A 72089-nucleotide genomic window follows, 5' to 3' on the forward strand; every position below is an offset into this window, starting at 1 on the left:
GATCTTACGTTTCCGTAGGACAGTATCACAGGTGAGACAGTACAGGAACATTTGGAAAGTCTCCAATGTGGTGCATTTCCACACAAATTTACGTGAGTGGCAGCACGCTTTGAGCAGGGTGCAGGGCTGTCCTGCAGCTCCTGATAAACCCCATGGCTGGTTCCTGTTAGACCTTACCCTCAAGGGACCATTGCTCTTGGTCATTAACTCCTCACCAGAAAATGATGCAAGAACTCATTTAAACACTATCAAGGACACCGCCCTATTCAGAGTCAGAGAGCTTTTTTTTTTCTTGAATCTTACAGAACCAAATAAAAAACTGCTTATCCACTGCTGGTCAGTCTTGCAGCGTTGCCCACCGAAGTCTGTACCCTCTCTCATCTCACTGGGGCTATTGGTGTTTTAGGTGGCTGGAAATATGCCGGGCTGGGGGGGGTTTGTTTTGGCTTTTTTTTTTTTTTTTTTGCTTTGGAAGGTACGGATGGCAGGATATTTATTTACCTTGACTGATTTAAGAGGGTGCAATGTAGGACTTAGGGCTTTCAGTTTCTCTGTTTCAAAGGCAGAGAGTGAAACAGCAGAGATGCTGTTCTGCTAGTCAAGGCAACTTACCAAATCCCATCTGAAGATAAAGGGAGCGCTGACATGTTTGAGCAGAACAATATGTCTTGGCAGTGCTCCTTGACCCTTGTTTAAGAGCCAGATGGTAAATGTTCTCTTGCCAGGGTTCTATGTAGAAAACAGGCAAGTTATTTTGCTAAGGAAATGGCAGGCATGTCAGAATCAATAGACTTGGAAAGCTCACAGTATCTGCCTCCTCCTGACAGATCGAGGGAAGCTGAGGATAGTGGTGAGCTGTAACAAGGCAGTCACAGTGAGAGGTGATTCTGTTCTGCAAGCAGGGCAATTTCTTAACGACATATTACACGCTTCTGCCTTCTGTTTAATGCTTACAAGGAACTGCTAGAAAGTGGATTACAGTACTGTGGATTGCTCACCTTCAAATGTCTACGGGTAGTCTACAGACTCACGCGGCAAAGATAGTTCGACATTGCTTGTACCTGGCCATGGGGATGCATTATAGCCTATCATACCATGCTGCTACGGCCTACAAAACTGCTGATTGCTTGCATTATTTATGCAGGTGTCATGGTTAGAGATATGGAGAGAGGTTCAGCCATACCTGTCTGAACTTGATGATTTTCACATGTGGTCATTGGCTCTACTGCATGTCAGGAGGAAAGTGCCATGGGCAGGCCAGCTTATAGGAAATTCCCTCTTGTGTTGTACAAAAGGAGACACAGGAGAGGAGGAACAAAGCAAAGTTAAGAGGCAGACTTGACATTTAATAGGGCCAGAGGACACCACTGCATTGGGAGTTTTCTGTGCTTTCCCCACTAATATAAACACATGATAGATTTATGTTGGCTCCAATTTGAAATTCAACCAGCTTCTTTAAAACAAATTGCAGAGTCCCATAAAGCAGAAGAATAATGGATGGAAATGGTGTACAAGTTTGAAGAGAAATAGGAGAGTACTTAAATGTGATAAAGCATTGTGGAATGATTTACAGGATTGTTTCGGGGTGGGAACATTTTAAATCACTTGAATCCTTATAGGATAATTAAACAGCTTACAGGACATGGTCTTTTCAAAGTAACTGGTGTGACTGCAATCCTCTATTACTGGATTTAGAAATATATTTAAACTCAATTCTTAGCCAAGAAGAACATTTTTAACAGCCTATTTAAATATGGAAGCAAATGAGGAGACACAGTAGGTACCAGACTCAGCCACGCTAGCCAGGTTTAGAAGTAAAACACAATCTTGCAAACAGGAGTGTGGAATTCATTTTCAAAGATTTACCAGCTCGTGAAACGAGGCAGAGGAATTTAATTAAAGTCAGAGGAGATGAGAGGTACCTAGATTAATCTTGGAGGCTGGATTAGTTGATGAATGTAGCCCTTTTGTCTGTTCTTAGTTGATATTAATTTCTGGTGCTGTATTCATTTTCCATAGAGATACACCATGTATTTTAAAGAATTCCCACCACTTGGGGTAGTTAAACATCTTTCATTTCTCCTACTTTGTTTTGTGATGTATTCTGTTAATGGTTAATGATCATCCTCTAAGTCACAAGGTAACCTTAGCAATCTCAGAAGATAGCCTTACTAGTCCTTAGATGACTCTGTTGTCAAAACAAACCATTTTTAAAAGCATCCACCAAATGGAGAATACTAAGCATCAAATATAAAAGAATGTAGTAAAAAAAACCCCAACCTATTCAAAAAGAAAAAAATCAAATAATAAACTACTCAATCACACAAATACATAAAAGAAAATTCAGTCACCTCAATGTTAGGATCACAATAAATATAAAGACTAAAATGGCTGGATTTAACAGTTGTTTGGAATTGAACCAAATCCTCAGGAATCCAGAAACAAGTTTCCTTGAAACCAGCCCTGGATGCGTCAGATGTGTTTAATATTTCTCATGGAGTCAAATGTCATTATACGTCCTTGACAATGCAATTCCATCTTCAGACTAAGGTCAAAATCTGTCCTTATTTCTTTCAGAAGTGGTTCTATCTATCCTTTACAGTAGTCATCATCATTATGATCAAAACCTATTTCAATGCGTGGCCAGCAATAGAAGCACTATCTGGATGAAAGTTCTTTTATAGTAGCATGAATGTCGATTCTTTTAGGATTCAGACATGTTTGTAAGGTAGGAAGCACACTTATTCTAAAGATGTCTAGTGAATGTATGCTTTAAAAAATAACTTTTTTATAAGCCCAAAGTTTTTCATTGACAACTCCTAACCTTCATTTAAAAACACCCCTCACATACACACATTAATTTTTGCCCGTCTAAATATTTTGTTCTCCTTGGAAAAGAAGGCTTTTGTTCACCTTTTTAAGTTAAAGAATAGCCTTTTTCTTATATTTTTCAAAACAGTTTATTGTCAAAAGTTCCATTTCCATTTTTTCCCACTTTCAGCTACCGTAAAACTTTTCCAAACCAAGCACATAAAAGAGATGTTTTCATATCAACATCTATAAATCCCTTAATTTTTAAAGGTTTGGAGATATTATCAGAGAGGATTAGTGTTTCTATCTTACTGGGGCTTTGGAGGTCTATGTAGCTTGAGTATGCCATTTTAATTAGTTCCTGTTTGACATCCTGAATGATGAGATGTATTCTCATCCATATGGACCTCCATCATTTATATAACAGCTAATCTGACCCCCCTTGTTGATTTTAGCAGATATTTTCAAGGAGGAAGGCTACCATTTGCATGTTTATGTAAATGATGAGCATAAAGGCGTTATTCTATGACATATTTCAAGAAAATACATAGGAGCAGTAGGTCCTTTTATTTTTCAGACTTCTCATCCATGCTGAATATGTTTCAGCTCTGGAGCAGGATATGGACAACCAAAAAAAATATTACTAAATGAAAGAACTCTTATCAGAATGCTTTAAAGCAATGCAGTCATTCCCTTGTTCTTTTGTAGTAATTTCTGCTTTATTTTTTCTTGTTTTGTGTAGTAGTGTGCCTACAGAGGACATCATATAACAGGTATGTTGGCAGGGGTGGGAATTAATAAATACCTTCAGTCAAGTAATTGTCAGGAAAACAGCAAGAGACAAAGAACTGGGGATAATTCAGGTAATAAGTTATCTACTGCCTAAAGAACCAGAAATGCTGTATATTAGAACCATGTTTATATCACAAACAGAACTTTTAGGCTAACTAGCAATTTATATTATTCTGTCCTTGTCACAGCAGATGTGTCATCCTTTAACAAATCTTTCTGAATATGCTGTTTGCTTATGTACAATAATAATTTTGTACTTTTTATTAATACTTTCATTGCTTGCTAAGGACTTAAGATCCAAGAATTTTTTTTTTTATGGGATAGTTCCAGATGGTGCTCTAAATTTGTGCATTTTTATGCAAACTACCAAACTTCTCAGTGACTGGTAATGCTGAAATGTAATAAATAGGAGTAGGAACATTATTCTCTTCCTGTTGTTTGTTTCTTTCTATTTTCTGCATTTCATTGGCTTTATGCTTATCAATGCCCAACAAAGTTTTAAAGCATAAACATGTTGATTTTAGTGGAATATTGATAAAGCATTAGGATAAGTAATGAATTTTTTATGATAAACTCCACTCTGGCATTACAGTGTAGTTAGAATGAACAGATTTTTCAGCTGGGACAGAGGCTGTAGCCTTAAAGCTTCTCTGCTTCAATAGTTGCCAAAGCTCCTGCCATTTTCTCAAATGATCTGTTTCCAGTGGGCATGTGAAGCACTACTTAGCAAGGTAGCCCACAGTCTATGACTTCCATTTCATGCTTCAGTGTTTTACTGTTACGTGCATACTTAAAGTGCAATGAATGCTGCTTGTTACCACTCAGATCGTGATATTAGTGTAAGAGTACCTGTTGAAGAAGATGTCATTTAAACTGTGTGTGCTCTTCACTAAGAACATTACACATGCCAGTTGATTGCAAGTGATAAGAGATGTGCTATGCCTGCATTTATTTTATTTTGATTTGATTTGATGTGATTTTGTGGGCACTGAAAGGAGGTTAGCCAGTAGTACTGTGTTATTTGGATTCAACATCCCTCTGCAACTGGGCCTTTGTCATACGTGTGACTCTTTTCTTTGTTGCTTATTTGGCTACCAGGCCCTCAAATTTCAGAGCAGTCAGACCTACTGCTTTTGGGCAGCTCCGCAGGGTGGGTGAAGACTGTGCCTTCCTGTAGTAGTTCTGTGTGCATTTAATAGACAAGTATATATGACAGGCAGGACTCATAGGTAATAGGCAAAAAGATTTTTTTAAAGTAAATTACGTGGCTGGGAAAAATGAACTTTTTTTCCCCCAGATACCTACTTTTTATTTCACGTGTTAGATAGAAGCAGCAACCTTCAAAGCAAAGGACAAGTTGAGGACAGTCTTTGAAGCTTGACTGGATTTGTTTCTGGACTCAGGTAAGTATCCAGGCAAATACTTTGTAATTTTAAACTTGTAAATCTTTCAAACTGTACTATATCTCTCTAGGACATGAAGCAAGTTCTCTTGTCTGCCTTTAATTCTCTTTGTACCTATTGACGTGGCACCAGAAATTATGCTTAATTGCCAGCGATGAAGTATGGCTAGCATCTTTTTGTGGATGTTTCTAGTTAATTTTATTCTGAGAATCACCATTCCCCAGCCATTTTGTTTAAGATTGGAGAATGAAAAGATAAAACATGATATTAAACATCTTTTAAAATCCTTATGACTGAGGTGTAAGAGACTGTGATGTGGAGACTGTGGTGTAAATGAATATAATTGTAGTGACTTCACCACAGCCTTGTCTAGCTGTACTTGGAGAAAGTTTACTGCTTTACTAGTAAGGAACTACACTAGAAATCTATATTCAGAAGAGGAAGTAGCAATTTTACTAGTAAAAATACTCCAAAAATCTTAAGTGCAGTGCTCAAAAGCTACTGTGACTACCCAGTATTATATATTAAACTTGAATATAAGGCATAGAAAGAAAAAAAAAATTCTTCTACAGTGTATCTTTGTATTCTCTGGCTCTGAAGCAGTAAGTGTCAGCTCAACTAGATCTGTTAAAAAGCAGAAAGAAAAAGAAAGCAGTATTCCTTGAGAATGCAGGGAATAAAAATGATAGTGTTTTAACTGATGTATTTAGCAGCAAGAACATTTTATTTCTCCTGCGCTGTAAAACTGTGTTACAACTGCTGTCTCTTGTCTTGGGACTCATTTTGAATTTTATCTTTTTGCTGGACTATAGAGGCTATAAAAGACCAACTTTTCTGTGAATTTTAGCCCTGCAACCGGCAGAAGCACAACCAGTGATTGAGGCTGGGCATCAAGCAAATAATGAATGTTACAATTAACATTAGAAAGCATTTTGCAGTATATTAATCTAGCCAAATAGACCAGAAAGTCTTGGGAACCAAGGCCAGGAGCTTCCCAGGGTGTAAGACGGAAAGCAGAATATAACTTACTAAACACTAATTAGTGCAGTAATAGCACACTTTTCACTTTCCTACTTCAGGACCTCATTTGCTATGGCCTTGCACAAAAAGAGGGATGTAGGCTGTGCATGATCCATTACAGGTATTTACCCTGGATATTGTCAATATGCTGTTTGAATGTTATATGTATAATAATCACCTTTTAGTGTGTATTCTTTCTCTCTACATCTATCTATCTATCTATCTGTCTTTCTATCTTTAATGTACAGTTTTGAAAACATCTAGCCTCTTTGGTGCATTTAGGAGCACAGAGGAAATGTGTGGTTGCTATCTTACATGATGCAATAACTGTAATGAGATCATTTCTTAGATACCTATCATTTTACCTCTGTAAATTGAGACTCACTTAACCCTTAATGCAGCAGCCTTTTATTGCATAAAAGTGTTAAACATTACACTGTCTAAACCCATGCTAATAAGAATATCACTGGTCATAATAAAGGCAGTAGTTCTAATTCTAGGCAGGTACTTCACAGGATTGTTTAAATATTCATTATGCATATGCCTAAAATGTCAGTACATACTCTTAAAATTTCACTACTCAGGTTTTCAAGGTCCTAATTAAAATAACCATATGCAGCAGCTGGTATATTGTCTTTCTATACTTAACATATTCCTACATTATACCTGCAGTAATCTGGATCAGGCTATAAGAAAGGTGAATGAGTTTTATTGCTACCTGACAGCATTGGGTAAAACCTGCATTATTGCTGGATGAGGAATACGTAGCAGTGCCAGCTTGCTTTCTTCCTTGGGCATGTGATGCATTTCCTTCAGTAATTTGTTTCTTATTGCTATTAGCTTTTAAGGCCACTTGGCTTGAAAAAGAAGTGCAACACAAAAGAAGCACTATGCTTAACATTTACTTGAAAAAAATGCAAAAGAAGGAAGGGAAAAAATATTTTGTTACTGTTAACTCTGCGTTCTCTCTACATTGATGCAGAAGGAGCTAGAGATGGTAAAAACAGAACATACCCTTATGAAGCATCTCATCCCTGCTAGTCAAAGTATAGGGCTTTGTAGCATCACAAAGGACTGTCACTGTCCTGACAGCAATTTGAAGATTTTCCTCTGGGATGACTAAATTTCAAAATAAACTCAAAGCATTGTAAACTTCAAAAAGAGCCTCAGAGACTTCGTCGTTGACAGAGTGAGTCCCATTTGGCAGCCACAAGCAGCATTTGTGGGATTTGAGGACCTTCCATGCCATCTTAAGGGAGTAATAAAGCTTCCAGGGGATGGTGTAGGAAAGGAGGGTGAGGTAGCAGGTGAAGGATGTTACTTCCATGTTAAAAATCTATTTCAGAAAACCAAGCAAACAATATTGCCCCAAAATCTTCTTTGCAACTCTTTGAAAATATTTGTCTTTTGATTACCTCAGACTTAATTATTTTTCAGCAGTATCTCAGATAATCTGTCATCCAGGCAGCTCCCAAGCTATTTGGAGCAGATATAATACTGTGCAGTTGTACCTCGCTTGGCTCTGAGTGAGCGACTCCCAGGACTGTGCAGTTACAGTGCAGGTCCTGGGCTAATTCAGCCTTCAGGGAACTGGCTGTTCTCTTGCAATGGCTGCACTCTGCTACAATGAATGGTGGTGAATTGTTTGGGGGTCTTTAACTCAGCATGATTCTGGTGTACTTGCACCCTGGATGCTTCTTTGGTCATAGCCAAGACCTGTAAGTCTACATGGGGACCAATTGGTACCACCTGTAGTAAACCAAAGCCTTTTTTCTACGTTATAAACAAATGTGTGTTTTCCACATTTACTTAGATCTCGGGATACTTTCAAAGAGTAGTCAGATATGTTTGGTTGGTTTTGTGTTTTTTGAGGTTTATTTGGTGTTTTTTTTTGTTGTTTTTTTTAAATACATGAGATGAGATAGCTGAACTAGGATTTTGAACCATCTGAAATCTGTTTAATGCCTATCTTCTCAAACCACTACTGCTCCTTGCTGAGTCCATTGGGCAGAGCATCTCTGCTGGCTTTGCACTCCTCCACCTTATCCAAATTTCACCCTGAGAAGAAAGAGAGCAGAGGGATATGATTGACAGTAGAATGTCTTCAAGCTGGTATATTGTGGTATAGTTCTCTATCCATGGCTGTCTAGGTGATTTTCTATGCTGTGCGCTAGTGTAATTCCAAACCCTGCCCACTGCACACCCTCCTTGGTGTACTCGTCACTTAATGGTGAGGCTTATAGGTCTGTGGTTGTAGGTGGCCTTTGTGATTTGTTTTTATATAGTATGGCAGACATTACAGTGCCTGTTTAATAGTCCATCTATGAGACTTCAGGGAACAGAAAAAAATGATTTGTAGCTTAAAGAGGACAATTCTGGAGCAAGCCAAGCATTAGGAATCTAATCCTACTGCTGCTGCAGTATGCTGCAAAGTTCCAGCAGGCAGCAGCATTGGTTCCTGGTGCTGGAATTGCTGCTAATGGAAGTGTGCAATTCTGCTAAGAGCTGTTCCAGTCTGTTAAAAATCATTCTTGCTGTTTAAGAGACTAAATACAAATTTGGGGCCCATCATGATGCTTCTGGTTTTTTTTTCACATTTGGCTTCCACTTATTTTGCTATGAATACTCCAGTGTTTTGTCCAACTGTGAATTTTTATACTGTTCAAATTCCTATTCAGATAACAGCAATACAGAGTTAGCTTTTATCAAAAAATAATCATGAAACCTGAATGAGGCACATAGCCAGTGAAGTGACATTTTATTCAGCTGATGACTAGCCAAAAAACCCCAATGGCTTGGGAGGTATGAACTGCCCATTCATCTCAGTGGAGTAGTCTATCTGGGTATCTGTAAAGCACCACTGATTTAATGTGTTTGTGCCCTTCTCCTTAACCACCTTCCTTTTATCATCCAGAGGATGCCTTTGTTTTCTGTGCCTCAGCCTTGGCAGTCCCAGTAACTGTAGGTGCCATTATGTCCCCCCAAATCTGTCCACTGCAAATATTGTTAGATAGTGAAATCCAGACACAGGACAGAGCCATGTGCAATCAGTGAAGATACTAAAAAATAAAACTGACACAGGTCACTGAACAATGTATTCTGTGTTTTCTTGCCAGAATATTTATTCATTTTTAAGAGGAACATGCAGAATTTCCAACCCAATATTCCAGTGTATCACAGAGTCTGGAGTTTGTATTTGTGTGTATGAGGCATTGAATCCTATTCTATTTAGTTTTCCTTCTCGAATGTTTCCCTTTAACCCATACTCCTTATGCAATTCCCATTGGTTTTTACTGATTATGAGATGTTTTTCCCCTTGCTCAGCATGCCCACATTTGCCTTTTTTCACCTAGGATATATTTATCTACCAGGTGAATCCTATTGTGAATGCAAATTTTCCGAATCTTGGCTTATTCCAGCCAGAGGACTCATGACCTTCTACCTTCCCCAGTGTGTTCAGATAATACACTGATAGTCTGTTGTCAGATGTGATTAATATTACCTTTACACAAATGCAGAATGAGCCCTGCAGTGTATTTCACCTCCAGCAGATTTATGTATAGACTGTTAACTTATTTTTGGCCAATCTCCCACCATTAACAAACTAAAAAGCAGCCTATGCTGAACAGCTTGTGTCCTCTATAGACACAGAAGTCAACGTATACTTCCACCATACAATGACTTGGCTATTAGCGTGGTGGTGATCAGCAGTTACCCAATATTTGGGTCTGATTCTATTACCAGTAAATCAGGAGAAAAGGGCTTAGATTTGAATCTTACATGTGAGGTCAGGATCACACAGTTGCCATATTTAACTATGGAAAAATCCATCATACCTCATTTCAGCTGAGGAAGACCAAACATGAGTAATGAGCAAGTGTAATTGAGAAGCCAGCAAAAGTCATCATAAATTCTACAGCAATTGCTATTCCCAGAAGTCAGCATAGTCATGTAGAGAAATTGTGCCTTTGAAAAGGTGAATCAGTTGGTCTCCTCTGTATCAGTGCTGTTACTTATCCACCTAGGGAGATGGGTAGGTAATAGGCATCAGAGAGTTGGGTAACAAATTTATTAGTCAATTTAAATATTAGTGCAATTACATGTTTTAAGAAGCCATTTTGGATAAAATTGTCATTACTTGTTGTTGTGGTTTAACCCCAGCCAGCAACTAAGCACCATGCAGCCGCTCACTCACTTCCCGCCCACCCAGTGGGATGGGGGAGAGAATCAGGAAAAAAAAAGTAAAACTTGTGGGTTGAGATAAGAATGGTTTAATAGAACAGAAAAGAAGAAACTAATAATGACAATGGTAACACTAATAAAATGACAATAGTAATAATAAAAGGATTAGAATATACAAGTGATGAACAATGCAGTTGCTCACCTCCTGCCCATCGACACCCAGTTAGTCCCCGAGCTGCAATCCCTCCCAGCCCACCTCCTCCCAGTTTGTATACTGGACATGACATCACATGGTATGGAATACCCCTTTGGCCAGTTTGGGTCAGCTGTCCTGGCTGTGTCCCCTCCCAACTTCTTGTGCCCCTCCAGCTTTCTCGCTGGCTGGGCATGAGAAGCTGAAAAATCCTTAACTTTAGACTAAACATTACTTAGCAACAACTGAAAACCTCAGTGTGTTATCAACTTTCTTCTCATACCTAACTCAAAAACATAGCACTGTACCAGCTACTAGGAAGACAATTAACTCTATCCCAGCTGAAACCAGGACACTTGTCAATAGTAATTCGGGTGCTGCTGGAGGCCCTCATGTATGGGTGTGATTCCCCTGTGCTGCCCAGGGAGTTTGCTATCAGAGCCCTCCATGGCCGTCAGTTTTTTGAACAAGTTGAGTCCCACAAGAAATGGGCTGCATTAGTCCTGTTGTAATGTGAACAACAGGGAATGAGCTTGACTGTGTCTTCCTGGGCGAGATCAAAGAGGAAAGAAACCTTCCTTTTTCTCCATGTTCTGAGGGTGGCAGGCAGAGATACTTGTGTCTGAGTGACAGAGAAACATAAACATGGTTCTTCACCTCTCTTCCTCTCTTTGAGCTGCAGAACTGCTTGACACTCAGTGATGGCTGATTTATTAACTGGGTTTGACCTGCATTTATTGAGTTAGCAGAAACAAAATCACATCTGCCAGCTTCTGCCACTGTGGATGAACGTTAATGTTTTAATGTGGGTACCTTAACCACAAACATCCTGAATGTTTCAATTTCAAGACTTGCCCATTCCTGCAAATTACACTATTCCTTATTATACATGGATTGGTTTTGCCTAACGTTTATTTAAATATATTTATTCATAAATGTGGTATGTTGTTCTATATATAGTGTCTTTTATATATATATATGTATGTATGCAGCCTGGTACAGAATCACAAAGCTGTTGATAGCAAGCAGTACAAATATTTACAATCCAAATGAGCAGGCAAAACATGTGCTGTTATGCTAACTTTCCATTGGAAGCGTGTCATGCATGGCTGAACAACAGAGTATTAAAAGCTGAGAAAATGCTAAACGGTGCTGATAAACAAAAAGGTCCCTAAAGGCCAAAGACTCAAACAGATTTACTCCATGAAAAATACAATCTGTGTCCAGACCCTTGTACAACAGGAGCTTTAATCTGTTAATCAGTAAGACTTAAATAATTATTTTTATTTATGACAGCACCCAAAACGTTTAGGCTGTGTTGAGCCATATGGAGGCATAGTGTTTAAAGACATCACTGACTTCATAGATTGCACATGGGAGGAGGATAATACAAAGAAAAGCAGCCAAACAGAAACATGTGAGAAGGGTAACTGTTAGTGTGCATCACATGTTAAGCTAAATGCTTAGAGTTGGTTCTAGAAAATGTACTGGACTGTGAGAAAACAGATCTGAATTTTGTTGCCTTCTCTCCTAGCAGTATAACTAAGTTTTCTATTTTCTGTAATTTGCTTTCTTCCTAGCCCTTCTCTATTTTGTAAGCTTTCTGTAGCAAAGCCTGTTTCACGCCTTGTGTGTGTGCTTTCCCAAGTCGAACTGAAACTAGATTTCTAGTGGGGCTCTTGGTGCTACTGTATTTCTACTGGGAGAACTGTCTGCAGTAACAGTATATCTTACACAAATTATCTTCTGCTGATATACCACTGTCCTAGTGTTCCCAGTCGTAATGAAAACTCTGCAAATTGGTGTTTAGTGAGTACCATTTGTAATCAAAATGAAAAATGAGTTTAGTTTGGCGTACTGCAGATAAAACTAATTGTAACACCACCCCACAGGGAAAACGAAATGAAAAAAAGTTTTGGTAAAGATTCCCAACTTAAGGTGGCATATCTGCAAACCAGGGCTGGTAGTAGGTAGCTGACATTTCCATAGCTGCCCTGGATAAATAATACAAATCTTCTGTATGTGTTTATTCTAAATTCCTAGACTAGTTTGCAAACCTCAGACTGGTTTCTTGAGTACTATGGCCCTATCACCCTTAGCCACTGTAGGAGAAAAAGTTAAATTTTAAAAGAAAAGGCAACTAAGTTTCTCTTCGTATGTTTGGTGAATGAAGGTGAGAGGCAGCCTGGACTGTTACCTATTTCATAGGTTAAAAATATATAAATGTAGTAAGCAAGAGAGTTTTTAACCTCTTAAGTAAAGGATGGGATTTGTTTGTTCTTTCCCTTAGTAATATTAAAAAATTCCTTTTCTAGAACCAGGGAACAAGACCAAAATAAACTAGTCATGTATTATTATGTAGGAAAATTTAAAAAATCTTTCCTTTGGTTTGGCAGAGTTTACTACAGATATAACAAAATGAAAAGCATTTATCTCAAGACCAATATCTTTTCTGAGCTCTAGATAGGATTTTTTGGTGAGTTTAACTGAAAGGAGAACTTGTCGGAAGTCATTCTGTATTTAGGTATTGAAAAATCAAATCCAGCTCTCATTCTCTAGTGTATACCAGATGATTAATATGTTGTTGCAAAGTACTGAGTGTTCAACTTTCATGTTACAATGCCATTACTTTTCCTTTATTGCCAGATACCAAGAAGCTGCGGTTCTTTCTGAACGTAGCTGAGGCTTTCTGGCATCCAGTGTCATCTTTTCATGTGATAAATCTACCATTTTTACATAAAGACTGAGTAAGGTTGCTATATCTCATTTCAAGTTTTTAAATGTTTTATTTAAACTCAAGTGTGAAGGGATTTATGTTAAATGAAAAGAGATTCCTAGGGTACAAGGTAAAGAGGAAAAACACAAGGATGGTGGGAGGTGAAGTGCTGCATAGTCAGAATGAAAAATGGTCAGGAAAAACAAAGCTCAGAAAGGTTAAGGTAAAGGCCAATAACGCATTGCATATACTTCTCCTGTCTACCAGAATGTTTTCTTTAACTTGAAAAAGCTATGAGTATGTTTAAAGCAAATCCCTTTAGAAATCCAGAGTTCAAATCACAAGAAATAAGCATTATCATGAATTGGCATTTTGTAATAAAAAGGGATTTTTTTTTTCTTTTTTAACAAGCAAAATGTCAGCCCCCTGAAGGCTCACCTGTTCTGTCATCAGGAATCCACCCACTAGTACTGGAGATGGCCATATCACAGGGGACAATGAGCTTCAGAGGAGGAGACCATAGAGAAAAATCAGAACTGGCCAAGATCTCTAAAACTGCCTCTGCTTCTTTGAGTCACAGTGCCAAATTAGTGACCCAAAGTTCACACAAAGGTTAATCAGCCCTCACTTTTCAGACTCTCCTTACAGCCAAAGATGTATTTTTCTTTTATTTGAATATTTTAGGGTGAAGTTGGCTTTTTTTGCAACATTGCACAAACAGGTGCTTCCTGTTTACATGGCTTATCAGATTTAAATTCTTGTTGGGCCATACAGATGATTTAATTAGAAAGTATGTCACGTGTATTCCAGCTAGTGTCAATGAACTCTAAACCTATTACTATTGTGTTTATGACTACTAACACATTATGTTGTAATTAGCAATAAACTGTCTTCTGCAGAGGATGTAAGTGTGATGTGCCTGACTTCTTTACATGAAAAAACCTGAAGTTAGTTATATTGCTGGATAAAGTAATTTCAAATTCCATCCCTTGAACAGGGTAGATATGTCGTGTTATCAAGTTGTCAGAACTGCTGGGTGGTTTCATTTATTTTCTTTGTGGTATCTGAAAGTCATGCCTGCGTTTGCTGTTATGGCTTAGTTTCTGCATAGCTCTTTAATGTATTTGTAGAGGTCTCACCGACAGCAAGAAAAATTAATACAGGAGCCAGTGGAATACATAGTGCCTACCTGCATAAATGCCTACCTGCATAATGGTGAGTCATCACATTCAAACAAAAGTTGGAAGATGCTTGACCAAAGCAGGCTGTGAGGGGAGGGTAGTGATGGGAGAGATTATAATTCCCCAGGATAATAAACTATCTGAATTGAAGAATGGAAATGTTTATGGTTAAAATAAGAACAGTATTACCCTCAGTGCTACAATAAGGTTTCACATAAACTTTGTGATACAACTATGCTTGTAGGAGGAATTTGGATGTATTTAGGGCATTACGCATGTAAAGCCTGTTTGACTAAGATTGAAACGTGTATGTGAGAACCTGATAAATGTAGGTCCCATGTGACTGGAGGGAAAGAAGGAGGGCAGTGTCAGGAAAAAACAGTATAAAAAAGGAAAAGCAAAATGGATAAATACTGAAATGAATAATGTCATGCCTTGAAGAAGCTAAGAAAGTGAGAAAAAAAGTGAAAGGGCTCTCAAAAGTGGATGCTGTTGTATTTCTTTCAAGGCAGGCAGGGAAAAACAGGGTTTGAAATTGCAGGAATCAGGTTCAGCAAATGTTTGTTGGAATGATACGATATTTACATAAAACTGGCTATGTGATGATTAAAAAGGTCTTTTCAACAAACGCTTAAATAAAACCCACCGTGACATATTTGAATGGATAGGGAACCAGAGTCACAGAGTAAGAAAGAAACTTGCCCATGACTCCTGAAAATGTAAGTGAAAGAGCAGAGAGCACAGGTACTGTTACTTGCCTTGGACTTTGTCTTTGAGAGTTTGCCAGCCCCTGGCCATCTGTGAGCAGAACAGTTCAGAGTAAAGACTTATAAAAGGTGAGCTGAGGCTTTTTTACACATCCCTGCTTATTAGGGATCCTAAAATTCTAATTATATTTTTTGGCACAGGAGGGTTTCTTTTACCTTCTTCTGGGGCATGCAGTGATGGCTTCTGTTGACAGCTTGCTAGAATAACTGGATTAAGAAGGCGAACTTATTCTCATGTTCTATTGAATAAATTTTTCCAAAGCCTGCCCAAGGTATTGCTCCATCTTGGTTCCACCTGGCATTTTGAAACATGTTTCATTTAATGTGTTTAGTATAGATTTACAGTCGTAAGGCCAAAAGCAAAAGTAAGACTAAACTGGTGTGTAATTCACACCTCTTTCTACCATGTAGGCTATGCCCTTCGGCTCAGAGCTGATTTTGGTGTGGAGAATTTGAACTGTGTATGTGCTATATATGTAGCAGTGTGTTGAGAAACCCAAATGTTGCTTGAAAATGCGCACAAATCAAAGCAAGCTGGAAATTACCTAAGAAGACCAAGTAAGCACTGATATCACTGAGGTTATTTTAAATTTCCTGCTTATTTATTTATTTCAAAACTCAACATGACTCACTGCATTCAAATCAGTTTGCCTCAAACCTACATTCAGGAATAATGTATTTCTAAATAAACAAATTTTTTCGAATGATTTAATGATTTAATGGCTCTCCCACTTCGTTTATTTGCTAAAAAAAATTAAAAGTTATTCACTTCTGAGCTCCAAGGGTTTTAACTGCACTCCATGGCCTATCTCCCTTTAGTAGTAAATTGCAACTGCATATAAATAGTAAAAGTATTTATCAGTGTTTATATAGCACTTCTCATTCAGAAGGATCCAGAAGTACTCAATAACCTTGAAAAATTATAATACAAACTACATTAAGGCGTACTTTCCCCCATCATTGAAATGCAGGCAGGATGCTGGACTTGATAGAGCAATCATCTGCTCTGATATGGTGTATCCTGCATTCCTGTGTTATTGTAGGCTGCTCTGGGGAGTATATGCATAGAATTGGAAATGATGTATTGTACTTTGTATGTAACTTTTTATTTGGGGTTGTTAAATATAAATGTTGCAAAGCCATTTCTGTCATAAGCTTTCTATACTATAATCATTTCCGCTACTTGACTAGAATATTAAATGTTTGGCTGAAAGTATTACAGGTCATTTGCAGTTGCTGGACGAGTTAGGTATAATGCTGACCTTCATCTAGTAATTCCCTCCTTCAGCCACAAGCAAACACCTGTGGAGTGTAAAGAGATTAATGAGAACTGCTGTCATCTTGCTCTGAAGTACTAAAGAATTGTTTTATAGAGTGAAATTGTTTTATAGGTTGCATTACTGGCTTTAGATGAAGCATCCTTTCATTTTAGTGACTGCAAGAATTAGGACTGTGGTATGAACTTGACGTGTTCTTATTAATATATATTCTAGTGGACCTATGGGCTCCAATTAGACAGTGAATGTCCTGTAGCAGTTCCTGTACAGATTCAGTATGGGAGTTTTTCCATGTCCTGAGAAGATTATAATCCAAATAGGTTAGATACTTAAGTAAATAAGTCAGTATTTAGATAGGTTGCATACAGATGATATGTTAAAATACTGTTCTTGATACTTATTAGTAGTTTATTTTTGTTTATTACTTCCTCCTCCTATGTTTCCATAATCTCTGTGTGATTGCAGAGTTAACTATCCCCATGCTTACCCCAAGAAAAAGTAATGCAAGAGAAATTAAAAGGATTAAGACAGGCATCAATTACAGACAGCGTCAACTCATACTTTCAGATATCAGTCATCTATTCCAAGTACCTCAAAGACGGCATGCTTTGGGTGAGTAGTAGTATCTCATTATTTTCCTCACTTTCCATGGAGTTTCCTTTTGGTAAAAAAAGCCGAGGCAGAAATAACAGAGTATAAATGGACACTTGCACTCTTCCTGAGGGCTTGACCTGCCTCCTTGGCAAGTAATCTCTCTGTGGTATAGCTGAGCCATAAGGGTTTATGCATGACAATAAACAAACATAAAAATGAATGGAAAAATCTGTCTCTGCGCTGAGGCACTCTACATTTTCCTGGGGGCAATTAGATAGCAGGAGCAATGTTTTATTGCAATTACTCCCTGTGGGAGTTTTTCAGAAAGAGGCTGCATGCTTGGGATTCTTAGCATGTTTGGGTTTTACCAAACGGTCTGTGGCTTCATTTAGACAAGGATATTTCTAAATTCAGTTTTATGTACCTTCAGTTTCACTAATGGTGTTAGAGATGACTTGGGACCAAGAAAGTGGTCTGGGACTCCCAGTTTTGGATTCAGTTTTATATTCTGCCGAATCACTCCTTCTGACCCTGGGCAAGTCTTCTAACCACTCTGGCTTGGATTTATCCCACCTAACTTCTGATATTTAATGAGACATGAAGTAGTCATGCTGTTGCCTAAGGCTTTCTGAATAGTTAATGGACAAAAAGTGTGGCATTTCTACATAGCTGTACCAATCTGTTCCCCTTGAATATACAAAAAGCTTCAAGCTTCTGTATTCTTAACTAAGGCATTTCAATTAGTTTGACTGTATTTAGGTGGTATGAAACCACTGAATTCCTTGCTTTTGCTACTGTCTATAAAATGAAGAATGCTTGCTTTTTCTCTTCTCTTTTTCCTCCTTGTTATTCTCTCAGGCAAGTATTGTCTGCAACAATACAGGTCTGTACAAACACAGCCTTGATTTCCATTCTCTAAATACAAGAGTAGGGCCATTTAATTGCTGTAATAATACAAATAAATAACAAGAGAAGCTCTCACTATTTCTCTTTTGCATCAGTCGGATTACATTTCCTCAGCTGAACTATGGGGCTATCTAGTTTGCTTTACCACAGGGGAGGCTGTTAATTATGATTTTGGAATTAAATGTAGCACCTTATTTCCAGATTAAAGTTAATATATATACCTGGCAGAACTTCAAGTGATAGGAATTTGTCCAAGAGAATGATTGGCATTTGCATTTATGTGAAAGAGGCCTACATAGGCTTTGCTCTCATGGGAGTACCTCAAATAGGTGAAGCAGAACACCTGTAGAGTTCATAAGTTTTCTGGGTTTCAAGCAGTTTGGTATCTCCAAGGAGTCTTCTGAACATGCAAATTACGAGTTTTATCAGCTGGAATTGCTCCTCACAGTCTGACCTTGTCCCTGCACCACCATTGTAGCTGGGGTTCATTCAGGTTGTAGTGCTTTGTTTTTCAGAGTTCTGATTCTGAAATTTCCTGATTTAATTTTAATTAACTCAATTTTCTTAGATTTTTCTGTATCAGTTTAAGTACAAGAGTCTCTGCAACTTGCTGACACTTTCATCATGCCTAAGAGCTCAAAAAACCAATAGAAATTTACAGCACTTAGGGTGACACAACAAACTATTTCCTTTTCAAATGTCACCTTCCCTCAACAAAATGATACGAACTATGTGATTCTAAATGTTTTGTTATTGCTGCCTTGCACTGATCTTTTCTCCTAGTTTTTGTGGGGAGAATGTAATGCCATGGCTCTCTGTGAATGCAGAAAATGACCGTTGTACCTGCAGCTTTTGTCTTCAGACAAGACTGACTTCTAGGCTCTGTTGTCAGGAATAAATAATATGGTGGCATTTTTGTAGGCTGAGCCAGAAAGATTCTCTTATTTTAAGACAAAGGAGAATGACAGCTACTGCTCTCAGAAGGAAAGCTTAATCAAAGCTTAATTCCCTCTTATAATTAAGTCTTCAAAATTGATACATGACACATTCAAGCATGGCATTTTTAATTTAATTAATTTTCTAAGGACTAAAAGAGTAACTCTGATTAAAAAAGTACAGTATGCCAAGGAAAACTTCCAGAACCATACCAAGAATTCTCTGCCTGTGATTCTGCAAGAGCCATGGAGGCCCTGGAATTTACAGCACCACTACAGTAGGAACAAAATATGATCTTATGAATGCCAAGCTGGTTCCCCTCTCTGCATTTTCTTGCAAAAGGAGTTGGGGCACAGGGCTGAAGGTTGCATGGAGGAGGACTGGAATGAGACCTTGAATTACTGCATCATGTTGAATTATCCCTGTTTGAAAAGAGGTTCATACTAGTGTTGTATTAGATACCATCCTTGTGTAAGGGAGAATGGACCTCGGTGAAAATAATTCCCAAGGATGAATTTGTCTGTGTTTTCTCACTGGCATAGCAAAACAGAGCACACATTTTACCCCTATGGTTCTAATGCTTGCTGCCCTCATCCTTACTGCCTGTTCAGACAAAAAAGTGAGTATCAAGTAAAAAAATCAAAAGTACAATTTATATGATACAAATCATATGTTAGCATGCACTGTTCAGAAGTGTTGTTGCCTGGGTATTTGTCTCCAAAAGTTCTCCATCTACTCTCAGGCACTTTCCATCCTGTCCCACAGCCAGGTTGGGTATTTTGGTGCTTGTCACATCATGAAGACAGTACAAGGATAAAAGTGGTGGAGAGAGTGCATTAAACCAGACTGGGGTTTTGCATTTCTTGTGATGAGCTTTATAAAACTCAGTCCTTGTAAGATAAACAGCCAGTCTTTTGAGTTGGAGAACACGGTATGGGGTCACGGTGAAACCATACACATTAGAGTAATTTGGAAGCACCTTTAGCTCACCTGTCCGCAGTTTAATAACTTTTGTACCTCTCCAGCAGGTGTCCCCATGAGGTAATTACTGACATGGGAAAGGACCAGGCGTTGGTGTTGCTCTACTGAATTCAACAGAGCTAATACAGGCTTGTCGTAAATGAATCATAGGGAGAAACTGTTAGGGATTGCACTGTTACCAGTTCTCCGTGTGTCATCAGTATCAAATAAATTATTTCATTAGAAAATTTGAGAGAATGACAGTGGGCTGAGCAAATTCCTTTCTTCTAGATTCTGGCAAATTTCAAACGTAGTTGTTGTTTCTTTTGAGAACACTTGCAATATTTGGTGTTTCTTTGAATCATAAGGTTTTCTACATTATTTAGATGCAGAGATTTAGATTTACATTTTGATATAATATTTATATTTGTTTTCATAATAAATTCTGGGAAAAGAATGTACTGTGCCTAGAGCTCAGTAAGAATAATCATTCTTTGATGAACAGATATCAGGTGCATATTCTCACCAGAATGGTTTCAGGGATGTGTTCTGTATACCCTGCACACTGCTTTGAGAAGTTTCTGCTTTAGAACTAGACTGTACAGATGGATGACAGTGCTGAAATGAACTAGAATGCTTTACCAAAGTTTCTCTAAGATGATTCATGCAGTAAGAGGAATAGTTTGTTTTTAAGTAAGATAAGTAAGAACATTTGGGTCACAATTTATTGGAAAGGACTGAAGAATTAGAAATACAGCATAAAGCATCGGTTGCTTGTTGTTCTTGACAAGCCCACATATCTGTTTGTACACTTGTCTCACTTTTTCTGATGCCTAGACTTCCATTTCTTGAGCTACAGACAATTGAGCATCTCTGACTTTATTGGCTCCTTTCAGCAGAGATAATTTGTGTTTTGGCGCTACATCCTCTGAACAACAGCAGATTCTGTTAAATTGCTGGAAAAAAAATCTTTTGACTAAGTGATATTTTCCAGTTCTAGTAGTCCCTTTCAATTTAAGCAATCTTTCATATTTTCAGGATATGTGTGATATGATAGGTCTCAAGTAAAGCTATGTGCTGCTTGTGTTCTTGGAAACACTAGAATCAATTTCAGATGCTAATCAGGGGAGAACAGACCAGTTTTACAGAAAAGAACAAAAATACTTTGTCTTGAGTCATATTTGCATGTGACTGTACTCAGATTGAAGAATGTTACCAATGTTCTTCCCAGCCAAATAGTGGTTGTATGGTTGCAATGTACACTGCTGCTTGCATCTGGCCTAATTCTTTGTAAGAGCAGCAGTTGGTGTAAACTGATGGCCAGAATTAGACAATGTTGTTGTTGTTGCCAACATGGATGCTCTGTTGTGCTTGAAGGTTCTGCTGCTGCTGGTGAGTGACAAGAGCTGCAGAAACCTTGTGATAAATCTCTGACATGAAGTTAGATTCTGTAGAGCCATCTCATAGTACTACAATTCAGTTGTTATTATCAGTTGTTAAAATTCAGCTTATTTTTTTGGCGGGGGAGACCTCTCATTTCTGTTGCAGGCATTTCTTCCTAACTGGTGAACTCTTTTCACAGTAAATTTTTCAGGACATATCTTTTCTATTTTTGAGGCATCCGAGCCTAAGTTTTTTATAATCAGAAGCAAAACCTTGTTATAATTACTTGAATTTTTGAAAACTAAGTGCTAGCTTGGAATCTTTGTCCTTGTTTTTGTTCACTTGAATCCTGAGTAGCTTATAAGTTGTGTTGATGTTACTGAGAAACAAAACAGGAGCAATGCTTAAACTCTGAAGCCCTAGTGCTAATCCAAGTCTGTATTTTCACACCTCTGGCCTCAGAAACAAGTGCCAGCAGATTTACTTTCTTTTGTCACACTTGGACCTGAGATTCTTCACTTAGAGTGGGCTAGGCAGGTAAATACATTGTATATAATTTTTTTTCTCTCATTTTCTGACCATTGTCAACATTACAGAAAGTTAAAATATTGATAGAGGTTGCCCCATTCCATCTTACCTAGCTGGGGCCTCTGCAAAAGGGATATCTTTTATTTTTCCATCCTAAAGTAATTCTGATTCTTGCTGACAGGATGCATTCACTTTCCTCCAGCACAGTAGCTCTGGGCCAAATCAGTTCACGGCTGCATAGAGTATGTTCTCTTGCTGAATGGCTGGAAATACTCCATGTAGCAGACAGCAAATTCAGTCTGGATCTAATATCCACACCACCAGCACAGTGCAGATTTAAAGTATTTAGTAATTCTGAGCTCATAATAAAGACGTGACATAAATGCAAAATGCACTTAAGTGCCAGTATATCTCAGTAATAGTAGTTTCATTACATGACATGATTCCCTCATAGTTTTGCTTAGAACTGTACAAAAGAGGTTTTGTGCAGAGGTCCAGAGGAATTCTTTTAACTCCAATGGGCTTTAATTTGGAAGCAGTTTGAAAGGAATGAAGAAAGAAATACTTTTCCAAATATACTTCTGAAATATGGCCCCTTTTATTAACTAAAAAATTGATACTAGAACAATTAATAGAGGTTAAAATCAGGTGTTTTAACATGAAAGTAAAACTCCATCGAAGAGAAGATAAAATATTAGCTTTTTACTGAGATTTGCCATGACAAAATGTATTTGGACAACAAAGATCATGAACTGCTTCTGGCATTTATAGAAATTACAATGAATGAATCAGCTGCTAAGCCAGAGCTTGAGGCAATCTGATTGTACAGATGACATTTTGAATAAGTGACACTCATGTTTAAACCACATGGACTGCAGTGGATCTCCTATGGAATCTTTTTCCAAATATTTTCCTCACCTTGCTGTAATCCACTGTCATTTTGAATATAGCTCCATTTCATCAAGTCCCAGACAAATGTTCGTTAAACATTTTTTAATTATCACTTTTAAGCATTTCTGATGACTGTGAGATTGTGAAAGAAAAGCTTCTGAAACTGTATTTGTGTAACTCCACTGAGTTCTTCTAATGCTGGGCAGCTCTGACTTTTTAATATGTAGCTACAGTTATTTGAAAGATTATTGCCCTTCAACATGCAGAAGGTCAAGGGAGGAGAAGAGGAAATAATTCCATAACAGTAATATCAGTTGAAAACAGTAGACTTTTTAAGGAAGTTTATATAAGTGCCAGCTCAACACTAGCTTCCTTTTCAGTTCATCTCAGTTATGACCTGATAAATAAAAATGCAACAAATAGCTGATCTGAATAGTCTGGATATTATTTAATATCTTCCAGTGGAAATTGGACTTTTTTTTTTTTTTTTTAAGAAGAGGAACCTACATGGATAGAGCTCAAATCTCATGGGAAGAAACCACTCATTTCAGATCCCAGTTTCTGACAAATAAGTTGAAAAATTTCTCTATGCTGTATTTAGGAAAAATATATACAAATAATACTTTTAATATTAATTAAAAATTTTCTTAAGAAACAGAATTTTTGGATGGAAATTTTTTGTCTGCCATAGAGGGAATAAATTGAGGGCCAGTCAATTTGTGCAGTTTTACTTCCAATATTTGCTACATATCTTAGAAACTAGACCATGAGCCTTCAGTTATTAATCCATGTTTTTGACTTTGTACATGCCAGTTGAAATCATGGCCACAGTGAAGTTGGTAGCAAAGCTACCAGTGAAGTTTGTTTACTGTCTGATAAGCTTAGATAATCATACTGTTTCTGTGAATGTAGTATAGGTGCTTTTTATAGATTTTGAAGTATTTTTTCTGCCTAATCCCTGTTAGGTAGAGAAGAACCTAAACAAAGGAACATCTGTTCTTTTCCACTAACTTCCATATGAAAGGGGGCAAGCAAATTACCAGGTTCTAATTATTAGTCTTTGTTACAGACAAAAACTATACAGGGGCTAGCTATTAATTTGTGTATAAATATGCCTTCATTCATGCACAGATTCCTTTAAATATCAGCCTTGCTCCAAAGTAAACTAGAGCCTTTCTGGCATCATTAAATAGTAGGTTTACTTAATTGTTCTAGGATGAGGTTTTTTAATAGTTATTTACATTAAAAAATCTTGCCATAATTGAACCAATGGCAAACTGTTCTTTAATTTAAATAGGGAAAGGGCTTTCAGTCTGCCCTTTGTATTTCACAGAGAGGACTGAGTTTTGCGTGTTTGGTTTGAGGATCAAAAAGCTCCTAAGTCAAAACCATATGCTTACTTGCAAGCAGTTTCTGCTTAGAATGAATTCAGACAAAAAATAGAGAAACTTGTGAGATGGTTAATTATAAATAATGTTGCATAGTAATAATATCTCTTTCATACATCTTTTCTTAGTATTTTTGTTGAATTATCACGTTTTTCAATAAAAGCACTTTTCTTACTTTTTGAATCAAAGTTAAAAATAAAAAAACCACATTTGCTTGAAATCGTTAAGGTTTATATAATGGGTTTCTGATCCTTAGAACTTCTGAAACAGTTCGGTGAGAAAACCTTGAAGTAGGCTTGAAATATGTTTTAAATTAAAAGTCTCTAAGTCAGAAGGAGGTCAGTTGTGTGCTTACTGAACAGCATTTTTAAGGATAAAAGACTAAGCAATTAGGGAAAATACATATCCTCCTTTGTAAATACTGAATTCTTTCATATTCCTAAATTACTGTGTCTCCATTTGTTATATCTCGAATGCTTTTGTTTACATAGAGAAAATAAATGGAATATAATCAGATTATAAAAATGAAATGAAATATAAACTCTTCTACATTTATTAACTTTAAGTAGCATAACTCAAATGATTAAAATATTCTTCTAGTCTTAGATTAAACATATACTGCTTGCTTATCAATTTTGTTTTGTACAAATGCAGATTAAATTTTGAACTTGTGTACTCCCCCCATAGACTGCAGAACAGACTTTGCTTCCACACTTTTAGTGCTGAAAAAGACTTCTTCCCCATTTTCAAAAAAAGCTGCTATCATCTCAGTGGTTACCAGGCTTTTGTGGTTCTAACTTGGCTAAACACTACATCAAACAGCAGAGCATATAAACAATTGCAAAGCACTGGCTGTAAACTCTTTTTCAGCTGGCCAGGCAGGGATTTCTCATTTCATACATCATTCACAACTTGCTGCAGTGATTCCACAAAGTGACCTAGGAGGCTTAAAACAGTTAATGGGAAAGAAAAACTTCCTTTTGGTTTGGAATACTTTTTCCCTCTCCTTTTAGCTCTGCAGTTTGCTCTGCTCTGTGCCGGCCTCTGTTCGCAACACTGCTAGGGCTTCGAGAAAGTGTTTAGGGCAGTTGTATTTGCTGGAGATCTCCCCAGGCTGCTGCTTAGTAGCAAGCGGTTATGGCAAGAGCAGCAGCAAGTAGGAGTAGCTTTCCTTCTGTAAAGGGAAAGGAGCCCAAACAGGATTTGATTCTGACAAGACGGTTCGGTGACTGGTTTGGACAACTAACTCCAAGCCTGCCTCCTTGGTCTGGGACAGCCAAACTTTCCGTCATGGAATGAGGGGCTGCCTCCAAATAATGGTTTGCTTTTACAGAGTTGGTAAACAACAGAGCTAAGTCATGGAGTGTATGCTTCCTCATAGAAAATACTGAATTTGTTGGAAACCAAAGACATTTTACAACTTACAGGAGGTACAGCATTAAACCCACTAACTCTCCCCTGCGTTCTTGTCTATCTTTCACTCGCTGATCTATAGTGCTTACTATTTCAGCTTTACTAAAAATTTTATTTAGCAGTTTATGGACTGTATTTTAATTTTGCTAATGTAAGTAAGTTATGAACAAGCAGCTGAATGTCTGTCTTACTATAGAAGGGATACACAGCATTAGGAATTGCAAATAACATAATTAATAGATTTCTTACCACCCAGATCTGTGAAAATGCTGTCTACAATAGGGAGTAAAGCAGGATTTTGCTGGATGTAAGGAAATGTTAAATTCCTTAAAGTTGGAATTTAAAAGTTAGTCATTCAGAATTTGACCTAAATTATACCAGTATAAAAGTGGAATGATTTCATTGAAGCTAATGGGCTTTTCTGGAATTATGCTACTGTAAATGAATTCAGTATTTCTAGGTAGGCAGTTGGAGCCATTTTCTTCTTGAAAGAAAAAAAGAAGTCTGGGGCTTGATTCTGTACTGCAGTGCTACTATTTTTCTTTCCAAGGACTAGTATAAAGTGGCACTAACTCTGCAATCTCAGAGTCAAGGGACTCTAAAAGCAATGCTCGTATTTGTTATTAGCATGTCACACCCATGGTCAGATGGATGCCTCTTCAGTTCAGTCATTACAGGACTTTGACTAGGTCCCTTGTAGCTACTGGTAGTAATTGAAGTGTTGAATGAACTTCATTTCTGTCAGAGGATCATTCCTAGATGTTCCTGCAAACCTGTGATATCTCTGTATACTTAGAGATTGCACAGTAATGCACAGTAGCTAGCACTGTGGTTCCAGCAGCGTCTATTTTACATTCCCTCTCTCTCCAGCTAGTCCACTAGATCATCTCCCTGTGGATAATAAATGGCTGATAAAGTGTTATAGATTGCTGTAACAGCTAGTGGGTTGCTGACAAACATGGACCATCTTCAGCATCCTCTGACTGTGTATTTATAATCGTCAAAAGTCCATTACAGTCAAAATTTGCATGACCTATTATCAGCTATTAATCCTTTATTAAACCTCCAAATGACAAGTTCTTTGAATATGAGATGTTACCATATTTTACTTTATTATGTACAAACAAAGCAGGAGAAATTTTTTTTTTTCTCTTTCAGTCTGACATGTTAGCATTGTGATTGCTTTTAGTCTTGTTTTTATCTGTCTGGAGAATCTTGGGGTTTAACTTAAAATGCTTAAAATCAAGTGGTTTAATTCAGTTGATGAGTAAGATCATCGAGCTTCTCTCCGAGATTTCATTCATGAAGGTTCATGTCTGTTTTGGGTTTGTGTGGTGGGGTTTTGGTAGCGGGGGAGGGGCTGCAGGGGTGGCTCCTGTGAGAAGCTGCCAGAAGCTTCCTCAGCTCCAAGTTGGACTTGCCTCTGGCCAAAGCTGAGCCCATCAGTGACAGTGGTAGCACCTCTGGGATAACGTATTTAAGAAGGGGAACCTGCAGTGGGGGAGGAGATTGGAATGTGAGAAGAACACCTCTGCAAACAGCAGACAGCAAGGTCAGTGAAGTTGATTTGATCTGTAGTAAATTAAATTGATTTTGTTTCTTCCCCAAGTTGAGCCTGTCTTTTGCCTGTGACCTTAAGTGGTGAGTGATCCCTCCCTGTCCTTGTCTCGACCCATGAGTTTCTTTATATTTTCTTCTCCACATCCCACTGGGGCCAGGGGCAAGAGTAAGCGAGCGGCTGCATGGTGCTTTGTTACTGGCTGGGCTTAAACCACAACAACGTCCAATGTGCTTTACTTTCTTTTCCTTTACCTTGTTGGAGTTTCAAGTAGTGCATCACTCTGATGTTTAGCACTATAAAGTTACTGCCTCATTGAACTCAGATGACAGATATTCATTTGTAAGCCAATGAGTTCCCAGTGCTAAATTCAGGAGTACTGATGCTAATGTGTCCTTATTTCATCTGTTCTTATTGCCAAAATAATTAAGGTTAAAATAACAATCCATTGTATATAACAAATATACCTTAGTATCAAAGCTAGCTATTCTGCAGGACAACAGTCATCTTTATGACTGATTGTATTGTTCTACGATTTATTTTATGTATGTATCTGTATGTCTTTTTTTTTTCTTTAATCATAATTAGTTTGCACCATTTACAGATGTACATGGTTTAAATTCTGTCCTTGTGTACAGATTTTTTAGGATCATCTGTACGGAACACAGTAAAAGCCAGGCATAGGATACTCAGAGTTTGTATGCTGCAGAAATTTGCCAGAATTAAAAAAAAAAAAATCATCATAGAATTTATGAATTTATTTTGGCAACTTATTTTACAGCAGTTAATTATTCATATAAATGAGTCAGAATTATTGTGAAAAATCCAATAAAAAGTTCAATTAAAAACCTAAATTATAAGTTTAATCAGAATCTTCAACAGCATAAAACCTGATTTGCATATAGTCTCATTGAAAAATGCTTTGTGTAAGATGAACATTGCACTTTTGTGCAGTCTCAGCTCTATTAGTTATTTCTGCTGCATAAATGATCATATATCATTTTATCGATGGCAATTTTCTCTGCAGCTGCAGTTTTTTTAAAAAGAAATCAGTAACTCTTCATCTTCATATTGAAAATTCAGTAGGTTCCTCTTTTTTGTATATGAGCAGTAACTGAATCAGCACAAATTAGGAAATCCAGAGAGTGTTCCAAAGGAAAGCTGTCCTTCGCAACTATTTCCTGTTTAGTTCTTCTGAATTGTTGGCCTGCCATCATAAAAATCGCATTGCTACATTAATAGCAAGTTTCAGAAAAGCTTTCTTGTTTTGACTAAAAGCACATAAATCTCCAAGAACATCAACCGTAATACAGACTGACTGAGGAGGTTAGTTTATTCAGGCTAACAATATAATAGAAGTAAGACTTCCCAGGAAAATTGATTTTATTGACTATGGACAAAAATTACATTAAAAAACTCCACCTCAGCTGATGCCTCCTTCTGATTGTTTAGAGGGAGGTACGCGGTCCATGCAAGAGAAGATTCAAACTCAAAATGGTTGAATGGCATCGGTTAAACTCTGCAAGTAAAGCAGCTTTTAGCACAACAGGATCTTCAGAATGATCAGTGAATACAACCTGCTCCTCTGATAGAATATGTTTGTTCTGTAGATTTACATCCTCAGATTTAGATGTAAGTGGGTTTTTTTCGTCTTCCTTCTCATGCAGTATCCTCAAGGCAAATGTTTAGATCTCAGTTATGTAAATGTAATTTTCTCAAGAGTGAGAAGAGTGAGTTGAGGGAGATCTTGTGACACAGATTGCTGTACATGACTTTTTGGTTATACTTGTGATAGGAAAGTGTTCTGTTTAAGAAAAGCATTTGACTAATAATAATGATTTGTGAACAGAATAAGCATAATGCAATAAGTGAAAAGAAAAGTACATCTGCGTGTTGGTACTTATATGAGAAGTTGCTTATTTCAGGATGAAAAATTGTTTGCTCTACAGTCATTGTGGGTTTGTGTGGCAGAACTCACTGCATTCATTCTCCAAGGTGAAGTTGCCAAGGAACAGTGATGACTACAGTCTCCCTTTTTTGTACAGCCCTATGTCCCATCATTCAAATAATTCCACAACTCCCATAGATAAGTTGCTGGGCAGACGATAGAATATCACTCTCATCTCTTTTCATCTGGCAGCAATGCAGAAGACTTGGTTGATCAATGTTTTTAATGAGGGCTATAAGAGTGCATGGATATTTGGATCAAAGGGTAATCTCTCTTTTATGTAACTGTGGAGCCTTACTATCACTAGATTATTCTCTGCACTTGCTGTAAATAATTCTCCCCATCAAAGCTAAGCACTTTGCAACCATTGCCTCTAAATTATAAGATGATCTATACCACCTCCACCTCTGTGCAGCTCCCTGACCTGAAGTTGCTTATTTTCACTCAGCTCCAGCTGCAGATTTATGGCCACAGTATCACATTTTCTCTCAAGATGACAATGCATTTTTCATATCAAACAGAATTTGTTTTTAATGCAACATTTCATCATCACCTATTATTATTAACCTTTGGAAAGTGTAGTGCCCAGCTGAAAATATGAACTTATCTCTGTTTATTCATTGAATAGCTTAGAGCTGTAGCATGGGTGGGAGCAGGTGCAGTTTCCTCTGAAAGGGTTTCAAATAGAACTGGCATGTCCATGTTGTGTGTGTGCTGAGTTGCCTCTTTTGGTGGCCTATGATTGGCACATAAGGCAGAGGATGGAGGTTCAACCTCAAAATCTTTCTTTACAGCTGTGCCTATAAACATACCTGGATGCTATGATACAGAATCTATAGGCATTCAAGTATGGCTGGAAAGCCCTCAACACCTTAGTAGCTGAAAAAATACTCAAGGTTGTGCATTATCCTGTGACCCTGACTTAGAGCCTACCCCTGTAGCTGTATAGCTGTGGCGTCTGAAATTAGTACTGTGCTATAGCTTTGCATCATTGTGATGTTACCCCACAAGGGAAAATAATGTCTAGAAATACAGATATAGCAAAGGATCCTGGGAAAGGGGGGTTAGTGAAGTTCCATGAGGTGGCGTCAGAAAATCTAGAAATCTGTTTTAACCTACGCAAGTGGCAGTATTACACTCCTTTAGGAAAAGGATGGAATCTATTAGGAAAAATTGAGCACAAAACAGCTATTGGTCATACACCAGAAATAATCTTATCTGTCCAAAACCCAAGATGTAGCAGGGCTACTCCACTATAGTTCCTGTTCAAGGTTCAGCATGCATCAGGGGTGAATGAAAAACTTTTCACAGCTAAATTTTCAGTTAGCTCATTCCATAGGTGCAGGTACCCAAGAGAAGAGTTCTGATTATATCACGTGCTTGGGAGAAACATGGCCTTTTCCAATGTAGCAGAGTATTAAAAGTCTTCAAGAGCAATAGCACATGCACAGTATCTTATTCAAGGTTAATGAGCGATTCTGCTTGATTTATATATACGTTTGAAAATAACTTAAGTGCTAAGTAATATAACATGAACTGCTTGCTTGTCAAACATGATTTAGTAAATAAAATAATAGAAAATAGCAGTGGTAACTTTTTTTGAGTTGGAAAGCTCAAAAACAATACAAAATTTGAAATTGTTTGAGAACTATTCCCTGTCTCTCTCACAGGTGTAACAGCTTATTCTTCTACATATGTTGTTTAAAACGGAGATGCCAGAAGGGGATTTCCTACTGCTTATAGTCATTCTCTTTTCACCGGATATTCCGGCTTCCCTTCAGCTCCCCATCTCTATTTGGAGGCAAGATTCAATCTAGCGTTTCATTTAGAATACACCATTTGCCCTCATGAATATCCTTTTCCCACAGTATATTACTTTTTTCTCTGGATTTAATTCCAGCCATCTGTTATCGCTCTGTTACTGCTGCTGGGTATACCTTTCAGTTTGACACCTAGTGTATCAGGATTGCCCTGCTTTTTTGTAGGAGGGGGATATGAATTGGTCTGGGTGCCATTTTACCATTTACCCAGCCCTGAAAGGCTGTAAAAATATGTGAACTTTAGTGCATCTATAAATCAGTCACTGACAGCCGGAGAAAACACCTGAACACAGCCTGTCCCCAGTACAGAAAGCTCCATGTCCTGCTGATCTCATGTTGGGCACGCTGATGTGCCTTTTCAGAGTGAGTGTTGGAGGTGAGAGTGAACACCAGCTGTCGTGGTGTAACCCCAGCCAGCAACTAAGTACCGCACAGCCGCTCACTCACCCCCCTCTCCCCACCCCAGTGGGATGGGGGTAATAAAAGGATTGGAATATACAGGTGATGCACGGTGCAATTTCTCACCACCTGCTGACCGATGCCCAGTTAGTCCCCGAGCAGCGATTCCTCCCAGCCCCACTCCACCCAGTTTATATACTGGACATGACATCACATGGTATGGAATATTACTCTGGCCAGTTTGGGTCAGCTGTCCTGGCTGTGTCCCCTCCCAACTTCTTGTGCCCCTCCAGCCTTCTTGCTGGCTGGGCATCAGAAGCTGAAAAATCCTTGACTTTAGACTAAACACTACTTAGCAACAACTGAAAACATCAGTGTTATCAACATTCTTCTCATACTGAATCCAAGACATAGCACTGTACCAGCTACTAGGAAGACAATTAACTCTATCCCAGCCGAAACCAGGACAGTAGCGCTGAGTCCTGTAGCTGTCTTTCCTTTGGTTATATTCTCTTCTTTTAGCAGTACTTAACACATGTGCTACCGCTTGCACCGAACAGTCCACCTCTGCCATGCCCTGGACGTCATGCCAGTTTTCAGTCAGGTACATTATGATAGTCACCTGCTGTGATGAATTATGTGTCAGGTTTTGCTATGCAGTTTCAGATGTCATCAGCCTCTTGTGATAGGCACTGCAGTAATGAGAAGATAAAGAGCAGAATAGAGCATTCAAAGGGTAATGAAAAGAGTGAAATACAGAGCATATACTTCATAAAAGGAGTAAGGCAGTTGCTGTTATGATAGAAGGAATATACTGACAGCCGAAATAGAGATGAACCTCTTAATGCTTCAGCTCTAGTGGAACTGAATGGTCATGATTGCTAGTGTTCTGTTAACTTACCTCTTACTGAGAATAGATGCACTTAGTACTCCTGCTTGTGTCTATTCACAGAAGTGTCAGTGTGTGTGTAGGGGGGGGCTTCTGAAAAATGCATACCCAGAAATGGTGCAGAGTCTTTTATACAATAATCTGGGTACCAGAATACAGCAGGGACATATTTACCACAAAGATACCAAGACAAAAATATTGGTGACAAAATTTCAAAACAGGAATAAATTCAGGAGAAACATAAATAATTGAAACCTCTGTAAATTGAAACTAATTAAACATTTGATGAGTGGTAAAGAAAAATAGAATTTGCTCAGTGAGCAGAAGTTTAGCTGAGGTGAAACTAGAGATGCTTTTCTCATGCAATTGGTTAAGGATGTGTAAGAAACAAACATAAGAGCTTACTCAGCAATGTGCTACTTAGGATAGATGAAAAAGGGATAGACAAAAATCTATGGAGAGAAACATAATGCCTACTTAGGGCATCTCATTAGGTGTTTTAAATCACACTTTTGGAGGTCCCTACCACAGTCCATGGATGGAACATAAGCTTTTAGCTGTGGTCGATGGAATCTTAAAGTAAATGTCTAAAGTAGACTAATATCTGCACAAATACCAGCCATACAGATTAAATGACTTAGCTGGTAAACCATTTCACATTCAGTATGTCAAATCAATCTAACAGACCACTGTAGAGTGGCGTACAATTTATACCAGAGTCACAAATGTCCAACAAGTGTTCAACCAACCAAGAAAACTCACACTACCCAAACTCTAATTCTGAATCACCTCCAATCCAAAATTCAGGACTTTTGACTAGAAACCCAGCAGAGTTCATGCAAGGGAGAAAGCAGGAACCAGAGAAAATGGTCAGCTATGAAAGCTGAGAAAGGGAAAATTAAACTACAAATTGCTGTTCTCTGAATAGCTACTACCAAGCAGCTGTAAATATCTCAAACAAAAAAATCCAGAGTATGAAACTAAAAGCTTCTATAGGAAGATACAAGTGTAAAGTTGGAGTTCTGGAGACTAGTCTGGTGTAACTATCTTCCTGACTGGCCAAGGGACCTCTTTAGTCTCTGGGGCTGTGTTTCTGCATTGACAGTGAAATGATAGTAATCTTTGTCTACAGTGTAAGACTGTGGCTAGTGCTCATACAATGTTTTGGAAATTTGCTATGTTCCTACAATTTAATTCTCAAACATGGTGAAGGATGTAAATATTGCTAAACTTAGGTTGACCTGGTTCTCACTGGAGATACTTGGTGGTCAGTGGTGATAAAGAACACCATGCTGGCAGGAGCTGTGCTATGCCATTGGTCACAGAAATAGTAGAATCAGACCATTCTGCATTGGTTTGGAGTTGTGCAAAGTTATACAATTTTGAGAGAAAATTATTAAGGAAAAAAGTGGAGATTTGAGGGATGGTATGATGCTGCCAAGTGCACTGAATTTTTTAGTTTATTATATGATGGATTCCTGACACCTCAAAGATTGAAAAAAAAAAATAAAAATATCACTGAGCTTCAACCTAAAAAGCTTACCTGTGCACGTAGTTGTTAGTGATGCCAGCAGCCACACTGGCTTTTCCTGAAAGTAAGTACAGCTGATAGTAGAGTGTGTGAGCTGTCAGTGCATTATCAGACTCTGCTGAAGTCTTCTAGTATATTGGTATAATTTTTAGTATATTGAGAAAACAGGTGGGGATTTTAAGGTCTTGGAAATTAAGTCCAGTGAGCTGAAAGGAGAAAATAAGACAAAGGCTGTGGCCGAGAACATTCTCAAGATATTGTAAGTCAAGAGCCTACATATCTGAAAACTATTCCTAATTATTTCACTCACCCATGATAAAGCATTACATGTTTAGAGTAAGTCTTATGATTAGGGATGGTCAGTAAACTTCTTTCTTAATTTTTTTTTAAAGAAAATTTGAGTTTTAACCTTTTATTTAAATGTACAATGTGATAAAAAGCAGAAGCTAGAAGCAGTGCTAAACTGCAGTTTGATATTATTGTCCAGATTTTGAAAATTAAATGCCTTTTTTGACAGAAAATCTGAAAAAAATTCATTGAGAAATTCTATTATACTGGAATAATTTTGAAAATTTCCTGCCTCAAATAATTGAAATTTTTTGAACAGCTTCTTTTTCCTTTTAATTGAGTCTTCTTTGTAGCTCCTTATTATCTTTTCTTCTCTTTCTTTTCTGTATATTTCTCTTTTACTCTAATTCAGGGAGCTTGATATTCCAAGTTTATTGTTGTAAAGTGGTTTCTTTAATAACAGCTGCTGTTGCATTGTATACTTTATTGTATTCTTTCCTTCCATAAGTATAGAATGAAGAACTGTCTAGCTAAAACCTAACAAAATTATACATTAAAAATCAAAGGCTCTGGTAAGACAGATCGGAAACATAGCTTTTGAAGTTAAGTAAAGCTGACAACATTCATTTACAAAGTTCAAATGGCAAATGAAAAACATCTACAGTGAAGCAAAAGGAAGAGACCCATCTTTCATATATAATTGGAATACCTGAAGGTGTAATGCTCAGACGAGAGGAAATAAAACAAAATGCCAAATGTAAGGGATATTACTGATGACTTTACACCACCAGATGGAGAAGTAATGTGAACAGGAGGGAAAACTAAGGCATGGACAAATTTAGTTCAATATTTCCACATGTATAAATGATGTTGACTTTTGCTGATTAAGGTGGTGATGTCATGTTTATTTTTTTGCTTTCTTTTATTTGATATAATGGTGACTTTGTGGCACAATGTATGTCTGTTAGGTTTTGAGCTAGCAGAGTATTCTAAGCATACATGTAACGTGAGGCACGGACTTCGGATCTTACTGAGAAACGACATGCCATAACTGACTGCAAAGCAAAGCAAGGCATTTGTTTCTGAATTTGGGGGCTTTATTCCTGCACCCTTAGCATTCCCATGCCTGTCCAACCTCTGTAAGACAGGAACGAGCCTGTGAGGCTTCCTCTCTTACAAAGGGCCACCAGCCACCAAGGCCTATAATTTCAAAAGAATACTCTATATTGGTTTTGGCCCTTGGGGAGTTGACCATTAGAGGTTTTGAACCCGCCGCACTGGGTACATGAACACCGAGCTGTTCTTCTGGGCAGAGCTCAGACCAAGCCTACACAATCCAGAGCAGTGGAGGAGAGCAGGAAGGTACAAGTGGGGCTTCCACAGCGCTTTCCAGCTTCTGTGCTGGTGTTGCTGGCTCAGAGCCCTCTGTGCTGAGTGCTGGGGACGGCGGGATTTGCATAAACATGGGGCTGCACGGCAGAGGGCTCTCCATGCAATTGAGGAGGATTGCACAGGCTGTTTTGTAAAGGCCTCTCCACATGGCTGTAATTGGGAATTTAAACACAAAAGCCAGTTCCTGTTGTCATCGCACATTGCATATCCTGCGAGTTTTTCATGGAAGCATAAAGGAAACAGTTCAATGTCTGCCTAACAAGTACTTTTTGGGGACTGCTCGTGCTATTGCTATTGCCCAGTGGATGATGCCACCTGATTTAAATCATCTGAAAGGTTTAAATGATACAGAAACTGCAATGTTAGTCAAGACAGGCTCTCTAATTGAAGTGGTGAATGTAATATTTTAATATTTTTAAATATTAATAAAGAGTGGAAAGGAGAAGGATAAAAGGACAAAGGAAACATTCAGTCTGCATAAAGCTCATGCCACAGCAGGTAAAAAATGCAGTACCCATGAGCCATATGAGCTATCAAAACAGAAGACAAACCAGCTGCCTCTTGGGACGAGAGTCTTACATGTTGTCACTCAAAAAGAAAAGAGATTATCTTTGCCTTTCACCGTATTCAGAATACATCCACACGTGATGGTCTAGCTAGTGGAGGACACAAATGTATGGAAGGTCTGCCTTAATTTCTCCTTTCCTTTCAGCACAGAATCAGGTTGGACAATTTTGAAAGTCTTTCTTTCATCATTTAGTTAATGCAATATGATTTCATGTCATACAAGTTGGTCCTGAAGACATGATTTGAGCTTAGACGTGCTTAAATTGCTTAAACCAAACTGATTTTATCTGTCAGTCAGGAATACTTTATAATTGGTTGCTGGTTCTTAATTTATAGCAAATATCAAGTAGAATCAGAACTTTTTCCCTTCAGAGATTAGTCCAATATGTCTTTGATATTTCTGATTGCAGAACTTTCTGTAGCTAATTAGTATGCAAATTCACACTTCAGCACTCTATAGCCTGCCATTGAATTTTAATGGCAACCATCTAACACTTCATGATAAAGTACTAAATGAATAAAGATATACAAGTACAGAGGAAGATTTTTCATATGCTCTCACAGGTGCCTGGATTTTACTTAACCTGTATCCTAGTGTTTCTGTATATTATGGATTGTATGCTGGTGATGTGGCTGGTTTTACTGTGCCTTGTCCCTTAGAGAGGACTTAGAGGAGAAGATACATATGCTTTAATTGCACAGCAATCAGAGTATATCACAGCAGCCATCAGCTGCAGATTCTCCCCCATAAAAACACTGTGTCTATCAGTCTGGATGTTGATGTTGCATCCTGTATGACCAGACACTGCTGGCCTGCCTTCAGTGCTTGGACAGTTATTACAAATGCTTGAGAAGCATCATGTCTCACATGTATATTGTCTGCCAGATATATTCAGTAATTTCCATCTTGATGAGATTGGCAGAGGTTAATCCTTGCAGAGAAGATTCTGGCTAATGTATAAATCTGTCAACAAAACATGTAGGAATATATTTTGTGTGGTGTAATTTTCATAATCTTAACCAGATTTCAGACACCAAAGAATGTTTACGTGTAGGTGTCCAGTTCAAAAGCCAAAAATGATCCATGGTCATATATATTAACTTCTGAAGATTTGGTGTATATGGACTGCAGAAGGTGCATGCTAAACTTCAGGCAAGATAATACTTAGCTTGGTTGAAAAGCTGCCGCAAGGCTCTTCAGAATAACTTCTGATGTTAAGGAGAGGCTGTATAAGGTGGATTTCAGTTGCTTGTGAATAAAAGATGGAAGTAGCTCAAGAGCTGAATTTGACCATAGCGTTTAGAAAGCTGACAATAAATGAGGCCCAACCTCATTTGTGATGCATTACGAGGAAATGTTTTGTTACAGTTGTCAGCAATGAGAAGTGAAGTAAAATGAAGTTTGTCTTACCAAGTGTTTTCAGCCTCTAAGATCTGTGCTAAGTCCTTAACAGGTAGCCTTAATTGAGAGGGTCCTGAGAATTTTCTGAAATTTTCTCTCTTTTTGAGAAGAGCACATCTTCAGCCTCCTGAACTTCCTCTGGGTTTTCTAGATTTTACAATAAATTGAACTCAGATTCTTAAGGGTGCAGCCATTGTGAATTTATGATTCTACTGTCAACAGCTGTCTTTCAAAAATGATGATAGTTTCAAATTTTTGCAGTGAACTTTTAACTGCATTTGAGGGTAGAAGTTTGAATATTCAGGATTTAAGTTTTCAAACACTGTCTTGTAAGAATCAAACATTCTTCTTTTAATAGAAAGTCAAAATTCTTGCACAGTCCTTATGACCCCCCCAAAAGACATTCTTCAAGAGAGAAAAACAGTATGTTTTGAAGATTTGCAATGAAAATGTTGGCTGTACATTTTTCAGTGGGATTATGATTGGAGCCACCTCATCCTTTTTTCCCCCCAAAGATATAAAGACACAATATTTTCCACATAGTATTTTCTTATTTTCCTTTCTGCCTGTCTCTTTCTGTATTTGTGTGTTTTAAGAACAGACTTTTTTGGGGGAGGGAGGGGGTGGGGATGTAGTATCTGGAAGCTATTCTGTTCTTTTTAGAATTAAGTGTTATGACCACAGCAATGCAAGTAAGGAGGAAACAATTACTAGTGTTTGCTTCTCTTCTGCATTAAAACAGATGTGTTTAAACAAGCCCAGTGCAGTGGGGATACTGTAGCTTGATCTGCAAAAGATATACCAGCTTGAGTACTAGAAGGCTGTAGAGCCATTTTAGCGTGCCTCCACCTATGCTGATTTACCAGGCATCACACCAGAGCTAATGAACTGAGATACAGCACTGTGCTGATGGGGAGGCATTACTTCCAGTAGCCAGCCAAACTTATTTAACTTTAGCCTGAGCATCTCTATGCAATACTGTGTTGTACAGACATACAGTGAAGCAGATGTTATGTGCTTTTAATGAACTAGTAGAGAAAAGAGAGAGGGGAAAAAACCCCTTCTGCCTGCACCTGTTCTAAAATTTTTGCTCTGTGCTTTTTAAAATGCAAAATGGCTCTTTGAGAGCACAGGAATTACTTGAAAACAATTGTCTTTTTGGTACGAAAAATAAACAAGCTAACAAAAAGGCTTTTTTTCATTGACAAAATCTGTTAAAAAGCTGTGGTATATTCTGAAAGAAAATAGAAAAAGAAATCACTGATTTGTTTTGGACAGAAGACTATATAATTAATCTGCTCTCAAGGTCAATTGGACATGTGTGCAGAAAATAAACTCCTGAAACATAACAAAAATTCTGATACTACCTTCCCCTGTAGAATTTACTGTCTCCCCACTGGGAGGTCACGATTTACATGTCTATTAAAAAAGAGTAAATTTATCTCAACTTATCTCAAAAGTTGTTGTGTAACTAGGTACTACTCTGGAAAGTAGTTTAAAAAATGACTACTCTGGAACTTTTCAGGAAGCTTACTGTATTATAGAATATCTTTTACCAGTTGGAAGAATTTTTTTTTTTTTTTGCAGGAATAATCAGATAAATTGGATTAACCAGAACACTGATAAAAGGCAGTCCCAGCCTTGCCACAATGCCTAGGGATTTCCTCTTGACATGTCTACTTCCATTAATATGTTCCTCCTCCCCATTGTTTGAGAGCCGATGTGGCAGCGTTTCTCAAATTGTGTAGGGAAGTGACAGCAGATTGTAATTTGCGTGGTATGTGATAAAAAAGCTTGATAACTCTTGCTCTAGGATATGGGGAAGATCAGGGGTCCATTTCCCTTGCTCCTCAATGTCACCCACCTGTCACAGGTGGCCTTAAAGAATGTTAACCAGCTTTTCCCCGTTCATCCCTTGCTGTCCATTCTCCCTTCACTACCATAACAGGACTTGTTCCCCACCTCTGGCAGGTCCTGGAGCCTTAAAATTCCCTCTGCCTAAGGGCTGGCAGAATGGCCTTTTGTTTTTTCACTCCTATTTAATGAAACTCATTACAGTTAAGTGAGACTGAAGGAAAGAAGGAGTTATAGCTGTCTCTTGGCATTTTACATTCCTGGCCAGTTTAAGAAACTTTTAAAACATTTGATGATAAAATCTACAGCATGCCAAGTCACTTGGGAATATGCACAGATCACAGACTACAATGAGAAGCACCATTAAGTGAGTGGGCTGCTTTATTATGCACTAAAGCTTTAACACTGCTTGTTAAGGCTAACAGCAACATGCCCAGTACGTTCAGTCATGCACACCTCTCTGAAGTGACTTTAGGTGTGTTTCCTTGGAAAGGCATGTAAAACAATTCTGTCCTGAGTATATTTTATTGTACCTGTAGTGATGTAACTATAAAGGTAGGAAAGAACTGGGCAATGATAGCTAAGACTACACAGAAGTATAGTTTTAAGTTTTTGAGACTTCCTGCTTCCATTTGAAATGCTATGCAAAACCCTAAGATACTACTTACAGAATAAGGTATTAGGCCCTTTTGTTCATCCTTCATTCTCTCAAAAGCATTTCTATTCCATTCACCTATACTTTCACCCTCTATTTCACAGGTTTTCTGCAGGGACAGGGCCTTTCATGACAAAATCTTTTTCAGGGAGCAACACAACTCACTCTAACAGTACAAGGTGAAAACTGATCTTCTCATTTTCATATTCAGCTCATGCTTGGACTGAATTAAGACTACAGAAGGACAATGAATACATTTTAATGTTTGTTTTCATTCATAGTAGTCTGATGGGATGTATGAAAGTGTTTGAGGTTTGAAATCCGTAACAGGTTAATGTGCTATGTACGTGTTGCTCTTATCATTGTCTCAGCCCCATGTTTAGATTGTTGGTTGGTTGGGGACTGTAATTTTTTTTCTCTGCTCTGTGACAGAGTCATTATATTGTTATTTGGCTTAATAATAATGTTCAGAATTTAAACATAATAAAAACTTTGTGCACATTGTGAGCTACCTAACCATCTTTATTTACTGAGTTCTAGGTTTACAGTATGGTATGTTGGATGCTGCCTGCAGCTTACATATCAATTCTTTCTTTTTTTTAAGCTGAACCCTTCAGAAGCACAGAGATCTTTTAGCAGAGCTTCACTGAAAGCTGTTTGGCCAGGGAGATTCTTTCACTGCCACATATTACATTCTTCAATAGAAATATAGCCCTGTCATTGCAATTTGTCTTGCGCATATTTGTGTGTTTCCTGTATCAGTGTAGGCTGGTCTCTTAAATCTGTTGCCACTAAGTGCTGGTCTGGACCAAAACCCAGTTCCACATATATGCTTTGCAAGAAAAGACTAGGTAATAAGTAGTTTAGGAAGTGACACAAGATCTCCAGGTTAGTTTTCACTAGACTAACTCTTCCCAGTGTTCATGGCCCTCCCCAGTTTTTATGCAGTTATTGAAGGCCTCCATTGGTTCTCCCTTCCCCATTCTCTTTCCTTTGATCTTTTTGCTTTTCTCATCCTCTTGTTTCACTATTCTCTTCTTTTGACATCCCCTTTCACTCCGAAGTGCCTGCAGATTCCTGATACCTCTTTACTTCACTATGCTTTGAAATGAGCAATTATTTCCTTCTAAGACTGTGGTGAAAAAAAAGCACATTTGGCTTTAATACCAACTTGTGAGGATGTGGGTTGAGAAGCCAAATGTATGACAGATTTGGACAAGACTGGAAAAATACTGAGTGCTTTCTTTACACGTTTGATCAACTGAGTACGTATTACTGGTTCAGAGACACATACCACTTTTAACCTGCCTCTCCATGGCCTATAAAATGCCATATTTTAAAGTGTTTAATAAAAAGCAAACTGCAAAGTCAGAAACTGGAGGATTCATGTAATTATGCTTAAGTTGCCTTAAAGTTAGGTATTTAGTCTCTGCTGGCTGTCTTCAACCACCTGTTTTTCTGTGAATATCCCATCCTTAGACTGGTTCACAGAGAAATGAAATGAGCTGCCCCTACAACCTGGTTTTGATGTAAACAAAGTGAGAGTTAAACATACTGTCTAGGAGTATTTCCCATACTCTGAAATATAAGTTAATGTTTTCCGCCCTAGCTTAGTGACTCAAATCCAGTTTGATACTTGTTTCTGTGCATTGCATTATTTACACTATTTGCTGGCAGGTAATGGGATTATTTAGATTAACCAAGCAAATGTTTTATGCAAGTTTCCTTCCAGTATGGCCATGTACATATGACAGGTATTAGACACATGATTTTCTTTTGTTGAGATGAAAGGAAGAGCTGTACAAATAGTTTCTCTCACCAAGCAAAAATGCAAAACAAAAGCATTGTATTACAATATTTTAGAAACGTGGAGAAAAAGTACTCTCAGAATGTTGTTGGTTTGTCAATTTTTGCCAAAGATAACTTGCTTTGCTTTTGCTGAAACACCTGAGGACCCAGAGAGGTGGAAATCCAAGTTAACTTCCATTTGCTCCTGCATGTTTTCATAGACCAAATGTTAGCTGGAAGGTTGAGCTGGGGAGGGAGCAAGTAGATATCCAGGAATTTAAAAAGAGAGATATCCAGTGGGCAATTTAAGAACTGTTGTTTGAGAAATCAATGACAAGGCTATCAGAGGCTTGGAAGATATTGTTGCCTTTTTTGGTAGTAACTTTATTTCATCCATTGTTTATAAGATGGAAAAATGGAGGAAAGAAATTAGATAGTATTATAGGGGATATGCTAAAAGGTCTCTGAGAGGAAAGAGGGAGGCAAACATACAGTGATGGTTTGGTTTACATAAATAAGCACTTGTCACAAGAGATCGTGGTTCTGAATACTCTGCGACTGGCAAAATGAGGAGTGAGGGTTGGAAGATTCATTCTGCAGGGTTTTTAATGTTCTTTTTTTTTTTAAATACTGAAAAAGTCATTTTGGAGTGTATTGGCTTTGCGTGGCAAGGTTTTGGTAGCGGGGGGGCTACAGGGGTGGCTTCTGTAAGAAGCTACTGGAAGCTTCCCCTGTGTCCAACAAAGCTGATGCCAGCAAGCTCCAAGACGGACCCACCACTGGCCAAAGCTGAGCCAATCAGTGATAGTGGTAACGCCTCTGGGATAACATTTTTAAGAAGGGAAAAAAGTTGCTGGGACAGAGAGAAATGGCAGCCGGAGAGGGAGTGAGAACATGTAAGAGAAACAACCCTGCAGACCCCCAGGTCAGTGCAGAAGGAGGGGGAGGAGATGCTCCAGGCGCTGGAGCAGAGATTCCCCTGCAGCCCGTGGGGAAGACCATGGTGAGGCAGGCTGTCCCCCTGCAGCCCAGGGAGGTCCACGGGGGAGCAGATCTCCACCTGCAGCCCGGGGAGGACCCCACGCCGGAGCAGGTGGGTTCCCGAAGGAGGCTGTGACCCCATGGGAACCCCGCACTGGAGCAGGCTCCTGGCAGGACCTGCGGATCTGTGGAGAGAGGAGCCCATGCTGGAGCAGGTTTTCTGGCAGGACTTGTGACCCCGTGGGGGACCCACACTGGAGCAGTTCGTGAAGAACTGCAGCCTGTGGGAAGGACCCACGTTGGAGAAGTTCATGGAGGACTGTCTCCTGTAGGAGGGACCCCACGGTGGAGCAGGGGAAGAGTGAGGAGTCCTGCCCCTGAGGAGGATGAAGCGGCAGAAATAACGTGTGATGAACTGACCGTAAACCCCATTCCCCGTCCCCCTGCGCCGCTGGGGTGGGGGGTGGTAGAGAATCCAGGAGTGAAGTTGTGCCCAGGAAGAAGGGAGGGGTAGAGGGAAGGTGTCCTGAGATTTGGGTTTATTTCTCATTACCTTGCTCTGGTTGATTTGTAATAAATTAAGTTAATTTTCCCCAAGCTGAGTCTGTTTTGCCTGTGATGGTTAATGGTGAGTGATCTCTCCTGTCCTTATCTCGACCCATGAGCCCTTTGATATATTTTCTCTCCCCTGTCCAGCTGAGGAGGGGAGTGATAGAATGGCTTTGGTGGGCACCTGGCATCCAGCCAGAGTCAACCCACCACACAGGAAAAGGAAACAAGAGTGATTCCGTTAAAGAAGGAAAAAGTAGGGGAAACAGAAATGTGATGCCAAAGCAACAGGCTTTTGCAGTATCTTCTGGAGCTGAATTGCTGTCAGGGGAAGCTCAGGCAGTGTGTCAGCAAGACCTGAAGACTCTGTGACAGCACTAGTGGCAATGATACGTGAGAGAAGCAGGCATGGCTGTTCAGAGTGGTTTTGTCTAATTCTGATATCATTCACATTAGTGTAGGATAGAAACTGCTCCACAGGAGTCAGAGTAATTGCACAGCTTAAAACTGGTGTGAGGGTTAGGACTTCTGTCTCCTGGTTGAAAAGAAATGTCCTGACTCAAATCTAAATCCCTGGAAGTGAATTTAAACAGGAGTGATGGCTCACACTTAGAAATAGTACTGTGGATGCTGCAGGGGTATTGACACATGGCTATACAATATCCTTTTTCCTATTATTGTCATGATGACCTAAAAGCTGCCACAAAACCACTATGCATGGTGTTGATAATTAATCAAGTTATGCTTTAGGATCTATGCAAGTTTTACTGATATTGGTATATGATATGTGGTGATACTGCAGCTGGAGCAGGGAGGCTATGTCATCACTGGAACTGCTGTTCTTCAGAATGTCATCTCTGACATTCTTGGGGCTGCATGGATAGCTGCTAGGGCACTTGGATATGAATGCCAGCGAAAGAGGAAATTATCCCAGACAGATCTGTAGGTTACAGGACAACAGCCCATCTGGGAATTAGAGACATTCATATTCTCTAATGCCATCATTATTACAGTGCTATCCTAGATAATTTTTGCTGGAGGAACTAGTAGCACTTCTTACACTTAGACTGCCTGCCACGTCTTATTATAGAGGGTTCTTGTAACCTTTATCTGAACGTTTTCAACACCTCAACTGCTTGCAAAAGACCTTTGAAATTCAGTGGGGTGGAAGCCCTCAGGGTAATAAATGTTCACAACTAGAATCAGTTGGGAATGTTCTGTAAAGGATTTAGAGGTTTTCTGTTTGAAAAATGCTGATTCCCCTAAACTGAATCTTTCTTGATCCCAAACTTTGGACAGATGTAGAATGGAAGGTCTCGTCAAAATGAGAGATAAAGACAGACATACATAAAATGGCCAATATCCACAATGAAAAAGAGACAGAAAATCACCTGCCTGAGAACAGCCAGGCACCAGGCGCTTAAAATACTTAGAAGCCATCATATGGGAGGCTCAGATTTTAATTACTGCTATAAATTAATACCTTGAACCTGTGCTTTTAATGTGCTAGATGAATGCCATAATGTCTGAGCTCTGGGGTTTGTCGTTATTCTTTCTCTCCTTCATTAGAAATGAGAATTCTATCTTTGACATGCATTAAGTTGCTAGCAGTGTGGAAACTCCTAGGCAGCTGCAGTTCACTTTGCAGGTACAAAAACATTGGCAGGTGTGAAAGAGGAAGTCTGGCCTCACTGAGACCTGCAGAAAAGTTTGGCCTTGCTAATAAATATACTGAATTACGTAGATGTGAACCATGTCATCTCAGCAGAACCAATTTAAAACCAGTATGACTCTGAGGTTGGAGTTATTGCAGGATTAGAAGGACCACAATTTGTAATGCTTGTGGCATGCTCATCCCCTGACTGGGTGGTGTATTTCAGCATAGGTAGCATAGTTCCTTCTGTAACAAGATGTTTTCAAAACATCTTCATCTGAAAGATGAAGCTATTCTGTAACTCTGTAACTCAATCACCAGCAGGGGAAAGTCTGTCAGTTCATAAAAGGTGTTACTTCTAAACTCCTGATTATACGGCTTTTAAGGTGACTGAGTCTATTCATTATTGATTACAAAGTGTCCTCCTCTACAAGCACTTGGATTAGTTACACTTTAGTAGTGTTTCTCAGATAATAAATGAAATGGACATTTCTCCAATTGCTCTTTTGCAGCAGGTAAAATCATTAATCACCTGCAGTACTCTCACACTGCAGAATGCCTGGGGATAATAAACACCCATTAGGAAACAACAGTAACAGACCATTCTTTCCTGAGCTGTATGGTGCTATGTAATGAAAATGTTAGTCAATAGAGGCTATTTTACCCCATTGAATTTCTTTTCTATTTGAGAAGTGAATTTAATGGTCATGGAAAATGTTCAGATGATGTCTCTACGAACTCACATGCTCTATTATTCCAGTGCAGTGATATAGCAAGGATTTTTATTACTTCTGGCCTGGTGGACCAGCTTCGTAAGTAAATTTTTGGTGTAGCTGCCACATCTCTTCTGCCCCAAGAAAAAGACAAAGGATATTACTAAGAGGAGAGAGGACTCTTGTCTATTGGGAACAGACTGCAATCTTTCAAATTACTCAACAAGCAGAAGGGAAGCTGAAAGGAAATTAGCTGTGATTTTTATTTCTATCATTTACTTTATCTTGGGAGTCATGGGTTCAAGTAGGTACTCCAGAGTGAAATTGATGCTTCCAAGTAATTTTTCCATGTAGTGCTTCAATTCTTCCTCTATAAAATGGAAGAAGTGGCATTTCCTTACTTTACAAAGACTGAAAGAGTAACTATTTCATTGAAACACTACAGCAATTTGAGGCTGAAGAGCAGCATATTTCTTCCATTATGAAAACTATTTTTCCCAAATTTATTCCATTTAATCCCACTCTGAGTTTCTTAGCTTTTGTTTTTTTCAATACAGTTTACACAAAATTACATGTAAGGCCCCCTGAAATCCTTCCCCAGTCAGATGCTGCTTCCACTGAACAGTACTCAGTGAAACAAGGGTCTGAAAGCAAAATGAATGAGGAAAACCTAGGCAAAACATGACTAGAAATATTTGCAAACACACTGGTATATACTGATGGTTTCAGGATAAATAGAACGAACAGATGATCACAACAGTTAACAAATTGTTGATTATCAGTAGAGTGTATGCATATTAGCAGTATATGTGCCTGTATTTAGCTCATCTCATATGAGAAGGCAAATTCTTAAAACAAATGTTAACACCTTTTGCTTCACACTAGGGCATCCTGAAGGCATGGCCAGTTACACTGGTAACACCTTAAATTGCAACAATTTAGTTTCTTGACTTAGTTTCTTGACTTTCCTCTGTCTGTATCCTCCAACTGTTGCTTGTTTTTTGAAACCAGAAAGCTACAATAGAAAGTCTTCACATATAAACACTCTTTGTACTGATGCTAAGTGATTTTCTCATTATCCTTTCAGTAAAGGTCTCTCTTGCTGTTGTCTTTCAAATGGTTCATTGCAGACACATTTTAATATTTCAAACAATTTCCTCTCCTTCTTTGTTTCTTTCAGAGGGCACAGTTTTCTCTCTTTTCAGAAAATAATAATAATAATACCACTTTGATGACATATCGAGTTACCTTTAAAGGCCAGACCTTTGATGAAAGTTGGTGAATTCTTTTTGCAGTAGGAGTAAGTGTAGCAAAAGAATTTCAACTGAAAAAAAAAAAAGACATAAAGACAAAATATTAAAATATAGAAATGAAATTATAAAGTTTTCGTGTTGTCATCATAGGGTAATAATAGCTAATTCCCTAACTAAGCTTAGCTAACAAAAATTGGATCTGCATGCCAGTTAGGTGTTGGCAAAACTTAGATGCTTGCAATTCTAGCATTTGCCACTTAAACTTGGAGGCACTGGAAATTCCCAGGCACCTATGTTTAACGTAAGCCTATGGCTCCAGTTTGGGACATGCCCTGTACCAGTGCTGTGACTGCAATGCCAGTTAGTGGTCCCAAAGCAGGTGTGGCTGCCACAACACTGGGCACTGTGGTAGTCAGCTGTAGGTGTCTGGTGCAGAGAGAGAACTGAAGACATACCTGCTCTATACAACACATCGAAAAATAGATGTAACTTAGGCAGGTGTCCCTAACACTTAGTAGCCTTTCCAGGGATGCACCTTAGTTAACTGATAGGATACACTAAGGACAGGGGACGATGAAACCCTCTTGTGGATCAAGTGAATCAGGCAAGGTTGAACATCCCTGGTACATAAGAACTGTGAAATGAAAGTAGAAGCCTGACAGTGGAATTTTTTTTAGGTTGGGGAATGGTGTCAGAAACCTGCTAAGTACTTCTTTTTTTCTGAAATATTTAAAAGCATGAATTTGCTCGTGAAACCATCTGTGTCTATAATTTTGTACCTAAAAATTCTGAAGCCTTAGAACCATAGGTTAAAAGCTTGTTTATAGAAATTTCTCTTTGCAAATTGTTCACCTTTTTGTAGATTCACTGGCATAAGTCAAGTGAACTATGTATTTATAATTGCAAGCAGATTTAAAAAAATCATATTGATGATATTTTTGTTAGGAAATTGTAAAGGCCTAGGACTAAATTACAGTTTTCAATGCTTTTTACTTTGAAAATTGATTAGAAAAATACTTTACAGTGTTCTATGATTTGCTTTCTCTTTCATCTAATAACTTTTAACATGCTTGCTCAGAAAATAGAAAACATGAATCATACAGTATCAAGATTGCATCGCAGGCAGAATTAATAACTTTTAAAAACTTACATTTTGCTATAGATACATTTCCAATGAAAGTTATTATACTTTTCCACCAAAATTATGTGTTCCAGTTTCCCCACTTCTGCTATTTTCTCTTGGCCTTTCTTTTTCACCCAGGAACAAAATGAAATGCAAATTAAATATATAGTGGAAAGTAATCTTTTTCTCCCATCTCCTAGTTCACTTAGCTACAGTGCAGAATATTAGCAATTTTCTTTCTGTGCCTAGATTTATCAAGGCAGATTGTATTGGTTAGAACCTTTATTTTTGGCAGTTTTTATTTTCTTTTAAAGAAGTTCTGTCTCTAGATGAAAAACCTCCAGTAGAGCACTGAATTTGCATTGTTTTAGGAGTTAAAATGTAGACTACACTCAGATTTCAGCTGATATAAATCTTTTTTAGCTCCGCAGAAGTGATAGGTTAGGTTATTACAACTAGGTACCAGGCAAAGAATGTTTTGGATGGGGAAAAGAAAGATGAATTGTTGTCAACATATAATTTTGTATGTATAAGCTATTTGTCTAGGAAGACTGTCCATCTTAACTCATTAATTTAACAGAAGGTTACTCTATTAAAGAATCAATAAAGTTTGCTTAAAATGCAAAGGTGTATAGGGAATATGCAGTGAAGATCAACAGTGTCACTTTTTAAGCCCCTGCCTGATACTAAGCATCTTTGAGAAGGTGCTGGTGGCTCCTAGCTCTGGCTGGTTTCAGCAGCAGCCTTAGTTTCTCATGGGGTACAAGGAGACCTGAGGAGTCCCTGATGTGATTGCCATGGGACCAAGATGTGTGTGCATGAAACAGGCACATTTTCCAAGGCAAAACCCATCCTCTTCCCATCCTCTTGGTGCCTGCCAGGATGCAGCTGACACCATTAGCTAGTGAAGGAGACTGCTTTCTGCAGGAGAGTATTTTTCCAGGGCCCTGAGCACACCAATGAGCCTTGACCTGGGACCACCACCCACACACCCTCTGCTCTTCTGCCTCTTCAGGAGGTACATTTAAGCTGTGGCTATGGCTCTTACTCCTTTCCTGAGCTGTGTAGTAGCTAGCTCTGTCTCCTGCTGTCCTGACTTGCTAAATGAGATTCCGGAATTCACCGTGGACTTCAGTTGTTACCTGGCCTTGTCTGATGATCACTGGATGGCCACCAGGGCATGTTACTATCAGCAGCCTAGCCCTGCTTGGGTACTGTGGCACTGCACCCTGGTAGGTAAGATTGCTGCTCCTGCCATGCTGTGGTCAACCTCAGCTCTTGGTCTGTCCACCCTTGTGGAGCAACCCTAGTGCTGCTGCTCACTGACATGTCCATCAGCTGTTTCCAAATTGCATTTAGAGTGGGAAGATAACCTCTCACATCCCTTGCTGACCATTAAGTGTTACATTCTTTGTACTGCAAAGTTCATACCAGGTGCAAGTGGGTCTGTCTTACTTCTAGGAGTGTACTGGTTGAGTCTGTTTACCGATTTCCCACTTAAGGAATGAATTTTGCATTTGCTACACAATTCAGAGAATGCTTTGCTACTAAATTTTAGATTGTTGAATAGTTAGATTACTTTTAGAAAGTACAGGCTGCTCTGTTGACCCCCTGTTCCTATTTGTTTGTTTGGTATAAAACTATATAGATAGTTTTCATCCACCCCATCTGAGTGGGAAGAATGGATCTTTTTGGAGATCCAGCAGAGGGTAGTTCTAAACTCTAATTGCCAGGATAGAGGGGAAAAGAAGGGTTTATGTGTAAATGTAATGAAGTCAGGAAGGACTAAGTGAGGGAGAGAGATGCAGAGTAAAACCTATAGCTGTAGTCTAGAACTAGCTACAAAGAGAAGGCTGGGCAGCAGTAGAAAAGGGTTGTTGAAGTGGAAACATTTATGTGAAATGCAACTGTATGTTATCATAAAGAGCCATTGGACAGTTGGTTATTGAAATATGTCATAATTCCTGAAGTCAGAAACAGAGACCCAACACATGCCCTCTTAGAGAACTCTCCTAGTAGGTGTCTTACAGACTTATGCCATTTTTCCTTATTTTCACTAACTCAGAATTTTACACTGAATTCATATTAACCCTGCTTCAAAAGAAAGTGTGGAGAACAATTTCATCCAACTTAGTCCATTGACTATAGCATATCTAAGACAGTGGGAAATATGGGCTTGAAGAAGCATAAGAAATCATTGTATGCGGGTCTTCTAATATAGATAGACCTAAACATAAGCAGCACCATCACAAAAAGGTCTTTAAAAGGAACCACATGCTTGCTAAGCTTTTGACTTGTGCCTATAAGTTATGAGCCCAGGGTTCTCATGGAACTCTCAAAGAAATTTAGCATTGTCTGGGTTCTGGCACATAGACGTTAAACCTGCCATGTCACTTTCAGAAACTGGATTGATAATCATTGGCCTTTGTCGTTACTCTGGAAAGCTTTTGGCCTTTAGATACCTCAAAGACTTTTAATACATGCTTAAATATTAAAATGCCTTAATTTACATATTTCATTTTTATGTCTTGATTGTGAGGCAGTTACATTTAATAGCTATTGACAACTAGAGGAAAATTCAAATGTATCCAAATCTGGCATCAATTACAAGTAAACCCATGGTTGTTTCTTTCCTTTTTGGAGGATGATAGGAACAGTAGAGGAAATGATTACTGATAACAGACGTTTGCAAGACTGCATGATAGGAGATGTTTGCCTTGTTGATGTAAGCCTTGTTTGGCTTAGAAAATGTTGCTGTTCGTAAAATTGCTGACTTTTAGTAGAAGCTAGAATCTTCAGATTGCTTTCATTATGGGACTTCCACCTATGAAGAACACTGTGTTTGGTTCCATTTTTTGTCTTTTTGCCAAGGAGGGTCATTTATAATGATAGCTCATGAATGATGGCCAAAATAGCTTGTGAAGTTAAGAGAGCTTGATCCTCAGAGTGGTTTGAGCTTAGGGCATACCAAAGACCAACATTATGTAAACTTTCCTATGCAATTCTTTTAGTCTTTTTACATATCTCACTTAATCTTTCTTCACCCACAATAAATGTCCCTGTCAGGAACTCTTCCCATACCATAGGGAGGTGTACCACTGAAGATGAGTTAGTTCTAGAAGAAAAGACATTGATTATCTGGACAAATATTTAGCATGTGTATTTCAAAAGAGTAATAATCTTTGCTGTGTGTGCTAGATTCTGAACTGGCTGAAGTTACCATATTAGCATTGCAGTAAATGGATCTTTTTCATTTATCCCTGTTGATGCTCAGTCCCTTAGTATGTATTACAAAGAATTAAGTTAACAATATTTTCACAGTTCTTTTTTTCAATGTCTGCCATGAGATAAGTGTATTTCTATTCTGTTATATAGAATAACAGTTGGTCTGTCTAAAGAGTTTTGTGACATTGATTTGTATTCATTGCCACTGCAACCATAAATTAAAGAAGTGATTCATTTATACACCCTTTTTTATGAAGTGTATGTGATATTGAAAGACAAGCTTTACAGCTTCATCTAGATTCCATTTGTAAGATGTGATTGTTATCAACAGCCTAAATACTGCCTTTGTTAGACAGGAATCTGTATCCAAACAATGCTCTTGATATTCTGTGGAAAGGTAATTGAAAACTCTCTAGTCTTTAAGTTTGCTAGTGTTTTGTTTAGCGATTATAAAATTACTATTTTTTTTAAGATGGCAGGTTTAATTACACAGTTTTCATGATTATGAAGTTACCTCCTATAAATGTTCAAAATCCACTGTATTCTAGACTTTTAAATTTGATTTGTTAATACTTTTTTTCATCTCCTGATGCTACAGTTTTATTAGGAATTGCAAGAGACAAAATGAGTATTGCAGGATAGGGTCAACTGGCATCAATAGTGTTATTCCACTGCAGTTACAGAACAGCATGTTGCCCTTGACAAGAGATAATTTTGACAGGTATGTTCAATCCATCAAAAGAAACAATGATATGGATGCTTAAGGACAATAATTCCTACAGGTATGTGATGATCTGAGAACGCAGTAGGAAATTTTACATGTCACTATCTTCCAAGATTAGTCCCCCAATTGTGCAGAAAAAATGTTGCTTTCTGAAAAACTTTAATAGGTATAGAAAATCAGCACTGATCTAGTTACACTGGTAGGCATTGTCCTGAATATAGGGCCAGCTGATAATACATTTTTCTGATCTTTTATTAATTTATTGTTATACTGTAGGAAATTTTCTCAAAAATGTTCCATTTTGCTGACTTACTTCCTCTTACAATGACACGATGCTGCCTATTCTAAAAAGAAAAGAATAAAGTTTTTTTCTGTCATCTTGCATGCCCAATTTTTTACTCAGGGTGCTAGGAAAGCCACCATTCCTATCTGTCTGATCTCTTATAACTGTACAATTGCTAAATTCTCTCACAATTGCTTCAGTATTAATAAGTTCTTTCAGCAGTTTCATAGTATTTCATTGAATTTTGAAATGGTTAGTTGAAATCCAGCTTTGTGAAATCTTCCGAGTCCCCATATTTTATCAAAGTAAACTTATCTGTAGAAGATTAGAGAGAGTTTAATACAAATAATTGTGTTAGTATCTATCTGAGTTAATTTCCCAGAGGATTTATCAAGAAGAGTAGATCACACCAAAATTAATTACAAAGTCTTCTATAACTTATTTAGAAAAGCCTCTGCTTATTTGCAAACAACAATTGGGGTACTATCAATAATAGGACAACCTGAAGTCATTGAAAAAACTAATTAAAAAATTGTTTACATTTAGTGAAACAGTTCAGATCAAAATTGCCTTCCCAACTAATAATTCATTGTTAAGCTTTTTTCTTTCATATGCTAGCTAATGCATGCGATGAATGATTCAAGCTAATTCTAGCTTCTTTTGAAGTTCATCAGTAGCTGTAACCAGGGTAACCTGTAATTCTAATCTTAGTTCACTATAAAGTCTTATGCTGTTTTTATCAGATGTAATGGTGAACTCTTCATTTATACATCAGACATTCATTAGATCAATGAATCCTCTGTCCAAGGAACTACCAGTTTTCTGCAACATACAGTGGTGCTGTCTCTGGATTGTAATTGTTGGGACTTTTGAGTGTGTGTGTTGTTTCTAGTTAGTTTTTCATTACATGCAAACAATGTTTTCCAATATATTAGTTTAGTAATACCTGACTGGTAAAATACCTTTTCCTGTTGTCTCAGTATGTGAAAGTGAATGCCAGAAGTTACTATGTTTAGACTGGAAACTGAGGCACAATAATTTAGAAATGCAAATAATGTTCCCCATGCTCTTTGTTCCTAGTGTTACTGTGTTGAGCCATGTAGGTAATTCCTTGTGTGAGTTAAGGGATGGATGCTGCATATCAAGGATATACATGTGTGCATGGGTCAACACTGAGTGCACAATGTCCTATGGGGTTGATAGGAGTAAATGTGTCTCGTGGATATGTAAGCAATTATATAGTGGGGAAGAAGAAGTGCTAGTGTGCATAGATGGGGTTAATGTCTCAGAAGAATGTTATAGCTAGTAGAATGATTGTGTGTTAAGATTGAGTCAAACAGAAACTATTTGTTTATCTCCTAGCAAGCAAGGCTTGCATAGACATAGAGAAACTCTCAAAAAGTATCCTTCCTATAATGACTTGGTCTTTTGGGGAAGTAGCAGTCTTCTATCTTTCATCCCTTAGTGGGGAGACTTGCTCATGAGCATCTTGATAATTAGATGGATGACAGTATGATTTAAGATGGAAAGAATATATTTTTTTCACAGTATGGATGATTATCTTGTGTTTTCAATATTTATTTTTAGCTAAATGACAAAAGCAGTTGCGATTATCCGAAGTTGTTATACTGCTCACGCATGATGGATATGGTATGTAGAACATGGTTAATTTTCTTTCTAACTGCATATTGCACTCCTGCAGTGTCAGCTATATTGAATGATAACATTAGATTCACTTTGGGATTTCATCTTTTTTATTAAAATTGTCAGCCTCATGAAGGGAAACAATCAAAATTCCATCAGCATCAGTGGAACCTGTACTGGTCCCAACTGCATGTTATTTGTGTCCTCCTCTGGTACATCATGCATATTGCTGATCAGACTCTACATAAAATCATGCATGTGAAATCCCCTAAACATCAAGAGAGACTCCTCCCACCAGGACTATTCATTGAATTCTATGAAATAGTCAGCTAAAGAGAACAGGAAGAGAGAAACAGTTACTCTAACATTTACACAGAATATATACTGCATTATTAGCTTTCTTTCCATATTCCTAATCAGTTGTTCTGGTTTCTTTTAATTCATACTAAATGACTTTTCTTTAGTCTTCCCGCCCCCCCCCCGAGAATAGCTCAGCTAATTTGTCTTCAGCTGTAGCCTGAATTATGTGCTATTTTGTATAGGTAAGACTTGCACAGCTAGTTTTAATTCTATGCATTTAAAAGCTTTCATTGCTGGTTGTGCTGTAGAAGTGAAGAATGCAGCCCACTGTGGACTAAAGTGTAAGACTGGGATAACTGAGTTTTTCACTTTCATAAGTTCAGGGTCTAGAGCTTCCAGTTGTGACTTTTCTAAGAAGGCTGAGATGCTGATTCAAAGTCAGCCTTATTATGCTGGAACACAATGAAAACCGCGGAGGCCCACAATCAGCTAACAGTCACCCCCTCTGCAGGGACAATTGAATATATGCACGCAGCCAAATAATGGCCTCACTTCTTAGGTCGTGATTGCTTAATCTCTTTTCTCAGGTGATGAACTGCCATGCTGTTCACAAATATCTGAATCCCTTCCTACAGTAGAATCCATTTACTATTGTGCCAATATTCTGTATTTATTCTAGACCACACACAGATCTGAGTGACATAAGAGTAAGACTGCAGTAACCCCAATTAATTTCAGAAGGCTTATTCCAGATTCATCCTACTCAGAGATAAAAATGTGTGTATTTATCTTTGAATTGCATGGCACAGAGTATAATGATGATATGTATTGAGCTCCATTCTCAGTTTGCATAAATTAGTTTGGGGTAGTCAGTGGAAAAATGTTGGTGTACACCAGATTGACAAGCTAGATGGCCCATTATCACTTTAGTTAAGCAAAATACGAATGCTAATGAATCTATTTTGTTCTATTGTGACTTCTGAAAAGAAAAGAAACTTCTATCACCTGTATGTTTTCCTTTTTTTCTTTTTCTATTTTAATTGGTTAGTGAGCACTGAGGATACTGGCATTTGCAGGTAAGGAAAATTAAATTCTAACTGGTTGGGCAGTTTTCTGTTGTATTAGCTTTTGGCTGATAGGAGTTGGGTTCTTTCAACAGATTTCTACATTCCTTAAAAAAATGGAGTGCCCTCAAATATGCATTTTATTGGTCTTCATCTATAAACTTTTGGCAGAAAAGGTCAGTGGAGAAATCTGGTTCATCATTCTGCACTCAAATTTGTGGAACAGATTCTTCACCTATCACCATGGTACTTGACCATTACAGCCCCAGCTGATGCAAAGACAATGTGGTTCAGCCACAGTAGAAGCACATGCTTATCACTGAAGTACTGTTGTGATACACAATGATATACCTTCTGAAAAAAAAAAAAAAATTCTGGAGAAAATTGTCAGAGTTTAGGTGAAAAGGCATTCTTTTCCTTTTTCCTGTACCTCTGTGCATTCACATGGCAATTAAAAGGAACCTGTATGACTTCTCCTTTCTCCATGGTCCTCTCCATGTGCCTCTCATGTCATGGGAATAGCTTTGCAATCTGACTTGAGTGACAGATCTTTCCTCAGTGCATGGAAAAGATTCATTTTACACACCATAGACAGTATAGTCAAGACACTCTGTAGTATACAGTTCCTTCTACTGGATCTTTCCTGCGTGGTCCTGTCTTCTCTCTTGCATTAGGTCATGAAAATGTGTTTTAAAATCAAATAAACAATGAAAAAAACTGTTTGCAGTTTATGAAGGCAAATATCCTGGCCTCGCTTACTGTGCTGGGAGGTTTTTATATTAATGTTGATGAAATTGTGATTTCACTCATACTTTTTATTTGTTTTGTTATCTAGAATTTTATTTTCACCTATCTTTTATTTTGAATTTCATCAGGTTTCATTACTTGCATTTAGATTGTGGAATAGGTGTCTAGGTGTCTGTTCTGTTTTAGGCTTGGCAAAATACCACACAAAGTTATGGAGCTACAGAACTGTGTATTGTCTCATTTTAATAAAAATATTGCCTTTGGTTCAGATAACTTCATTATTTCAATAAATATACATTATATAGAATTGGTGCCTTTTTGTCTGTGGATGCAATTTTATGACCATAATCAGCAGTTTTAGAGAAGGAAAATAAAACTGCAATGCAGTACAGTAGCCCTTTTCACCTCTCTGTTTTATTCTATCAATTTGCTTATTTAATGGTGAAAATCCAACTGCTGGTCAGGTATTTCCTTCAAAACCTTCTTTGGTGTTCAGGGAAATTTAGGAAAAAATAGCATTTGGCATTTTAATAAAGAAGTGTGGCTTTATGCTGCGGTCAGCATGCTTGACTAGAAAACAGGCGGCCATGCAGAGAAGATATTTTTTTTTTATGTCCTTTAACTTGAATCCAGTAATCAGAAGAACGATATAGTTCTAAGACCTAATTTGAAGGTAAAATTGTGTTATTGAAAGCTTTTTGTAGTTTCCTGTTTTAATCCATAGAGTTCAGTCTGCTTTCAAAATGATGTTGTCATTGCTCTATTATGCCTGAATATTCCAAGTACTGGAAGAAATTCTGGCTTATGACCATTGAAGCAGGGAAAAAAACAAAACCCAAAGCAACACCACCTTGTTGCATTTATTGTAGTCTAACCATGTCCATTTTTCCAGATATCTTTATCTTTCAGTTATAGGATATAGGTTTTAAGAACTGGGACATGTCCAACAAATAGGTTCTGCTCTTGGAATATACTCTGGAGCACAAAAAGAAAACTCAGTTTAAGACAAACTCAGTGCCTTTTAGTAAAGTAAATGCATTATAAAATAAAACTCCTAACACCTGTTCTACCAAAAATATATCCTCATATATCAGAACTTCAATTAGCTCTTTCAGTTATGCTGATGATCTGCATAGGCTGAAAAATCTTCATGAGAGCACTGAAAGTTTGCACTAAAACAATCCTTTTAATAGGTTTTCAGGCTGGAAATATATATTTTAAAGAGTAGCTGTTTACAATTGTTAATCAACATCTATGTAGACCACAGGGGTAATATCTTTAACTGTTGAAATTTAACACATGTAAGCCCTAAAACTTAAAGGATGCAAGTCTCATGGGAGGTCAGAGGGAGTCTGCTCTGCTCAACTTTTGTAGGTGTTTTGTAAATCATCACTTTAAAATGTGGGATAATGTTCAGTGATCTTGAAATCTCATAGTTCTGTATGGTACTGCAGGAAGATAGGAAAAGGGAAGAGATGGTGGTTACTCAGTATCTAAACAATTGGTCTGATTTTAAAAATGATCCAAGTATGGGTCTTATCTTTTGGCCTCAATAACCTAGTTCAATATTTTCTGAAGTTGAATGTACTTGCTGCTGCAGTTTTGGATTTAGCTTGTTTGTTACAAGGGAACCTGGAATTTTCTTCCCTGTAGGTTGTTTTTAATGCTTTTTCTTTGCAGAGAGAGGGAATTAGTGTCATTTTCACTGCCAGTCCTTAAATGCTTTGTAGATGCTTTGTGTGCAATGACAATCAGCTCTAACTCTGTGCTAGCAAGAGCCTTTACCTAGATTAGAGATCGGGGAGCTAGACAACAAATTTTCTTAAGGTTCTGCTCAGAAATGAAACAAAGACTAGACATTCCATGAGTGTCAGACTAATCCACTTCATTACACAGGCCTTTTTTTTTTTAAATGCTCAGCATCTGGTAGCATAGTGTAATAACCTTGAGGTTATTTTGCACTTTGCATGTTTGTGAATGGTGTCAGACTGATTGTATGCTTGTGTTAGACTTGTGAGAAAGCCAGCAAAACATGGTGAATTAAAGTTGGCAAGCAATTCTTATGTGTGAATGCTCTTGAATTTGCAGGTTTATTGCATTCCTGTTGATTTGGTGAAGTATTACAAAAACACTGCTCTTGAGTTTTTTTTTGTTTCTTTCTACTTTAATACATCTGTGAGTTTAATATCATAATTTTTAAACAGGAGTTTTGCCACACAATTTTATTTGGAAGAAAAGAAGGTGATGCTTGAGTTAAAGCTCTTTCAATCATTTTTCAAATTAATGAGAAAATGTTTCCAATTAAAATCAGTATTTGATTAATTAGTAGTTGACTTACTAGGAAGGAGACAAGAAAGTCAGGAATGTTGTTAGGATGCATTCAATGCAAATCATGGGTGGGGAGTGTCACAGGAAAGAAACCATGAGTGTCTCAAAGGACACTGGTTGTTTTGCTGTAGGACATCCTCCAGCAGCCTGTTCAAGTTGGTTTGAATGAACTAATAAAGAAAACATCTCTAATTTATAAGTAGTTTGAGGTTAATAAGAGCACTCATCCTTGAGCATGGGCATTATGTGCAGTTGCACATAATATCTTGCAAATGGCAGACTACCACACCAAAATAAATGTCAAGGACATGTGCACATCCTCAGACAATCAGTCTGAGTAACAAATAAATTAGTTTAATTTTATCATCTTATGTCAAGAGATATGTTGTCCCTGCCGGACCAAAGGAGAGAATGAAAATATATCATTGCAAGTGACACAAAGAGCTATCACTTAGACTTAGTTTTAGAACTTCTGTGTCCTGGAGACACTCTTGTAAATGGGTACAATGCTGACTTTTTTTTGGTCTTCATGTGAAAGTTGTAGCTTTCAAAAGCAAGTACAGTACTCAGCAAAGTGAAATTCAGCTTTCATAAAACTTAGGTGAATTTGAGCCAATAATACATTCATTCTTTTCAGACTTTTCTAATCCAAATTGGAGTTCTAACACAGAGGCAGCATTGCTTATGTTTTCACAGTAGTATTTTAGCGAAGCCTACACACACGTAGTCTGCCTGTCTTCTCTTTCACATGCATACATATTGCTTCCTGCATCTTGCTGCTTTATGAAAAGATGAATTGCATTTATGTCTACCCAATTTCTTGATCTGTCAGACAGCAGCAGAACCATTCAAAAACCTTCCATGTAGTGTATCACTTATGTGTGCTCATATATGTGCGCTATAATATCATGGTCTTAATGTTACTAATAGTGTGAATAACACAAAGCAGCTTTATGGTTTCTATTCCATCTGAAATATCAATGCAAAATGGCCTCAGTTCTAAGGGAAGCAAATGATTGACTGCTTGGTTCTGGTTATTTAAATTAAAATTTTCAAGTAGAAGTAGCGAAATTGTTGATATATTATCCAGAATTCAGAGGAAATCAATACAAGCCTTAATGACCTCCCCCCACTGCTCTTTAGCTTGGATTAGTCACATCTTGGGAGAGCTCTGTGGCCATCAATCAAGCAAACAAATTACTTTATTTTCATATTGTAAACTTAATGGTAGCTCTTGCATAATCTTTCCAAGCTAGTTCTGAAATTCCACATGAAAAATACAAGAGGAAAAAGCTTCTGAAAGGATGATAAACTTTAAAGAATATAGAACCAGCAATTCAGACACAAGATAAACTTTAAAAAGCCAGTTTTTGTTCTTTCCAAGAATAGAATGATCTAGTTATGTGACCAAGCATGTTATTTTGTTGATCCAGGACACCAGATATGATGAGAAGAGCTATGCAATAGCAGCCATACAAGAGTAGACTAAGTAGACCTGCTGTCCAATATCTGAGATCCCTATGGGTTACAATATAAATAAAATACTCACTCAGAATAATATATAGTTTTTTTAAAATCCAAACCTCTGATCTAATTCATGGTTTACTAGTGACCCTTCATAACCTCGTCTGTACAGAGTAAAGACTTATTTCAGATTAGTTCTTATGACACTAATGTATCCGTCCTAACAAAGTTTTGTTCACTTATTTGCCCCAGTTCCTACAATGTGTTTGTAGGGCAGCTGAGGACTGAGCTCATAGTCCCCAGAATGTTTGGAAGTGCTTAGAAAAGGAATAGAGAAGAAGCAGGACAACACTTTCACCACTGTATAAATGCATAATTCATAAATTGAATTTTGAGTAACTAACTCACTAACAATGAAATGATTAGCAGCAGGTTTAAAACAAATGAAATGCAGAGCTGTTTTCCACAGGGTAAATTAAGTTAGAGTCTACAATTGTAAGTGCTTAGAAGAAGATTAGACAAATTTATGGATACCAGGTCCATCAGTGATCATTAAATACAGTGTTTTGGATACTGCCTTTACTTCATGATGACCTTAAGGCACTGCTTTCTCAGGATGGAGGCTATACTTGAAGAAGTATCACCTTATATTTTTCCTTATTTCTTATGCTCTTTCCATAAGCATGGGTTAGCTATTGTCAGAGAGAAAAATAAAAGTAGAAGGCTGTTTGGTTTATCTATGAAACCTACAGCCTTTGGTCCATTTTCTTCTCTATCTATGATAAATCTTTAGCTATTATGAAAGATATGTTAAGAGAGTAAAACCTTTGGATTTGAGAGGCCAAGACTTGATTTCCAGATTTAAAGGAGATTAAGTTTCTTTTCTGTGGCTGGCTTCTATATAGACACACAGAAACTAAAGTTGTGTTAAGTAAAAGAGCAAGATTCTGATGTTTACTGTTTCCAGCCCCCCACCCCTCCCTCAAGTGTTTTATTCAAGAAGCTCAGTATCATAAGGCAGCTGAGTGGCATCTGTTCTTAACAGAGCTATGCAGGAGAATAATTTGTTGTATCATCTACAAAATCAATGGCTAATAAATTACTTCATGTGTATTCAGGTTACTAAGAGGATCTCAAAGTCATTGCTGTACCTACTGGCCTCTGCCCAGATCCTTACAATGATTTTGCTTGGATCTTACTGTCTGTGTCTGTAAGCACAGTGTGTAATACTTCCTAATATTTAAACATCTCATGGCTTTATGGTGTCTCACATAGGAGCACTCATCTTCTCTGTATGAAGACTGGACTAGAAGTATCTATCAAAACCTTGTTTCTTTTCTGAAAAGGAGAGGAAGCTGTGTGAGGGAACCAGGCAGGAGAGGAGGTTCCTGGAGCACTAGTATCTTGCACATGAGGTCCTGAACTGTGCTCTAAGCTGGGCAGTATTTTCCCTAGACTAGCAGAGATGGAAAAACAAGTAGGCTGTAAGCCAATGAGGGTATGTGATCCTCACTTCAGTTTCTTTCCAAAACATTTTTGGGGCCAGAACGAGTCTGTATTATGAGAATCTGAACTATCCAGGAAAACTTGGTAACAAATGGTAACTTTCTTCTGAAGATTTGTAAGAAAACAACTCTTAAAATAAAAGCCTTTCTGATCTGTGCCTGTTCATGTGAGTTGATCGTAGGCTTACATTTTCACAGAGCAAAGCAGGTGAAATAATGTATCTCTTATATTTGCTAGGAATGAAGTTTTTCAGAAAGCTAAATGAGGGATTAGGCTTACACAGTAGATACTTAGTGATTTAAATGTATCTTGAAACCAATTCAAAGAAACTAAGCTATTGTGATGTATGAAAGTATTTTGTTCTCATGTCCATCAAACAAAACAGGAAATGACCCGGCCTAAGTGACTTTTTCAAATATGGAACAGAGAGGGAATGCAGTCTTAACAATCCCACCATCTCCCAGACAGATGTAGCAAAGGTGACAATTTATTCAAGAGGTACTTAGCTGATTAATGTGGGTCTTGCTGATTGTTCTTCGTGCCTGCAAGGTGGCAGTGGCACTGCAAAGGTTAAGAAGATCCAAACTGAAATTAGACTGTAAATTCCACTTTGAGGATAGACTTCTTTCTGTGCAGCTTCTGTGTAGTCCTTAGTGTAGTGGCTTTCTAAATCTTCATATTTATCTTGGATATTAATGTAAGATGTTAATAGAATAATAAAAGCCAAAGCTGTGTCTCCCATTATACTTCTCAGTCCCTAACAGTGGGAAAAAGATTGTAAACTGCTTACTCTCAAAAATGAGTATGACCCCCAGAAATTGATCTATGTCCTAAACATAGCATGAAGAGAAGTGACAAGATGAAAGTTGAAGAAATGCCTTCTGAACAGCACCTGAAATATAAATAATCAGGAGTTAATTTGCTAATAATCTGTTCTGCAGTTTAACACAGTTAGTCCTGTTTACGTTAAAACCTAAATGTGCAGAAAATGGACCTGTTAATAAATTAAGGTTAGCATAATTTAATAGTATTGCATCTTGGTTTCCTTGCTAAAAATAAAATAAAATAAAAAAACCCAACAACCAAAACCAAACCACAACCTAAACCCCAATAAAGCAGTGACTTCTTTGCAGGACTAAGTATACTCTCAGCATTGCATTATGGCTGAGTGATGCTGATATACCCTGGAATCAGACAGGAATGACCTTAATCAAATTCCTCCTTTAAATATAACATTTGGTTTGACCATAAGTAGTAAGCTAAGGTTAGTGTCATAATAACAAAGTTGTATTTATTTTGTTTGCTACCCAACCTAAACACTACATATTTAGGATCCTATCCTTTTTTACTGAAGTAAACAAATTAGTCTTTTTCCTCTCTGAAGGAATGGTGTCATACCAGCATGTTACCCTGGGATCAAATTAGAGATCTTGTCTTTGATCCTGGGGGACTGATTACCTAAATTTGGCTGCACAAAATTTTCAGTTTCTAACAAGAGTTATGCATTACTGTCACATTCCAAATGCCTGATTTAACTGGGTAGCTGTTTCTTCCTATTTACCAGTGCAAGTCTATTCTGCAACTGCAATGATATTTTTCATGGCTGTTTTAATGAAAGAAGAAGAAAACTATGGTAGAGTAGTACTTTTCCCTGTGAGATTTCTTCTGCTTTCTGGTCTGTCTTTGGTATTTAATTCGGTCATCCTGTTTTGCTGTCAAAGCTGTTATGAGTCTGCTGGGTAAAGTCTTTCTGTCATTTATGCTCAAAAAATGTAAAGGTGATAGGAAAAAACCTCTCTCTCTCTGGTAATCAGTTTCCCAGATCACATAATAACCTGTGTTAAGTGTCCCCAGCCTTCCCTCCACCCTTACCGTACTGGTACTACATGCTTTAGCCTGCCATAGGCAACTCATGCCGAACTCATGAATTGCAGTAATCTCTCTGTTAGTTTGTACCAGAGTAGTTGCCTATCATAGCATTTAGAACACCTAGCAGAAATTCTTTGGGGTCTTTTTGTGGTGTCTGAAGAGTATTTTGTGCTGTGTTCTGTTCTCTTGATGCTGCTGCAAAACAAATAATGGTATTAATATCTATTGTATCCAGCATAATGACAACTCCATTTGACTTGGTTTATTATTCCCCATATTGCACTGGAGGATCTATATAATTAATTTTCTCTTCAACTTTATTCCAGCAGAGATTTTTAATATCGTGTAAGAAAGGAAGGTATACCCATCTTATCCAGAGAAACAGGTGAAATTCTTCAGTTCCAAAGAAATTTTGATCTAACTACAATGATTAATGGCTCCACATTTGCAGTTCCTATATGCTCTGCTGATCTTCAGCCATACCTGAACCTGTTCTTGGGGTTTTCTTGGTTTTATGTGAAATGATTTGGGTCTTGAGGACAGTTTGAGAGATGTTTTTAACTTTCAGTGTAAAATAGCATCATCTTATTTCTCCATTTATAAAACATGTTAAAAATGTTTCTGTTTTTCATATGTGTGTTTAAATTCAACAGATAAAAAAATTACAATATAAAAGCTGTGCCATTGCTATCATAACAGAGAGGATGGGTGCCACAGCCACACTCTAAATCCTCTTTTGCAAATTTGGTTTATTTTCCCTGTAGGCTTTAGTAGATCATTCTGTAGTTAGGGATTGTATTGCTAATTATGAAAGAGAGCTGCAACCTAGCTATTTAGCAGCTTTTTCCTTTCTTTGACATTCTTTATCCGCTTGTTTCACCTGCAAGAAGGCTGATTTGGAAAGATAGTCATTTCTGTCACAATTTCTTAAACTCATGATTTAGGGTAGCAAGTAACATGCTGAGACAAAGTTAATGAGTTATCTACTGCAAACTGTGTGCCTGAATTGACTTAAAAAGCATAAAGCAGTTAAATTATAATCACTTATCCATGTTTTTCATGACTGAGAGTTGTATCCCATGTACATGCTTCATAGATTTTTTTTTCCTCTTTAAGTCATTTTAAATAGTTGATGTAAAAAGCCATTGACTTGCCCTGCAACATATGTTGGATTTGAGTATCTGACTAGATGTGGAATTTGAGTATTTCTTTCACTTAGTGGTAAGAGGCATGCAGAAGCTTGTCACAAACAGTCGGAAGATTCAATTTCATGTCATCACACCTTCAGCTTCAGAAATAATGCTACTTCTCTGCATTTCTTTTGCTGCTTGTTATAGTTACACTCTGTATTCCTGAGTGCTGCAAACTAAAAGGCAGTTTTATTGCTTAGTACCAGTCAAATATGTGTATACACAATAAAATCAATCACATTTCATTTTCCTCCTCCTCTACCCCCCAAATGCAGGTGAAAGTTTATTTTTTCAGTGTTGAGAGATAAATAGAATCATAGTGAAAAGCTCGAAGTGATTCAAAGGATCCAATAAATGAGCAGTCAGTATAATGGTGAAAAATTGGGACAGGCATGGAGAATATACAGTGCCTAATTTAGTTTCTTAAATGGTGAGGCAAATCTCCCTAGGATTATGATAGACCCAAAAGAGGGGGTGAAAGAGAGAGATTCCTTCACAAGGCAGCTCAGAGCAGACTCTAACTGAAAGATGATAGCAGCGATGATGACAAAAATCTTCAGTCTTCATGTATTTTTGTTCCAGTGATTTGGCCTGTATGATTTCCTCTTAATGTACTCTTCTAGCTTACTAAGAGGCCTGACAGCTTGTACACTTGAAAATGTCTGTTCTGACAAGCTGGATCCCTTGAATGCATTACTATGGAGGTAGCTTTCATTTCTCTGAGAGCAGTCATGATCAAGTTGATATTTTTTTCCTCCATGTCTATTACAAGTATGATCACTATGTTTTCTCATCCTTGGGATGGCATTACAAGAAGACAAGTATTTCACAAGAGTCTGAGAAAGATGTTAGTCATTTTTGTCATTTGCATGGTGGTCTATAATTTGAAAGTGGAAGCTTTCCAATGTAAATGCTTGCATAAGATTCCATGAACTAGGTAGATTTTTCCCAGCCAAATTTAAATCTACTAATTAGAAAGCATCTGGAAGCTAGCTCATGAAAATTCTGTTGACAGAAAGCTGAGTGAGACTTTTCTGTGTTTGGCTTAGTAAAGCAGAGATGACAGAGGATCCATTTGTGCTCAGCCTGCACACCACGTTTCAGAATTAAGCAAATAATAATGGGAAGCCAAACAGAATTGATTATCATTTAGTGTCCTTAGTCTGATATGATATTTGCGTGTCTATTTCACTACCATTTGATTCACAAATCAAATTCTACAGTGTTCTTCCAGAAGCACTTGAACTCCTTAGTCTCAGCCAGAATGATGACCCCAAGTAGCTGGGGAGAAGGTGAGATTCTTGGGGCCAGTGGAATACAGCTGTGCTCTGCAGAGAGTGTTTGGTGCTGGTTGCCTTTTCAGGGTTTCTAGTCTTAATGTCACGCCATTGAAGTGAAGCACTTCTGGTACAGAGCTTTTAGTGAACAGCAGTTTGTATTTCTGGCTGTCTCTGCTGGCTGCTGTGGATAATACTTCTTGCTCCTTTACATGCTATTAAAAAAAGTGGCCTCTTTGTGACACTAGGAGGAAAAAAACCCAAATAATTCAGAAAATTGATTTAGTCAATTTCTTAAAATCTCTGCATCCTGGAGGCTGAAACAACAGTCCTCCCTGTTCACTACACCCAGCTCTACAGCACAAACCTATTTGGCCTTAGTTTAGTGCTTTGACCTGATAGATAGCAATATACAAATATATTACAAATGAAAAATTATACACTCTCCTTTTAAGCATCATTGGGTATACCAGTATGTGAAATACCTAGGGACTTGGATAATTAAACTCAGTTTCCTGTCTCCAGAAGTTGAGTTAACCAAGTGGGGGCCAACATAGCATGTGAGCTTCTCAAATGACCTTAATTTGAACTCTAAATGCAGGGCAGGTTCAGAACATTTCAAGATAAGCTAGTCGACCAAGACCGTTCCTCTTCAGTGCAAGTGAATAGTCTGAAGACATTAAAAATATATCAAGCAGTCCACTACTAATTCAGAAAGTCAGGTCAAGTTGAAAACAATTCTGCTTTTGAATGTGGTTCAGACTGAAGACAAGTATTTTATACAGCTCTAATTGAAATACCAAACTTTAAGAAGTCAGTCATCAAAAGAGCTAATACCTTGAATCAAGAACTGATCAGGATTCTTTCATGGACTTAAATCCTCTTTGAGCTTTTACCATAAGTGAATTTTGTGAGTTCAACTTCACATCAGGGTGTTCCACTCTTGCTCAGAAGAATACCTGTCCCTGTAAGTTACAGGACCAATTCAGGGGCCAAGACAAGGTGTCATTCTGAGTCCCTCAACTCCAAGGGAAGTCTGAGTTTGGCCATTGGTTTCTGTGTGAGCTGGCTCAGACTCTGTGCAATGTGCTGATATGACCATTTAGTTGTCACATTCTGACAGGTGTTCTATGTAACACATGCATATCCCCAATGAACCCATCATGAAAAAAATACAAATAGTTGTACTGTGGTTGCTTCCAGATTTACAGCTTGCTTTCAATGCTAGCAATTTCAGTAGACTTTTTCCATTGACCTCAACTGACTTTGAATTAAATGCATAAAGTTATGCTACATAAAAAGGCATGCACTGATCTGCAATCTGCCTATGAGTCCAGATAATTATACCCTGATAGTGATTCTGTTCCATTCAGTATTTATATCCTTTCCACCTAGCTCAGTCATTCTAGAAGAAAGGAATATTCTCCTGGATTCTGTAACCTTCTTTCTCCTTTCTCATAGTGCTTTTCTGGGGTGACGAGTAGTTAAAAAGTAAGTCACCTTTACTATCAAAGAATTAAGTGTCTTTTCATAGTTACCTGGGCTGTGTATTACCATAGAAGTGTGAGCTCAGGTATTTGATATTCACACAAAAAAATGCACATTGACTTACCTAGGGTTGGATCAAGTGTTATCTCATTAGCATTAAACATCTATAATGGGAGAAAGATGAAAATAACTACAGAAACATGAGGAAAAACAAAGATGAAAGGAAGATGTGAGAATGGGACAAAAACATGGCTCCTTATTTGTAGGGTGAACTTAAAATGTACCCTTCTCAAGCCGCCTGGCTTATAATACATTCAGAAATGGAAATTAATCAGCAGTTGTTTATATCTGTGCAAATCTGGCACAGGGATCTGATATGATAGCTAGCAACCAGCAGACTTTGAGACTAAGCTGCAGCTCTTCCACAGAGATGCCTTTTCCCACTAATTCTACTCCATAGCCTCAGTATCTGAGCTGTTCCCCTTGGTCTTTTTTACCCTTGACTTTGATGTATGAACATATTCTTCACTCTTGCTGCTCGAAGTCTAAAGATATTATTCCTTTATATTTGGATCTGTTCAAAATTTTTTGCACTTGATGTGCTTTTCTCTATTACAAAATGTGCCTCATATTGATCATTTCTGATATTTTCCTCTTCCAAGATTAAAAAATGAAAGATTCAAAGGCAAAATGGTCCAATCAAAGCTCAGTTCAGTCAAGTAGATGTGTTTTATTGCAATGGTTTGTCAGCCAGTTTGTGTCTGTCTTTAACTTGATTCAGCTTTTGTTCCGTCCTGTTATGAACTAGAAACTTAATGTTGATACAGTTGTCAATGTGGCGCCATTATCTCAAACATCCTCACAGCTATTCTAAAATATACAGGTTCTTTATCACTTCCAGGGTTTTGTAGATGGAAAGGAGTTACGATATTTCTCCCAGACTAGAGAGAATCTAAATGGTGTGAAAGCTGAAGGATTGATTATTGTTCTCACATTCACTTACATTAATACGGTCTGAGAGTTGTTTCAGGGAAAGCATTTGTCTCCAGGTTGGATTAGTTTTTTAAGTCCTTAATTTTGAAGAGTCAGTGCAAACAAATCTCCGGCTGATTTCTCATGGATATTAATTTGCAGAATGGTGGCAGAGGTATTAATCCAGTGGGATCACTTAGAAATTTCATCTGGAGTTGCTGCCATTTTGCTTTGACTTCTTCCTGATCTCAGTCATATTCTGATATATAGTCTCACTCTGATGAAAGTCAAGGTGTATAAATCAACGGGCCACTGGTCAGCTCTTGTATAATTGGAATGTTACCACGCAAAAGATGTGGGGTATCTCTAAAACAAGCCATGCATGGCAGGGTATTTTCTTTATTAGTCTCTGCCAGTCTGATCCAACTGTCATTAAGAACACTAGTAATCCTTCCAGTGACATTATGCTTTGGGTCAGAACTCAAAAGGAAAATCTTCATAATTTCTCTGGATTTGAGCACATTATTTGTATGACAACTGAATAATTTAAATTGCTAGTTTGCACTGGTACACATGTTATTTTAGGTCAAGTTTGTTGTGTATTCCACTATAAATAAAAACAATTTGTTTCCTTCATTTTAGTTAATTGGAGAAGTTTACTTAAAGAGGTAGACAATGAGTAGAAAATGTTTTCCTCATTGCTATATTGAATGTTTTAGTAAATTACATTCTTGGCAGAAGTTCTTAAACCCTCTACAGTTTCATAACTGATCTGTTTTTAAAGCATGGAAATTCTGTCGTGATGATCTTATGCACACAAACACTTGTGTCATGATCTCTAAGACAGTACTTCTTTTTAATTAGTTTGTATAAACGTAATTTGGAATATCTAACTTTTCAGATGTTCATGATGTTTGCCTCAATGCTGAGTGATTTAAACACACGTTTCAATGTTGTAAAGAAACAATGACTAAGAAAAATATTTAACAGAGAAATGTATTTGTACAGTATTACATGTGACTTGTCATGCCTATTTCCTTGAACTCATTTACTGTGATTCTGGTGTTTTTTTCTCAGCCATGTTTCACATATTGTAATTTTCCTGTTAATTAAAGAATATTACTGATTCACATGCATGTTTAATACTTGCTGAATCAATTAAAAGGACATTATAAGTAGTTGCAAATCACCCTGAGTTATTTTGAAGTGATGAGAAAGAGGGTAGGCAATCTGTGGTGTGATGTGCAAGGGAGTGTGAGAGACTGAATTGTTATCTCGAGCTATTTGTCTCAAAGATTGTTTGCTGTGAGAGACTGGACTGTCATCTCAAGCCATTCATCTTAAGGATTGTTTGCTATGACTTATCCCAGAGATGGCTTGTTTAAGCAGGGCACTCCTCTGTCCAAAAGGACGATTATCAGGCCACTGAGGCATCCAGGGTAGGAGACAGGCCACTGGTGAAGCATGCAGGAATGTGGATACTACCATTGTCATGGAAACTGTAGTCTTTGAGATAAGGTACTGATTTCTGGTGTTGATCACATGAAGGTCAAAGGTCGTGTGATAGATAACCTGCAGTGCATGAACAGTGCATGAACAGTATGTATGTGCATGTATTATCGGACTCTGCCCTATAAAAAACTGTGGAGACAAGCCGTGGTGTGCACCCATCACTGAAGAATTGAAGACTGAGGACCAGCGGGACGCTGCTGGATCCATGGTGGTGACTAATCTTATAATTCTATCCTGACTGCTTGCTTGATTTCTGCCTTTTTCTTCCATTCTGTCCTATCGCTACTATTTTCTACTTTTGATAGTTTTGATAATAAAAGCTCTTTTGGGTATACGCCATTTGACCTCATTTGTGTCTTAATCTCACTCTTGGGATTATATCAAAACCTTCCCTGACATTGTATCGGGACAGGGAGAAGTGGATTTGTGGGGATTGACTGCTCCCTTCCAGGTAACCTACAGTGTTACATCATCTCTCCAAGCTCTACATGACAGTTCAGACTTGTTACTGTTCACAAACTTGTATCCAGACTTACTGTTTGCCAGTATGCAGTATTTGTTATTATTTTACCTTGTGGTAGCTGTTCTGCAGTACACAGTGTTGAGTAACTCACTGACCTAGAAATCATCCAGATGATGCTTGGTGCAATTTGGTGACAGAGACTGAGAAAAGTGTGATGCGAGAGAACTCAGGGAGCAAAAGATCCAACTGATGTAGGCTGAGTGTTGTGGATATCTTACAAGTGATTGGATGCAGTGCAGTCAGGAAACCCTAGGTGTGACTTTCACAGAAGCCTTCTGGTTTTGGGGTGTACAAAGCTTGTACAAAGTCTTTAGTGTGGAGTTGAGATTTCCAAGATGCTAAAGGGCTTTAGATAGATTTTGTTAATTTTCAAGGAACAGATATAAATCCTGTTAACTGCTTGTATCTTTAAATTTAGATGTCTAGTTCATATTTATTCTTTGAGTAGTATATTCTATATATTTAATATACCTAGATGGTATATATGTAAAGAATGCAATTAGGGACCAGGTTGTAAATCTGATCTTAGAGACGTGGAAGGTTTCTAGGAATAATGTTAAGACAAACACAATTTCTTCACTTATTCTATATGATTTTATTTTTAAAATATAAAAAAGGTTTTTGCCTACTTTTTTCTAAAATCCAAGTGAGGGATTAAGATGACAGAGAGCTGGCAGGAGAATGTTGATGCCTTCTTAAACAGTAGGCATTCTGCTACCTCTGTGGCTGTAAGGATTCTGTGAAGTAAATACTAGAATTTTTCTTAAGACCATATGATTCATAGATCCTCGACAGCCTTTCACATTCTACAACCACTGAATATTCTCCCTTTATAAATAGGGAAGCTAAGCTGAAAAGAATTGTTGTGTTGCATCTTTGCCACCTTCATTCAGAGGAATAATGTGGTTACATTGAGAATACTTACTGAGCTTCTAGATGTGTGAAAGGTGATGCATTCCTTTTGGCAAAGAGATCGCCGCTTTGAATTTCAGAGGACTTCTGGAATATTAACAAGATCAGGATTTTGTGCTCAGTATCTCAAGTTTGGATTCACGGCTCAAGCAGTTATAGTAAACAGCATGTGTGTTTAGCTGGAGGACACACAACAGTCATAGCTTTCTTGACCAGTGTCATGTTCTATCCCAAGGACACAAGCTTTGGATCCACAGAACAGGCCTTAGTGAAGGATTTACTTTGCTTTTTGACAGTTCTATCTCATTTCTCTCTTTCCTTCATCCAACAACATTTCCCTCCTGAAATGTCTTGTCTTGGAGATCATGAACCTGCATCAGTCAAGTCAGCCAGTGGTCTTCTGAAGTGTATACCGGATGATAAAGTCCATTAAAAGAAGAGTATTGGTCATTTCTGGGTACATTTCTTCATGCCAAATAACAATTGTTTAAACAGGGAAGATGGATTGGTTTTGATATTTGACTGCCTCATGTTTTTTTAACAGTCAGGTCATTTTTCTCTCTTGGATCACTGAGTATTTATAACATCTAAATATAAAGCAAAAAAATGGCTTCCAAACATATGTATATGTGTGTGTCTGTATTTGTGTCTATACAGTTGCTTATGCTGTTGTCACATAAACAGACTATTTATCTATAATATTATGCAGTTGAATGATAATTGCAATGCCAAGAATTAGGGGTTATTTAAAAGGTGAACGAGTAATAGTGAAATGGCTTAGAAGAGCATCTTAAATTCATAATGGTCATTCACATAAATAACACTTTACCATTTCCCATCTGTCATCCTCTGTGAAGATTTGTGGTACCCTTTGATCAGATGACTTGTCCTTGAAGTACAGTTAGCATTCTAGTGTGAAATATCAACTGTTCTGCTGACAGAATGAGTTCAGTCAGCAAGCATCAAACATTCTGTATGGCACTCATCATGGGAACAGAGAATGAAATAGTTTCAGCCCTTGGGCAGAGCAACCTGCACTAAGTGTTGTATTAGGATTATGAAAGCCTTAATATTTAAAAATTAATTAATTCTGGTGGCACCAATATCATTTGTTAATTCGTTTTATCAAGCAAAACAATGAACTGCGGTTACCTGATAATCTTGCGGAAGTAGTCACCTCATTGTTTAGGAAGCTCCTTTATTCCACCCGCGCCCCCATTCTTTATTTAAGTAATTTTTGCAAGTAATTCCTGATGTTAGTTCTAAATGTATTGTTCTCCCCAACTTTACTTTTTTAATATAGTTAGGTCTGTATTATAAAGGGAAGAGCTGATTAATAATGCTGATTGGTAGTGT

This window comes from Haliaeetus leucocephalus, unplaced genomic scaffold (assembly GCF_000737465.1).
Source record: "Haliaeetus leucocephalus isolate CR32 unplaced genomic scaffold, Haliaeetus_leucocephalus-4.0 Scaffold262, whole genome shotgun sequence".
Taxonomy (NCBI): Eukaryota; Metazoa; Chordata; class Aves; order Accipitriformes; family Accipitridae; genus Haliaeetus; species Haliaeetus leucocephalus.